Source organism: Hippopotamus amphibius, chromosome 16, assembly GCF_030028045.1.
Source record: "Hippopotamus amphibius kiboko isolate mHipAmp2 chromosome 16, mHipAmp2.hap2, whole genome shotgun sequence".
NCBI classification, from domain to species: domain Eukaryota; kingdom Metazoa; phylum Chordata; class Mammalia; order Artiodactyla; family Hippopotamidae; genus Hippopotamus; species Hippopotamus amphibius.
Window position 1 is genome coordinate 63261402 of NC_080201.1, and position 72089 is coordinate 63333490.

General features: G+C 45.3%; 1 protein-coding gene and 3 pseudogenes across 1 annotated transcript; all 4 read left to right on the forward strand.

Annotated features, from left to right (window-relative positions):
- Window positions 1–7717: 7717 nt before the first annotated feature.
- Window positions 7718–11717, forward strand: LOC130838576 (leukocyte immunoglobulin-like receptor subfamily A member 6; annotated as a pseudogene).
- Window positions 11718–21568: 9851 nt separating this feature from the next.
- LOC130838186 (ferritin light chain-like) lies at window positions 21569–22405 on the forward strand (annotated as a pseudogene).
- A 647-nt stretch (window positions 22406–23052) lies between these two features.
- LOC130838187 (leukocyte immunoglobulin-like receptor subfamily A member 4) lies at window positions 23053–25141 on the forward strand (annotated as a pseudogene).
- A 16808-nt stretch (window positions 25142–41949) lies between these two features.
- Window positions 41950–46148, forward strand: LOC130839180 (leukocyte immunoglobulin-like receptor subfamily A member 6). Its single transcript, XM_057713116.1, has 7 exons — window positions 41950–41983; window positions 42142–42177; window positions 42361–42645; window positions 42792–43094; window positions 43385–43681; window positions 43935–44237; window positions 45375–46148. The coding sequence occupies exons 1-7, from the start codon at window positions 41950–41952 to the stop codon at window positions 45509–45511; spliced, it is 1395 nt and encodes a 464-aa protein (XP_057569099.1). The 3' UTR covers window positions 45512–46148.
- The last annotated feature ends 25941 nt before the right edge of the window (window positions 46149–72089 follow it).

The following is a 72089-nucleotide window of genomic DNA, read 5'->3' on the forward strand; positions in this document are numbered from 1 at the left end:
ATGCCTGGTTTCCATGAAATTATGATGCCAAAGTCCTAGTCCATCCACATGAGAGGCAGAGAGAAAACAATGGAAATGTCGATTGTAGGAGAAACACTGTGTATGTTGAACCCCAATATCTTACAGATGGGAGTGCACATTGCCTCAGTCAAATTGGAGAGGAAATAAAAATTGCACATGAAAAGGAAGAGACACAGCTCCAACCCTCAGCTGTGTAACCAAGAGGAAAACATGTGCAGAACCACAAATACATGTGCACAAGATGACTGACGATGAGCCGGCGTGTCAGACATCATCATCAAAAGCAGTCTCAGCAAGCGTGAATGGTCTGGTGTAAACATGCAATAGGGTTTTATATGCCAGAAAAATTCACAAAGTTGATCTACTACAGTAATACAGATCAATTCTCAAGCATGACAGTCAATAAATAAAGAAAAAATTTGAGTGTGTGTGTAGGGTTATTCTATTATATCAAATTCAGAAGGAGAGAACATATAGAATTTAGAGAAGCAAAACTTTGTGGAATCTTATACATAGAGGAAGGGAAACTCCCATGTGGTCCCCGTGGTCGTTACATACCAGGTGAGGTGGGCTGTGCTGTCAGGTGGGAAGCACAGGGACTGCTAGAACACAGGCCGTGTCCCTCTCGATTCTCATGTAGTGACTCATGTCTACTCCTCAGTATTGGGAAGTGGTGCACTTTGCTCCATGACATGTCATTATTTTCATACGATTTAGTGAGGTGGGGATGAAGCACAGTGGGGAAGCCACCCCCTAGGCTACGGACTGAATTTACATCAAAGTGGCCATTGATCAGTCACAGCAAATACTTCAGAAAAAGTAAAACTGTTATGTTTGCAGATGAGATGATACTATACAAAGAAAACCCTAAAGATGCTACCAGAAAACTACTACTTCTCATCAAGGAATTTGGTAAAGTTGCAGGACACAAAATAAATACACAGAAATCTGTTGCATTTCTATACATTAACAATGGAAGATCAGAGAAAGAGATAGAAGAAACAATCCCATTTACCATCGCTTCAAGAAGAATAAAATACCTAGGAATTAACCTCCCTAAGGAGTGAGGAGACCTGAAAATTATAAGATGCTGATGAAAGAAATCAAAGGTGACACAAACAGATGGAAAGATATACCAAGTTGTTGGATTGGAAGAATGAATATTATCAGAATGACTATACTACACAAGGCAATCTACAGATTCAAGCAATCCCTATCAAATTACCAATGGCATTTTCACAAAACTAGAACAAAAATGTCTTAAAACTTGTATGGAGACACAAAAGACCCCAGATAGCCAAAACAATCTTGAGAAAGAAAAACAGAGTTGGAGGAATCAGGCTCCTTGATTTCAGACTATACTACAAAGCTACAGTCATCAAAACAGTATGGTACTGGCACAAAAACAGAAATATAGATCAATGGAACAGGACAGAAAGCCTAGAAATAAACCCACACACTTATACTCAAGTTATCTACAAAAAAGGGGCAAGACCATACAATGGAGAAAAGATAGTCTCTTCAATAAATGGTGCTTGGAAAACTGGACAGCTACACGTTAAAAAAATGAAATTAAAACATTCTTTAACACCATACACAAAAATAAACTCAAAATGGGTTAAAGACTCAAACATAAGATGAGATAAAATAAAACTATTAGAGGAAAATGTAGGCAGAACAATCTTTGACATGAATCACAGGAATATCTTTTGCAATCAGTCTCCTAGAGTACTAGAAATAAAATAAATAAATAAAAATGGGACCCAAATGAACTCAAAAGTTTTTGCACAGCAAAGGAAAATATAAACAAATGAAATACAACCCACAGAATGGGAGAAAATATTTGCAAATGATGCAACCGACAAGGGTTTAGTCTCCAAAATTTACAAACAGCTCATGTGGCTTAATAGCATATAAACAAACAACCCAATCAAAACATGGGAAGAAGACTGAAATAGACATTTCTCCAAAGAAGATGTACAGATGGCCAAGAGGCACATGCATGGAAGCTCAACTTCACTGATTATTAGAGAACTGTAAATCAAAATTACAATGAGAATCACCTCAAACCAGTCAGAATGGCCATCATCAAAAAATCTAGAAACAACAAGTGCTGAAGAGGGTGTGGAGAAAAGGGAAGCCTACTACACTGTTGGTGGAAATGTAAATTGGTGCAGCCACTGTGGAGAACTGAATTGAGGGTCTGTAAAAAACTAAAAATAGAGCTACTGTATGATCCAGCAATCCCACTCCTGGGCATATGTCCAGAGAAAAACATGGTTCAGAAGGATTCATGATGTAAATTGGTACAGCCACTATGGAAAACAATATGGAGGTTCCATAAAAAGCTAAAAATACAACTACCATATGACCCAGCAATCCCACTCCTGGGCATATACCCTGAGAAAACCATAATCCAAAAAGAAACATGTACCACAATGTTCACTGCAGAACTATTTACAAAACCCAGGACATGGAAGCAACCTAAGTGCCCATCAACAATGTATGGATAAAGAAGAGGTGACACATATATACAATGGAATATTACTCAGACATAAAAAGGAATGAAATTGAGTTATTTGTGGTGAGGTGGATGGACCTAGAGTCTGGCATACAGAGTGAAGTAAGTCAGAAAGAGAAAAACAGATACTGTATGCTAACTCATATACAGGGAATCTAAAAAAATGGAACTGATTATCCCAGCGGCAGGACAAGAATAAAGATGTAGATGCAGATGCAGAGAACGGACTTGAGGACGTGAAAAGGGGCGGGGAAGCTAAGACAAAGTGAGAGAGTACCATCGACATATATATACTACCAAACGTGAAATAGATACCTAATGGGAAGCTGCTGCATAACACAGGGAGATCAACTCGATGATGGGTGATGACTTAAGAGGGGTGAGATAAGGAGGGTGGGAAGAAGTCTCGGGAGGGAGGGGATATGGGGATATATGTATAAATACAGCTGATTCACTTTGTTGTACAACAGAAACTAGCACAACAGTGTAAAGCAATTATACGCCAATAAAAATCTTAAAAATATAATAAAATAAAAATAATTTTAAAATAAAAATAAAAATAAATAATGTTTATGCAAATTAGATAACATGTCACAAATTTTAGTACCTAAAATTCATTCTAAGAATACTTTGAAGGTGGGCATAGAGGGAACCTACCTCAACATAATAAAGGCCATATGTGACAAACCCAGCAAACATCATTCTCAATGCTGTAAAACTGGAAGCTTTCCCTCTAAGATCAGGAACAAGACAAGGATGTCCACTCTCACCACTACTATTCAACATAGTTTTGGAAGTCCTTGCCACAGCCATCAGAGAAGAAAAAGAAATAAAAGGAATCCAAATTGGAAAAGAAGAAGTCAAACTGTCACTGTTCGCAGATGACATGATACTATACATAGAAAATCCTAAAGATGCCACCAGAAAACTACTTGAGCTCATCAATGAATTCGGTAAAGTTGCAGGATACAAAATTAACACACAGAAATCTCTTGCATTTCTATACACCAACAATGAAAGAGCAGAAAGAGAAATTAAGGAAACAATCCCATTCACCCTTGCACCAAAAAGAATAAAATACCTAGGAATAAACCTAACCAAGGAGGTAAAAGACCTGTACTCAGAAATCTATAAGACACTAATGAGAAAAATCAAAGACGACATAAACAGATGGAGGGACATACCATGTTCTTGGATTGGAAGAATCAATATAGTGAAAATGACTAAACTACTGAAAGCAATTTACAGATTCAATGTTATCCCAATCAAATTATCAATGGCATTTTTCACAGAACTAGAACAAGAAATGTTACGATTTGTATGGAAACGCAAAAGACCCCGAATAGCCAAAGCAATCTTGAGAAGGAAAGACAGAGCTGGTGGAATCGGGCTTCCTGACTTCAGGCTATACTACAAGGCTACAGTGATCAAGACAGTATGGTACTGGCACAAAAACAGAAATATAGATCAATGGAACAGGATAGAAAACCCAAAGATAAACTATGGTCAACTAATCTATGACAACAGAGGCAAGGATATACAATGGAGAAAAGGCAGCCTCTTCTATAAGTGGTGCTGGGAAAACTGGACAGCTACATGGAAAAGAATGAAATTAGAACACTCCCTAACACCATAAACAAAAATCAACTCCAAATGGATTAAAGACCTAAATGTAAGGCCACACACTATAAAACTCCTAGAGGAAAACATAGGAAGAACACTCTTCAACATAAATCACAGCAAGATCTTTTTTGATCCACCCCCTAGAATAATGGAAATAAAAACAAAAATAAATAAGTGGGACCTAGTGAAACTTCAAAGCTTCTGCACAGCAAAGGAAACTATATGCAAGACAAAAAGACAACCCTCAGAATGGGAGAAAATGTTTGCAAATGAATCAACAGACAAAGGATTAATCTCCAAAATATATAAACAGTTCATGCAGTTCAATATCGAAAAAACAAACAACCCAATCAAAAAATGGGCAGAAGACCTAAATAGGCATTTCTCCAAAGAAGACATACGGATGGCCAGAGGCACATCACTAATTATTAGAGAAATGCAAATCAAAACGACAATGAGGTATCACCTCACACTGGTCAGAATGGGCATCATCAGAGAATCTACAAACAGTAAATGCTGGAGAAAGTGTGGAGAAAAGGGAATGCTCTTGCACTATTGGTGGGGATGTAAATTGATACAGCCACTATGAAGAACAGTACGGAGGTTCCTTGCAAAACTGAAAATAGAGTTACCATATGACCCAGCAATCCCCCTGCTGGCCATATACCCAGAGAACACCATAATTCAAAAAGACACATGCACTCCAATGTTCACTGCAGCACTATTTACAATAGCCAGGACATGGAAGCAACCTAAATGTCCATCAGCAGATGAATGGATAAAAAAGATGTGGTACATATATACAATGGAACATTACTCAGCTGAAAAAAGCAATGAAACTGGAACATTTGTAGAGACATGGATGGACCTAGAGACTGTCATACAGAGTAAAGTGAGTCAGAAAGAGAAAAACAAATATCGTATATTAACACATATATGCAGAATATAGAAAAATGGTACAAATCAACTGGTGTGCAAGGCAGACATAGAGACCCAGATGTAGAGAACAAACATATGGACACCAAGGGAGGAAACCAGGGAGGGTTGTGGGGGAATGAATTGGGAGATTGGGATACCAAATAGTACACTCTAAATATATGCAGTTTATTGTATGTTAACTGTATCTCAATAAAAGCTCTTAAAAAAAATAAAATACAGTACACACACACACACGCACAAAGAATACTTTGTATAGCTTATTCATGGGAAATTAGAAAATTTTCTTACTCTAAATTTACTTATTCTTACATTATATCAAATACATGTCAGTTTATTAAAAAAAAAAAAAAAAGAGGATTCATGCACCCCTATGTTCGCTCCAGCACTATTCACAATAGCCAAGACAGGGAAGCAACCTAAATGTCCGTCGACAGAAGAATGGATAAAGTGGTACAAATATACAATGAAATATTACTCAGTCATTAAAAAGAAGGAAATAATGCCACTTCCAGCAACATGAGTTGACTTGGAGATTATCATATTAAGTGAAGTAAGTCAGAAAGAGAAAGACAAATATCATATGATATCACTTATATGCAGAATCTAAAAAAACAAAATACAAATGAACTTACGAGGGTGAGTCAAAAGTTATCTGCACTCTAGTGCGGATACCGTTTCACTTGCCCTCATATTTACAAAACAGAAATAGGCTCACAGACGTAGAGAACAAACTTATGGTTACCGGGGGCAAGGGAGGCTGCCTGGGATATATTGGGGGTTGGGGATAGACATGTACACACGCTATATTTAAAATAGATAACCTACTAGAACCTATCGTATAGCACAAGGAACTCTGCTCAATACGCTGTAATAACCTAAATGGGAAAAGAACAGCTACATGTATATGTATACTTGATCACTCTGCTGTAACCCTAAAACTAACATGTTATGAATCAATTATATTACAATACTAAATAAAAAATTTTAAAATCTTTCATATATTCCTAGCATTCTGTCCCCTGGGGTAGGATAAAGCAAGTTCCTAGCTCTGAAGATAGTCTTCCCAGCACTTTTGCTCATTATTAGGATTTATCTTTGCTGTTGGACGCTCAGCTCCCAGGCACCCGAGTTTCTACACAGAGTGTCTCCCAGGTCTGTCCTGACGTGCGGAGCTGAAAGGGGTGACGTCTTGCAGCTGCCCTGCTCCATGGCATCTGCTTTCCCGCACTCAGCACCTGACTAGGCATGTGCCTGGCAGGGACGACCCCAAGGGGAGCCTCACACTCACAGGTGGGACAGGTATCCGTGCAGAATTACAATGACCTGAACCTGTGTTACAACCACACAGAGGACACAGCTCAGTGCTGACCTTGGGGCTGGGTCAGTGGGGGAGGGGCCACACCGCTTCCGGCCTTGACCTGGAGCCCTGGCCCCTCCCTGCCTGCCGGGAAGGACCTGAGGTCCCTGTCCTTCCCCACAGAGGGGGAAACCTCTATTCTAATGACCACTTGCGGGACTCAGACTCTGGTGGTCCCTAAGCGTTCACCTCTTTTTTGGCTGTGGTTCCCTCTCTATTTGGGAAACTCTCACTTCTCTTTTCCTACAACAGGCCACGCCTGCGTATTTCATATAAAACATAAGCAGCACGTCTCAGCATCAGGAGCAGACGGGGCTCGAGAGTGGGCACGTCAATCGCCCACCTGGACTGTGCGGTCTCACACCTTGACCCTCTCACGTCTCAGCCCACACGTCGCAATCAGGTCTGGAAATAAATCAATACAGGATCCCATCCAGGTCCTGGCACCACTGAGCCCACAACCTGTGTGAGGAGAGGGGTGCAGACAACATACTGCAGGCGAGGAAACTGAGGCTCAGACTGGACCTCAGGGCTCAAGGTGCACGGGCAGAGGGTGACCAGGAGTATTCCCATCACATCAGCTTTGCCCCCAAGTCAGGGCACTAACCCCCTCTCTGTCCCATGAATCTGAAGACAGGACCCCAGGATGAGGAGGAGACTCTGTCCAAGGAGCAAGGGGCACCGAGGAGGCAGGAATGACTCAGGGGCTTGTTCCCAGGAAGGGGAGGTGGACGCTGTTGCAAGAAAAGGAGAGAAGTCCCTGAAGGGACTGTGGTAGGAATAGACCCACACTCCGGGGCCGGGAGGGGAGTCACGTGTCCTTCCCTCACTTCCCTGTGAGTCTCCTCTGTGCTCATTGCCACGCTGCCCTCCACTGAGCTGTAGGTGATGCTACATGCGTGTCTGTGCGGATCTGAGCTCAGCGGAGCAGCGGGAACCTGCATCCTCCCTGAAGCATCTCCAGGGCCTGGGGGACCCCTGTCCAGGGTGAGGACCCCACAGGGATGTGCTGATGGATGGGCTGAGGATGAAGGAGACCCCACGGGGAGGCTCTCAGAGGGAAGGACATGCCTGGGTCACCCTCACCTGGAAGGGGTGTCTCAGGAAGTCACTGGGTTAGCCTGCTGCTCTGTCACGGAAATGAGGGCCAGGCTCCTGGGGAGGGCAGTTCCTCTTCCCATTGGGCTACAGACCTGACAACCCCTTGACAGGAAGGACCAGCCTCTGTGTGGCCACACCCTGTGGGTCTGTCTGTCCTCAGGGCACCGTGGTCTCCTCCATCTGCACGGCCGGGACCACAGGGACCAGACGCCATGACCCCCACCCTCACGGCCCTGCTCTGCCTCGGTGAGATGGAGGAGGGGGAGGGGAAGCCCTGCTCTGGCAGGGACCCCCCCACAGCCAGGCCTGCTCTGTCAGGAGACCCCAGGACTCAGGAGGCTCACGGAGAGGAGAGGTGCTGCCCAGATTCAGGGCAAATCTCTCACAGGGATCTCTCTTCCAGGGCTGAGTGTGGGCCTGAGGACCCAGGTGCAGGCAGGTGAGTCTGTCCCCAGGTGGCCCAGCTCCCTCCTCCTCACGGGGACAAGGGGCCACCCCCAGGCCATGGGGATGGGGAGCAGCAGGTCTGGGCTGAAGGAGGGGGCGTCTGGGAGGTTTGGGGCTGAGAGCTGGGCACCTGGGGGTGGGCATGTCTCGTGACCCAGCCTCTGATTTCCTTCCAGGGACCCTCCCCAAACCCACCATCTGGGCTGAGCCAGGCTCTGTGATCCCCTGGGGGAGCCCCGTGACCATCTGGTGTCAGGGGACCCAGGGGGCCCAGGAGTTCCGTCTAGATAAAGAGGGAAGTTCAGACCCCTGGGACACACACAGCTCACTGGAGCTCGGGGACAAGGCCAAGTTCTCCATCCTATACATGACAGAGCACTACACAGGGAGACATCACTGTTCCTATAACAGCTCCACAGGCTGGTCAGAGCGCAGTGACCCCCTGGAGCTGGTGGTGACAGGTGAGAGGACACTCAGCGTTCCAGCTTCAGGCTCTGCCCTCAGGAAGGGGGTCTGCTCTCAGAGGTGTGTCCCTTTCACAGCCCAGCCCTGGGGGAGGGTAGGGGGTGTGAGCCCCATGTAACAAGCTGCCTCCTTCTCTCTTAGGATTTTACAGCAAACCCACCCTCTCAGCCCTGCCGAGCCCTGTGGTGACCTCAGGAGGGAATCTGACTCTCCAGTGTCTCTCATGGCAGGGATTTGCCCGGTTCATTCTAACTAAGGAAGGAGAACACAAGTCCTCCTGGACCCTGGACACACAGCAACACCCCGATGGGCAGACCCAGGCCCTGTTCCCTGTGGGCCCCGTGACCCCCACACACAGGTGGACGTTCAGATGCTACGGCTTTAACAGGGACACCCCCCAGGTGTGGTCAGAACCCAGTGAGCCCCTGGAGCTCCTGGTCGCAGGTGAGGAAGTCCCTTCCTGGCCCCGTACGTTGTTTCAGATACCAGACAACTACTGGGGTCTTTGTCCCTGGGGAGCCCCACATGAGATAGTGGGGGGAGGGGAGGCACCAGACTGGTTACTAGATGCTTGTTTCCCACAGGCTTGCCCCACTTGAGAGGGTGGGGTGAGGGGAGCATGGGGCTCACAGGACACAGAGTGTGAGCGAGAGTGAGGCCTGGGGACCAGGACGGGAGAGGGGGGTTCACGGGAGGAACCAGCCCCTGCAACCCAGGGCTGCTCTCTCCCCAGGTGTGTCTGGGAAGCCCTCCCTCCTGACCCCACAGGGCCCTGTTGTGGCCTCTGGACAGAGCCTGACCCTCCAGTGTCGCTCTGATGTCGGCTATGACAGATTCGCTCTGTCCAAGGAGGGGGGACAGGACCTCCCCCAGCGCCCTGGCAGGCAGCCCCAGGCTGGGCTCTCTCAGGCCGACTTCCCCCTGGGCCGGGTGACCAACGTCCACGGGGGCCGGTACAGATGCTACGGTGGACACAACCTCTCCTCCGAGTGGTCGGCCCCCAGTGACCCCCTGGACATCCTGGTGGCAGGTGAGGAGCCAGCGGGTCCGTCAGGGACCCAGACTCTGCACAGGCCCTGCGGGGGGAGCCCCGGGGGTGATGCTGGGACCAGGGGGGAGGGGTCCCCAGGGAGGGAGACAGACAGAGAGACAGGGGTGGGCGGGAGAGGGAGAGACTCAGAGAAAACAGACACACACAGAGCTGAGGGTCCTCAGGGAGGCCCTGCTGGGTCTCAGCTGAGAACCAGGTCGGCCGGCAGCCCCTCACCCCCTTCCTCTCTCTAGGACGGCTCCCTGCACCCTCCCTCTCAGTGCAGCCAGGCCCCACGGTGGCCTCAGGAGAGAACGTGACGCTGCTGTGTCAGTCAGGGAGCAGGACAGGCACTTTGCTTTTGTCCAAGGAGGGGGCAGCCCATCCCCCCATGCATCTTAGAGCAAAGTACCGAGGTGGGCAGTTCCAGGCCGAATTCTCCATGAGTCCTGTGACCTCGGCCCACAGTGGGACCTACAGGTGCTACAGCTCACTCAGCAGTCACCCCTACCTGCTGTCACAGCCCAGTGACCCCCTGGAGCTCCTGGTCTCAGGTGAGGGGCCCTGACCCTGTCCCTCGGACGCAGTCAGCTCAGGGCTCTGTCCCCTGTGAGCTCTGGGCTGGGGTGGGAGTGAGGGGGCTGTGAGGGAGGGTCACCCAGGGGGATCTGCCCCTGAGAGGCCCTCCCACCCCTACCCACCCCTTCCCCTCACCTGGGTTCTGGAGGTGACAGGGGGGCAGTGGGAGGGTCCTGGGGAGGCCACGGGGCAGGTGTCGGGGAAGAGTTGAGTGAGGTGGGGAGTCCAGGGTCAGCCCCAGCCCCACCCCCTTCCTGTCCTCACTCCCAGGACCCTCTGGAGGTCCCAGCCCCCACCCACAGGCCTCAATTCTACAACTGGGGAGTCACAGGGGCTCTTTGCTCAGGGGGAGCACAGGCCACCCCAGGGCAGGTGGAGAGTCTCTTGGGGGATTTAATGCCCTCAGATCCTCAAGGACAGGCTGGGGGTCGGGCATAGACAACAGGGGACCCCAGGGATGCAGGCGCTCTGAGGATGGTGGATGAAGGGTAGGGGTCATGGAGAAGGAGATGTTGGGGCCCAGCCAGGGGAGGAGCCGCAGGCCTGACGTGGGGAGAAGCAGCCCCCACCCATCACCCCCATCCTGACCCCCAGGAGGCTCTGAGGATCTGCCCCTCCCCTCCACGGAGTCAGTCCCGCAGACGGGTGAGTGAGGGTCTGTGGGAGGTGCTGGTGGGTTCATGGGGGACAGGGCTGGGTCACACCCCAGGAACCAAATGAAGCTTCTGTTCTCAGTGAGGGGCCCCACTCCATCCTGTCTAAGCTCAGTCAGCTCAGGGTCCTGTGCTCAGGACAGTCTGGGACGGTCACACATAAGTGGGCACAGGGGCTCCACAGAGGAGGACACGGAGCCCAGGAGAAGGGCTGTGTCTCCCCAACTTCTCACTCACACCCTCACTGTGTGACTCTCAGGGGCAGCTGACACCACCCGCCCATCACAAAACATGTCACATCCCACAAGTGGTGAGTAGAAGAAATGCTCAGATATGGGGCTGGGTTCTGAGGGTCACGTCCTGTCAAGGGGAGGCGGGTGTCCTGGGTGGACATCCCGGATTCTGGGGTGATTCAGATCTGTCTGACCTCTGTGACCCCTCTGTGCACAATTCCTGGCCTCAACCCCCAGACCACACAGTGGAGAACCTCGTCCGGATGGGCGTGGCTGCCGCGATCCTGCTGGGCCTCGGGATTCTGCTCTTTCAGGCTCGACACGGCCATGGAGGAACCCTAGGTGCAGCCAGGAGCTGAGCACACGAGGGAGCCGCGCACCGTCCAGAGCGGTGCAGCCTTGGCCATGACCTCCTGGGCCCAGGAGCTTCTGGAAGGGCGTCTGCAGCCTGTGTTGTGTGAACTGTCTGCCGAGACCACGGAGGGAGAGACAGGGTGTGGGTGCAGGAGCAGGTCTGGGAGTCCCTGGGGAGGGCTCTGCCTCTAGGAACCGTGGGGCTTTCCCTCCCCACCATGGAGGCCTCTCCCTGACGGCCCCGTCTGCTCTCAGCCCTGTGACACGAGGCACATCCCACATGGCGGGTCTCTGTCCTCACCCTACACACCTTCATGCTCTAGTTCACTCTCATGTAAGACATTTTGCTTTACTTTTAATTTCCACCTTTGCTGCTGTGTGCTATTCACCTCTAGCCCGTCCCTCAGAAAAAGAACATGGTTTAAACACTGAATAAATGGGTGAATTTGAGGTCCAGTCTGGAAAAGGTAAATCTAAAACTCTTCACTAAACCCCTCTCTGGACCCATCAAGCCCTTCTCTCCTCATCACATGACACCTGGCATAGTTTCTCCAGAAACACCATCACTGTGAAGGAACACCTGGCATTTGAGTGACAGCCAGGTGCTGTGCTGGTAAGTGGGCTTAGGAATATATCACTTTGTAAAAAGCCCAGATGTGTGGCATTTGTCTCTTTCTTCAGTGTAAATACTCTCTTCGTGGCCAACCTCAAGTGGCCGTGTGAGTGCACTGGAGGCAGAGTGGGAGGGAATGAGGGGAACTGTCTCCCAAAGAAGTGAGGCTGGTCCAGCTGGGGCACCCCTCACTGATGGCCCCGGTGCAGACAGATGTGTCCTTTAGAGTAAACATCACGTTAGATCATTTCCACTGCAGTTTTATGCCCTTGTTTCCATGAAATTATGATGCCAAAATGCTAGTCCATCCACATGAGAGGCAGAGAGAACACAACGAAATATCAGTTGTGGGAGAAACACTGAGCACTTTGAATCCCAATACATCATTGGTAGGTGTCCTAATTGCCTCAGTCAATGTGGGGAGTAAATAAGAATTATCTGTTAAAAGGAAGAGACACACACTTCTGACTCACACGTATATAACACAGATGGAAACACGCGCATAACCATGAATATACATTCACGAGAACTTTGACAGAGGGTCGCTCACCTTAGACAAAATCATACAAACACATCTCACCAAAACAGACCAGTTTGGTGTACACACACACACACACACACACACACACACACACTTGCGACTGGATTTTATGTGAGAGAAAAATACACAAATTTAAACTGCTACAATAATGTGGATCAATTTTGAAGCATGATCAGCAATAAGTGAAGAGAAACGTTGAGTGTATTTCATTACATCAAATTCAAAAGCAGACAGTGTGCGACCCAACTAAACAAAATAAGAATATGAAGGAGGAAAAATAACAACTGATACCACAGAAATACAAAAAACCATAAACGCTAAGGGAATACTATTAACAATTCTATGCCAACACATTGGACAACCTAGAAGAAATGGACACGTTTTAGAAACACACAGCCCAGCAACATGGAATCAAGAAGAAATACATAACTTTGAACAGACTGATTAAGAAGGGAAAAAGAATTTGTATTTTAAAAAAGTCACTTCCTGTAAACAAACATCCAGGACCAGATGATTTCCTAGGAAAATTTCGCCAAACATACAAAGAAGAACGTCTACTGATCCTACTCAAACACTTCCAAAGACTGAAGAGGCAGAAACTGTCCCAAAGACATTCTATGCAGCCAGCATCACCCCATACCAAAACCTGACAAAGACACTAACAAACAAGAACATTACAGGCCAATATTCTTGATGAATATAGATGCAAACATGCTCAACAAGTATTAGCAAACTGAATCCAGCAAGCAAAGAATCATACACTGCGATCAAGCTGGATTCATGCCAGGGTCACAAGGATGGTGCAACATGCGCAAGTCACTCCGTGTGATACAGCACAGCAACAGAGGAGGAGACAGAACCATGTGATCATCTCCATTGATGTGGAAAAGAATTTGACAAAATTCAACATGCATTCATGATAGAAATTCTCGCCAAAGTGAGTACAGAGGGGACATATCTCAACATAATAAAAGCTACTTATGACAAAGCCACAGCCAACAAAAAACACAGTGGGGTAAAGCGGAAAGCCTTCCTGCTGCACTGAACAAGACAAGGAGCCCACTCTCACCACTGCTAGTCAACATGACGTCCCAGCCACAGCAATCAGACAAGGAAAAAAAAGGTATTCATGTTGGAAGGGAAGAGGTAAAACTGTCATTGTACGCAGATGATACGATATTCCTTGTAGAAAACCCTAAAGACTCCACACAAAAACTATTAGAACTGTTCCACTCGAGGATGGATGATGCCTTAGAGGACTGGGACGGGGAGTGTGGGGGGAAGTCGAGGGAGGGAGGGAATACGGGAACAAGCGTGTAAATACAGATGATTGAACTTGGTGTACCTTAAAAAAAAATAAATAAATAAATAAATAAGAATCTTATAAGAACAAAAAAAAAACTATTAGCACTGATAAACGAATTCAGCAAGGCAGCAGGATACAACATTAACAGAGGGAAATCTTTTGCATTTCTTTACATTGACAGTGAAATATCAAAAAGAAAATTAAAAAATCAACTTCTTAACATTCCATCAAAAATAAACAACCTAGAGGAAACCTGATGAAGGAGGTGAAAGACTTATACACTGAGAACTATAAAACACTGATAAAGGAAATGGAAGATGATTCAAAGAAATGGAAAGATACCCCCTGCTCTGGGACTGGAAGAATGAATACAGTCACCATGGCCATGTGACTCAAAGCAACCTACAGATTCAACATGATCCCTATCAAATCACCCATGTACCCACTGTCACAGAAATAAAATAAAAAACCCTAAAATGTATATGAAATCACAAAAGACCCAGAGTGTCAAAGCAACCCTGAGGAAAAAGAACAAAGCTGGAGGCATAACCCTCCCAGACTTAACGAATACTACCAAGCGACAGTAATCAAAACAGAATGATATTAGCACAGAAACAGACATACAGATCAATGGAGCAGAATAGAGAGCCCAGAAATAAACCCACATACTGACAGTCAATTTCAGTATTTGACAAAGGAGGCAAGAATACACAATGTAGAAAAGACAGTCTCTTCAATAAGTGGTGCTGGGAAAACTGGACAGCTGCATGCAAAAGAATGAAATTAGGACATTCTCCAACACCATACACAACAATAAACTTAAAATTGGTTAATGACCTAAATGTAAGACTGGATACCATAAAACTCCCAGAGGAAAACACAGGCAGAACACTCTTAGACATGTCACAGCAATATCTTTTTTTTGGATCCATCTCCTAGAGTAATGGAAATAAAAACAAAAATAAACAAATGGGGCCTAATGAAACTTAAAAGATTTTGCCCAGCAAAGGAAACGATAAACAAAATGAGAGACAACCTGTGACTGCAAGAAAATATCTGCAAATGATGGAATCAACAAGGGATTAATTTCTAAAATACGAAAAACAGCTCATGGAGCTCAATATCGAAACAAAGCAAAACCAAAAACCACAAAAACCTACCAAGCAAAAAAATGGATGGAAAGTGAAATAGATATTTCTCCAAAGAAGACATGCAGATGGCCAACAGGCACAGGAAAAGATTCTCAACATCACTAATCAGCAGAGAAATACAAATCAAAACCATGGTATAGTTCCACCTCAAAGCGGTCAGAATAGCCATCATCAAAGGGTCTATACATGATACATGCTGGAGAGGGTGTGGAGAAAAGGGAACCCTCCTGCACTGGAGGTGGGAACGTCTATTGGTGCAGCCCCTATGGAGAACAGTATGGAGGTTCTTTTAAAAAGTAAAAACAGGGTTACCATATGATCCTGCAATCCCACTCCAGGGTATATATCTGGAGAAAACTCTTATTCAAAAAGACACATGCACCCCAATGTTCATGGCAGCACGATCTACAGTAGCCAAGACATGGAAACAACCTAAATGTCCATCAACAGACGAATGGATAGAGAAGATGTGGTGTATGTATACAATGGAATATTACTCAGCCATAAAAAATGAAATAATACCATTTGCAGCAACATGCATGGATTTAGAGATTATCATACTACGTGAGGTAAGTCAGACAGAAATACAAATATCATATGATATCAGTTATATGTGGAAACTAAAATATGATACAAAAGAACTTACAAAACAAAAAGAGACTCACGGACATAGAAAACAAACTATGGTACCAAAGTGGAAGAAGGGGGAGGGATAAACTAGGAGTTTGGGATTAACATATACACACTGCTGTATATAAAATAAACAACAAGGACCTAAAGTACAGCACAGGAAACTATATTCAATAGATTGTAATAACCTATAATGGGAAAGAATCTGAAAAAGAATATATATGTATGTGTATGTATACATATAATTGAATCATTTCCTATACACGTGAAAATAACACATTGTAAATCAACTATACTTCAATAAAAAGGAGACTATTATTTAGGGAGCAGGATTTTGTCTAATCTTATACATAAAGGAAGGGAAACTCCCATGTGGTCCCCGTGGTGGTTACACACCAGGTGAGGTGGGCCGTGCTCTCAGGTGGGAAGCCCAGGGGCTGCTAGAACCCGGGCCGTGTCCTTCTCGACTCTCAGGTACTGACTCACGTCTGCTCCTCAGTACTGGGAAGTGCTGCACGTGGCTCTACGGCCTGGCATTATCTCCATACGATTTAGTGAGGTGGGAGGAAGCCGGGTGGGAAGCCACCCCCTACACCAGGGACTCAACTGACAACAAAGTGGCCATTGATGAGTCACTACACACACATCGCACACTCGCACGGTGGTTTCACACAACAGGATCTCACCTGCCCGATCAGCCTCACCCGAGTCCAATCAGACCACGAGCTGCTGCCCAGGTGAGACCCTGGGCCTCTTAACAGGCACTTGGCCCGACCCCAGATGCCACGCAACACAGCACTGAGCGTGGGACCCTCCAGGCCTGGGGAAGAGGGACACTCGGAGCTCCAGCAGCACCATACACCCTGAGACCCCAGAACAGGACAGCAGCCCCCGACACGGCCGGGGCACCGTGACCACGGGCACTGCCAGTGCCCCCAACAGAAATGTCCCTGGAGGCGGTGGGGCCCGGGCAGGGGCCTCCATGGCCCACTCCCCACTCTCTGCCTCCGTCCGCAGGCTGGCCATGCACCTGTGTCGCCCCAGGGACCCCATCCATACCAGGGCCCCTGGAGGTACTGCAGGGACCAGGACTGGGTCACCCTGTTGCTGCGTCTCACACGTCCCCACAGAGGTGTCCCCACAGCAGTGTTTGATCCTTCACGGGCCAGGGTGACACGCAGCTGTGTGAGGCTTTACAGGCAATGGATAACCTGGTCCCCTCACAGGCCTCAGGAAGACATGACCACTGTCAGCCATGTGTTCACTGGAGGAAGCGGAGTTCAGAGACCAGGCAGCAGGCTCAGGGTTACAGAGGGGACAGGACCCAGAAATGCACGCAGCCTGCGGATGCCCGAGCCCCATCCTGCAAGCACAGTGCCTTTCCACCTTGTGAGGGTGTCCCAGGGCTGTTGTAACATCTCCACAAGCTGGGGAGGCTGAAACAACAGACCTGTATTCTCTTACATTTCTGCACGAGAACTCCACAAGGAGGGTGTCCCTTTGAAGGGTCGAGGGGAGAGTGCTGCCTGCCTCTTCCTAGTGACTGTTGGCCAGGGCACCTCCTGGTTTGCGGCAATGCAACTCCGCACGCTCCTCCCACTCCACACGGCCGACGTCTCCTCGCGCACCTCTGTCGTCACCTGGCATCCTCTCCACGTGCGTCTTCTCTCCACCAGATCACAGCAACAAGACTACTGGATGGGGGGCCCCCCCCATTTCAGCATGCTCTTATCTTAACCTGATTACATCTTCAAAGGCCCTGTCTCCAAAAAATCACGTTCTCAGGAACTGTGGCTGAGGATATGAACGTCGTTTAGGGTGACAGCTTCAACTCAAAACAGCAGCCGAGAGAAAAATACACATAGGAATGCACTTATCAGAGGAGGTACAATCGTTATACACTGTAGTATTTTTTCATCTGATAGGGAAATGTTGAAAAGACCTAAATTAATGGGAAGACATCCTATGATCATGGCTTGGAAGATTAATGTTGTAAAGATGACAATACTCTCAAGGCAGCCTACAGGATTAATTCAATCCCTATCAGAATCCCAGAGACTATTTCTGCAGAAAAAAAAAAAGCCATTTCTCTGAAGTCACAGTAATTGCAAAAGACCCTCAATAGCCAAGAAATCGTGAAAAAGAAGAACCAAGTTGGACACCAGACACTTCCTGGTTTCAACACTTACTACAGAGTTCCAGGTATCAAAACACTGTGGTGCAGGCAGGAGAATAGACATACTGAGGCTTGGAATAAACGTGAACGCCAACATTTAAACCCATACATATCACCAGCTCACGTCTGACAAGGGTGCCAAGACTATTCAATAGGGAAAGAACAGTCTCCTCAACAAATGGAGTTGGGAAAAGTGGATATCCACGTGCAGAAGCACGATGCTGGACCCTTACGTACACCGTATACAAAAGCTAGCTCACAGTGTATCAGCTGAAGAGTCAAAATTATAAATCTCTTAGAGAAAAACATAAAGCAAATCAAAACTTTGAACTTGACAATAGTTTCTTTGATATGAGACTAAATGGACATGAAGAGGAAAAAAATTGAATAGAATTTCATCAAAATGTAAAGTGTGGGCCTCAAAAATCACTATCAAGAGTATAAAAGACAACCTACAAAATTTGAAAAAAAGTTTGCACATCATTTCGTCAGAGGATAGTCTCCTGATCTATAAAGAATAGCTTTAACTCAACAAGAAATGGCCATATTTTAAAAAAAAATTGTCAAAGGCTTGAATAGACATTTCTGTACAAAGAAGAGATACAAATAAGCAGCTAGCCCACGAAAAGATGTTCAGTTCATCAATCAGTAGGAAAATGAAAACAAAACCACACTGAGATACTACTTGATACCATCTAAGTTGGCCCAAATTGGAGAAACAAAATCAAGCAGTGTTAAGGATGTGGAGAAATCGGAACCCACACACAGTGCTGATAGGAATGTGACATGGTTCTGCCCTGTGGAAAGCAATGGGAAGGTCCTTAAAAAGGCAAACCCAGAACTACCATACGACCTAGAAATTCCACTTCTAGGTAGAGTTTCAATTATTCAAGCTTAATACATTCTGGAGCTCTGCTGACCCACTGTGTGTCTATAATTTATAATATCATACTCTGCACAGAGATGTGTGAGGAGTGTTGATCTCATGTTAAGTGCTCTTCAACAATGAAAACAAGACAAAAATCATTTCAAAAAGGTATGCAAGAAAATTTCATGCTGGTGTGCTCACAGAACTATTCACAGTACACAACGTGACCACAACCCAAACGTCTGTCACTGGTACGTGGATAAACACACACACTGTTCACTGTCTGCAAATGCTGTTTTGCCCAAAGCATGGAGACAGTGTCCACAGCATCACATGAAGAGTTACTGGCTGGGGAACAAGAGTGGGGAGGAGGCAGGAACCACACAGAGGTCCAGATGGAGAGGATGAGAGAAGGTGCAGCCGCTGGTAGAAACAAGGAAGTCAGAGAAGGAAGGGTTTGGGAGGAACAAAACCACATTCTCAGGGCAGGAGGGAGGCGGCGGTTCCTCTGTGGGTCGGGCTGACAGGATCATAAACACCTCCCCGAGCCTCCCTCTCCCCTGGGGTCACCCGTCCTGTGACAGCCCCACGGGCTCCTCTACACGAGCAAGGCAGCCAGGGGAGGAGCCCTCAGTTCCTCACCCGCTTCCACCAGCCCTGACCCCGAGCCCCTCGAATCCCTGAGCCTGGTCCAGCACCGCCGCCCAGCTCAGTGGCAGCCTCAGGAGGCCTGGTGGGTGCGGCCCCAGCACCTCCCTCCTGGCTCTTCCCCCCCAGGGCCTCACTCCCCGCTGAGGACTTAGATGCTCACGGCCCCACCGGATCCACCGCAGGACCCTCCCCCAAAAACTGCCGAAGTCCAGCTCCGGCGGGTCCAGGAGTACCCAAGGGATGAGTGGCGTCGGCGCAAGGAAGAGACCAGGAGGCCTGTGTCAGCTATGCAGGATCTCTCTTTATTGTCAGAGCTTTGTGTGTTTATATAGTAAGCATATCTCAGAAAAAATCTTTTATGACAGAGCATATCTTCCCTCAGCATCTACCAGTTTCTTTCTTTCGTTATGGACCCTTCCCGTGTACCCAACTTCCCACATCTCGGATCTGGAACATTTCGTTATGGGTCAGGGGGAACATTTTACTCTGAAATCATCCCATGAAGTCACAACATCTGCTTGCCCCCATGGGCCTAACAATTGCATTGCTCTTATTACAAAAGGTTATATTGTTCTCATGTACCCTGCAGACCCTGTGACTCTGAGGTAAGCATGTGTACATAACTTCTCAATCTTATATCTTCAGCAAACTATAGCCCTTAGCACCCATACCTATGCCTAATGTCTGTGTCTATACTTATGCCTGCTGCAACCATGAGCATTCCTAAGTTTAAAGAGTATACAATAAAAGCCAAACCTCTCTTTTCTCCAGCAATTAGTAACCTGAGGTGCCTGCCTTTTCCACCAAGGAGTGGTGGGAGGGGACTTGGTGGGGCAGACACGGAGAAAGAATGTGTCAAACCCTGGTTCTTTCCTGGGGACACAGAAACAGGGAGGGGAAGTGGGTGGTAATAACCTAAACATTCCTCTCATTCCTGGTTCCCCAAGTGGTGCCCCTCTTCCTAGAAATATTTCTGAGTTCCCCCCAGGGAATGTTCTTCCAGGGGTCCTTGCTTCACAGGGAAAGAACATGCTGGGCTAATCAAGATTCCTAATAAGCACAGTATTGCAAAGAAACAAAGAACAGGAAGTAAAATGGGTGGAGATGGTCTCGGGCCTGTCCTTGCGGAGCGGTCGCCTTGCGGTTCTCCTGCTCCGAAATGCCCTTCCAAGGAGTTCTCGCCTTGCGGTCCTCCTAGGAGCCTGGTGACCTTGTCACAGCATTGGCTTGTCCAGATGGCTCCCGACAGAAAACCTCTGCCCAGGGTCTACACCTGCCTTCAAGTAGACACCAGGATCTGCAGCTGCTGCTCCCTGAGGCTGAAGAGCAGAGTAAGCTGAGCTCTCAGGACCAGCACAGCCAACTCCTTCCTCCAACCCCGCTCATCCCATGAACCAGCCCTCCCAGACACACCCCCCCGAGTTCTCACCACACGTGTGGCTTCTCAAGGGGTAATCTTTGAGCCAATTATTAAAAATACAGACTCCTTCCCAAAAGTCCTAGCCCACGATAATGACAAACGTCTTCCTAACTCACCCCACTCACCTGTGCATGTATTCTGCTGTAGGATTCATGTAAGGGTTACGTGAGAAAACCTCAGAGACCACGTGGACACGGATCCACGCGTCACCTGGGGTGGCCCTGACGCGGGAGCTGGGTCACTGTTTCTCACCATCACGGTCCTCCTCCAGCCCAGTCCCCACACAGAGGTGCCCATCTCAGTACAGCTGTGTGCTCACACCTGCCTCTCCTGAACGTCACCCTGTGGCCCTCAGCATAAAACCCAGGCACACGTGCCGGGCGCCCTGGAGCCTGTGTGACCCGGGCCCAGCATCCCCTGAGGACTCCAGGTCTCAGAGCAGCTCCCCCTCCCCGCCCGGGGGGCCGGCCCCTCACCACTCCTGTGCTAGCCTCCACCAGCCCGGGCCCCTCCTTCCCGGAAGGTCCCCACACGCCCACCCTATGTGCCTGCCTCTCTTCTGTTTTCCTGCTTCTCCACAACTGACCAAACTAGAGCCAGATTATTTCCTGTCTAAACACGTGTGCCGTCTGCCGTCATCATCAGGGCTCCCTGGGCCCAGGGATGGAGTCGGCCACCTTCACCAAGAATCTCGTGTCTGCAGATAGTAACTGCTCTGTAGACAGGGGCCGATGGCCTGCCTGGTGGAAGGAACGGAGGGAGGGGAGGAGGGAGGAAATTTGCATTTTCAGAGTCTCAGGAAAGGGAAGGGACTCCCCCCAACCTCACACAGTTTCTATGAATACCAGAGTCACAACTGGAACCAAAGCAGTGCTGGGCAGTGTGGCGAATGTGTCTCTTGCTTCCACCGTGTTTGGATGGAACAGACCCAGGGACGTCCCTTCCTCCAGCCTCCGACCACCTCCACCTCTTCTCCAATCTCAACCTTGGAACCAACCACTCAGCTGTCCTCGGGCTCCAGGACCAGCCAACCCCACTTTCTGAGCTTAGCTCCTTACTGCCGACTCCCCAGGAGCCCCCAGATTCCTCACAATTCTTCCACCAGGGGGACGCCGCCGGCAGCCGCCTGGCCTACGTGCACCTGAGGGCCTCGCACACCTACCTCTCCGGGCTTCTATGTAGACCACAGATGATGTGGCCCTGGAGGGCGTGAGACACTTTTCCCACGAATTGGCCGAGGAGAAACGCGTGGGTGCCGAGCATATCTGCAAAATGCAAAAGCAGCTCTGTGGCCACGGCCTCTTCCAGGACCTGCAGAAGCCGTCCCAGGATGAGTGGGTAAAACCCAGGACGCTGTGGAGGCCACCCTGCTCGCGGAGAAGAACCTGAACCAGGTCCTGGTGGACCTGCAGGCCCTGGGTTCTCCTCGTGCAGACTCCGCCTCTGGGACTTCCTGGAAACACTTTCTGGAGGAGCAGCTGAAACTCATCAAGAAACTCATCACCTGACCGACCTCCGCAGGCTGCCCGGCCCCCAGGCGGGGCGGGGCGAGGGTCTCTTCCAAAGGCTCAGCCTCACGCACCACCAGGAGCCTCTGGAGCCCAGCGGCCTTGGAGGAGCCCCTCTGGGGTCAGGGCTTCTGCCTGAAGCTTCTCTCTGCAGCCACCACACAGCTTGTGAACCCCCTGGAGCCCTCACCAAGCCCTGGACCAAAGGGAAGCAATAAAGCTTTTAACAGAAAAAAATGTAAAACAACAAGAATTGGGACCACACATGGGCTGCTCCTGGCCCTGCCCTGCGTCCTCAATGTCCTGTCGGGGACCAGGTCACTCTCGGGGTTTGGGACGAGGTGCAGGCAGAGTGTGCGGGGTCTGGTGAGACTCAGATGTGGTCTGGAAGGTCCTCAGCCTGCTGCCTCCTGGGCCCCATCCCGCAGGGAGAGCAGAGGGAGGCCCTGGGTGGGCTGTTCCTCTTCCTGTGAGGCTGCTGTGAAGGACCTGGGAACGGGGAACACAGAGCCTGCACCTTCTCACGCCCAGTGTGTCTGTCTGTCCTGCGAGCTCTGTGGACATTTTAATACAGCTGGGGACCATGGAAGGCAGGCCAGGACCCCGACCCTCACCGCCTTCCTTTGCCTTGGGGAGCTCTGAAGAAGGGAGGGGGGCTGGGGCTCCTCCCCTCCAAAGTCTACTTGCTGAGAAACCCCAGGACACAGGAGGCTCCGTGGGGGCAGACTTGGCAGGGAGTGGGGATGTGCTCACCCCCGACCTGACCCCAGCACTCAGGGCCCAGACCAGGCCTGGAGCATCTGTGATGGGGGGTGGGGGATGGGCGCTCACAGGGAACGCTCTTCCAGGGCTGTGCTGGGACCTAATGGACCAGGTCCAGGCAGGTGAGGCTCCCCAGACCCCCTGCTTCAACCCAAGAAGCCCCTGGTCATGTCGGGGGAGCACAGTGGGTCTGGGCAGACGATGACCAGTCTGGGAGGGAACTAGGGGTGAAACACAGGGAAACTGAGGGGAGGGCACCTCTGACACCTCAGGTCTGGTTCCTTTCCAGGGCTCCTCCCCAAACCCTCCATCTAAGCTGACCCAGGCCCTGGTCACCAAGAGGAGCCTTGTGACCATCTGGTGTCAGGGTTCTCTGTGGGCTGATGGCTGCCGTCTGTATAAAAGGATCTCTCTAGCATCTAGAAGACTAAGGCCCCACAGGACTCCAGGAACAAGGCCAGTGTCCCCTCGGATCCTCGAGTCCACACTGCAGGGTGGTATCAGTGTGCTCCTCACAGCAGGCACGCTGGTCAGAGAGGAGGGACCCCTGCCCCTGGTGGTGACAGGTAAGAGGGAGGACCCGGGTCCCCTCCCACTGTGGGCCCCTCCTCCCAGGCAGGGGGAGCAGAGTGTGGGCTCAGGGGGGCCTCTCCCCTCACAGCTCACACCTGGGGGGAGTGGGGTGAAGGGCCCCCTTTAACACAGCCCCTCCCCCGCCCTCAGGAGGGCACAGAGCCCCTCCCTCTGGGCCCAACCAAGCCCTGTGGGGCCTCAGGAGGGAGCGTGTCCCTGGCATGTAGCTCACAGTGTGCAGCGGGCACTCTGCACCTGCTGACAGAGGCAGGCGCTGACCCGCCCCACACAGCACATCGAGGGCATGGAGGACCTATGGGAGGGGACAGGCCCTGCGCCCTGTGGGCCCCGTGAGCACCTCCCATGGGGGGACCGGCAGATGCTATGATCCTCCCAGCTCCCTCCCCATGTGTGGTCACACCCCAGGGACCCTCTGCATCTCCAGGTCACAGGTGAGGGCCCCCAGCCCCATCTATTTCCTGGACTCCTGACCTAAGCCTTGTGCCCAGTGAGCCCCAGGGTTACGAGTAGTCAGTGACAGGACATCCTGGGGCAGAACCACTGGCAGGAGGCTTGGGAGGGAGCAGGGAGGACTCTGACTGCAGCCCCAGGGAGCACTGTGGGGCGTGCGTCCCCCTCGGGGCCACTGTCCCTGCTCTGCAGGCATGTACAGGGAGCCTCCCTCTCAGCCTTACTAAGCTCACTCGTGCTCCTTGGACACAGCCTCATCCTCCTGTGTTGCTTAGAGGTTGGATTTCGCAGATTCTCTCTGACCAAGGACGAGAAGGTCACACCTCCCCTCCATCTTGAGGGACAGCACAGCCCTGACCTCCCCCTGGGCCATGTGAGCCCCCCATGGGACCGGTACAGATGCTACGGTGGACACAACCTCTCCTATGCGGGGTCGGCCCCCAGCGGCCCCTGCACATCCTGATCACGGGTGAGGAGGCTCTGTCCTGCCCCATGTCCTGACTCTCTGCTCAGGGCACTGGGCCCAGGGTCAACCCTGGGTTTGATGGGTCCAGGGAGAGGGAGGAGAGGCTGAGAACAGGCGTGGCCTATAGGGAAAGGGAGTGAGAAAAAGGGAGAGGGGACATGAAGATTAAAGAGACCCACACAGAGGGGCTGACACCAGCTGAGAGGACGTCACAGGAAGGGTCTCTGGAGAGAAGACTGTGGTCCTTCACCTCATGGTCAAGGGTGTGTGTAAGGATGGCTCTCTACACATCACACCTTCCTCTCCCCCAGGAATGTAAAAGAAACCCTCCCTCTCCGCCCAGACAGGGCCCTTACTCCCCCAAGGAGCGAATATGACCCTGCAGGGTGGGTCTGAGACTTGGTCTGATTCCCTCCATCTGTCCAAGGAGGGGTCACTGGCTCCTCCCCAGCACCTTTGTCTGCAAGACACGGCTGCACCCTTTCAGGACAGCTTCACCTTGAGTCCTGTGACCTCCGCCCACAGTGGGACCGACAGGTGCTACAGTTCACACAGCACTTGCCCCAGCCTTGGCTGGGAAGATGCCCACCTGAGGGAGGGAGAAAAAGGCAGCTGGCCTGCATGCCCACTGTCCGTGGTTCTGATTTCTAGGAGCCCTTACACTCAGCAGGGCACACCCTAGCGCCCCCTGGACCACCTGCTCTCAGGTGAGGAGCCCCCACCTTATATCCATTGAGGAGCCAGACCCTCAGCTCACAGCCCTGTCCCAGGAGAGCTCTGGGCTGGATGGGAAGAAGGGAGACACAGGGACGTCAGCCCCAGGTGACCCCACCCCACGGAGGGATGGATAACACAGGGGCAGCCCCTCTCCCTCGACTCCACTCACCCCCATCCCAGGGTCCTGGCAGTGCTTCGTGTGTGCAGAAAGCAGACTGCAGAAGAGAAAGCTCTGAACTTCGAGGGAAGACAGGAGCTAAAAACAACATGAAGACCCAGACACACCCCCACATCCTCCTTGTGTCCTGTTCCAGGCCACATTTGGGGTCTGCAGACCCTCACCCACATGCACGAACTCCACGTCTGCTGAGTAACAGTCCTCTCAGCTTAGAGGAGACACAGTCTCCCTGGTCCTGGGCTGACCTTCTGTTAATCCTTCCCCACTAAACCTTTACAGAAGGTTGATTCCCACAGGAGTTGGGGGTGGAGGGTGCGGATGAAGGGAGGGGGCTTCATGTCTCACGTATAACTGAGGTCACTGGTGCCTACTGGGTGGTCAGAGTGAGAAGAAATGCGTGAAGGGAAGATCCCAGCTGAGGGAGGGAAAAAGAGGAGGTGGCCTCTCGTCTGTGTCCATGGTGCTGATTTCTAGGAGCCCTTAGATTCAATGGCCCCTTGGAATCAGCCCCACAAGGTGAAGGGCAGAGTGAAAGTGGCCTCTCATTTTCAGGTCAAGGCGGTGGCGGGATTCACTGCACAGCTACACAGAAATCAATGAAATGAGAACATTCCCTCACCTCATGTATAAAAGTAAACTCTAAATGGATTAAAGACCTAAATGCAAGACATGACACCATAAAACTCCTAGAAGAGAACACAGGCCACACGCTGACAAAAATTGTACCAATATTTTCTTAGATCAGTCTCCCAAGGAAAAAGAAATAAAATCAAAAATTAACAAATGGGACCTAATCAAACTTACAAGCTTTCGCATAGCAAAGAGTGTGATCAACAAAGTGAAAAGACAACATACACAATGGGAGAAAATAGTTGCAAATGATATGACCAAAATATACAAACTCTCATACAACTCAAAATCAAAGAAACTAACAACCCAGCCAAAAAATGGACAGAAGAACTGAAGAGACATTTTCCAAAAAATATGCAGACGGCCAACAGGCACATGAAAAGGTGGTCAACATTGTCAATGATTAGAGAAATGCCAATCAAAACCACAATGAGGTAACATCTCAGCCAGAATGACGATCATCAAAAACTACAAATAATAAATGCTGGAGAGGGTGTGGAGAAAAGGGAACCCTCCTACACTCTTGGAGGGAATTTACTTTGGTGCAGCCACTATCAAGAACAGTATACAGGATCCTCAAAAACCTAAAAATAGAGCTACCATATGATCCAGCAACCCACTCTTGGCTCTCTGTTCAGAAAAAAAGAAAACTCTAATTCAAAAGGTACATGCACTTCATTGTTCACAGCAGCACTATTAACCACAGCCAAGACATGGAAGCAACTCAAGTGCCCATCAACACATGAGGGATTAAGAAGCTGTGGGGTACAGGGGAATTCCCGGGAGGTCTATAGGGTAGGTCCCTGGGTTTTCACCGCCAAGTGCCTGAGTTCGATCCCTGGTCAGGGAACTAAGATCCCACAAGCCATGCGGCACGCCAGGAAAAAAAAAGAGAAGGAGAAGGAGAAGCAGCAGCAGCAGCAGCAGCAGCAGGAGAAGCTGATATTGATGAAATATGAAAGATTTCATATTGTTTTAAAAATATGAAAATTGTTGTTTGTAGCACCATGGATGGAACGAGAAAATATTATGTTTAGTAAAACAGTCAGAGAGAAAAAGAAAAATGGCACACGATATCACTTATATATGGAATATAAAAAATAACATAAATGAATCAATACACAGAAAAAAAACCTAGAAAATAAACATATTGTTACCAAAGGGGAGCGACGGGGGTGAGATTCAAATTAGGAGAATGGAATTAACAGAGGCAAACTACCATACATAAAATAGGTAAGCAACAAGAATCTACTGTATAGCACAGGGAATTATACCCAATATCTTGTGATGACCTATAAAGGAATATAATATGCAACACACACACACACACACATGCACACACATCACTATGCTGTACACCTGAAGCTAACAATATTGTAAATCAACTACACTTCACTTTAAAAAAAGGATAATTGATATGGTAAGAGATGAGAGAAAATGAAAAAAAGAACTATAAGCACCCCTAAAGTAGCCAAAGAATCTTCAAGAAGAAAAAGCTGGAGGCTTCACACTGCCTGATTTCAAAATACACTACAGAGATATAGTAATTAAAACAGTAGGGTAATTGAAAAACAAACAAAAACAAAGACATATAGACCAAAGGAACAGAATCAGAATCCTAGACACAAACCCACAAGTGTCCAGTCAACTAATATCTGACAAGGGAGCCAAGACTGCACAAGGGAGAAAGGACAGTCTCTTCAATAAATGGTGTTGGCAACACTGGATATTTACATGCAAAGCATGACCTCGAACCCTTCCTTAGCTTACCTCTACTTTGGTTGTAATGAGAACACTTCAGATTTACCCTCTCAACAACTGTCAAGTGTAGACCACACTGCTGGCCATTATACTCACAATGCTGTGCATTAGATCCCAGAACATACTCATCCTCTAACTGGAAGCTTGAAGAACTGTTGTAGTTTGTTAATTTTGCCTGCTGTGTTGTATCTTATGAATAAACCAAAATTTACTGTAACCAATTTCTTATAAAAAAAAACCCTCCAGTATATTTTCAACTTGTTGCTATTAAAAATATTGCTACTATAAACATCGTCATAATAATTTATTATCTACATATGCAAGTTTTCCTAGGTTTTCCATGGGACAAAACTGCTGGGTAGCACAAATATATTTGAAAATCTAATGGATAATGACACATTCCTCACTAAAATGACTGTCTTAATTTATATAACCACAAACACTGCAGAGTAATCTCTTTTGTCGAAGACCCTAACACTTGTTATTGTCAGACTTTTTATTTTTTTATTTTTTTAAGCTCCTTATTGGAATATAATTGCTTTACACTCTTGTGTCAGCTTATGAGGTATGCCAAAGTGAATCAGCTGTATTTACATACATATTCCCATAACCCCTCCCTCCTGTGACTTGCACCACCCTCCCCGTCCCAGCCCTCCAAGGCATCACCCATCATCGAGTTGATCTCCCATTGTTATACAGCAATTTCGCAGTAGCTATCTATTTTACAGTTGGTAGTATATACATGTCTATGCTACTCTCTCACTTCGTCTCAGCTTCCCCTTCGCCCCCCACCCCCCCAACCCTGTGTCCTCCAGTCCATTCTCTGCATCTGCATCCTTATTCTTGTCCTGTCACTGGGTTCATCAGTACCATTTTATTTGTTTTGGGTTTTTTTAGATTCCGTATATATGAGTTAGCATACAATATTTGTTGTTCTCTTTCTGGCTTACTTCACTCTGTATGACAGATTCTGGGTCTATCTACCTCATTACATATAGCTCCATCTCATTCCTTTATATGGTTGAGTAATATTCCATTGTATATATGCGACACATCTTCTTTATCCATTCTTCTGTTGATGAGCATTTAGGTTGCTTCCATGTCCTGGCTATTGTAAATAGTACTGCAATAAACATTACGGTACATGTTACTTTTTGGGTTATGCTTTTCACTGTGTATACGCCCAAGAGTGGGATTACTGGATCACATGGTAGTTCTATTTTCAGTTTTTTAAGGAACCTCCAAATTGTTTTCCATAGTGGCTGTACCAACTTACATTCCCACCAGCAGTGCAGGAGAGTTCCCTTTTCTCCACACCCTCTCCAACATTCGTTGTTCCTAGGTTTTTGGATGACGGCCATTCTGAGCGGTGTGAGGTGACACCTCATTGTGGCTTTGACTTGCATTTCTCTGATGATTAGTGATGTGGAGCATCTTTTCTTATGTTTGTTGGCCATCTGTATGTCTTCTTCGGAGAAATGTCTATTTAGGTCTTCTGCCCATTTCTGGATTGGTTTATCTGCTTTTTTGGTATTAACCTGCGTAAGCTGCTTGTAAATTTTGGAGATTAATCCTTTCTCCGTTACTTCATTGGCAAGTATTTTCTCCCCTTCTGAGGGTTGTCTTCTTGTCTTGTTTATGGTTTCTTTCGCTGTGCCAAAGCTTTGAAGTTTCATTAGGTCCCATTTGTTTATTCTTGATTTTATTTCCATGATTCTAGGAGGTGGGTCCAAAAGGATCTTGCTTTGATGGATGTCATAGAGTATTCTGCCTATGTTTTCCTCTAGGAGTTTTAATGTGTCTGGCCTTACATGTAGGTCTTTAATCCATTTGGAGTTTATTTTTGTGTATGGTGTTGGGAGGTGTTCTAATTTCATTCTTTTACATGTAGCTGTCCAATTTTCCCAGCACCCCTTATTGAAGAGGCTGTCTTTTTTCCATTGTATATTCTTGCCTCCTTTGTCAAAGATAAAGTGCCCATATGTGCTTGGGTTTACCTCTGAGTTCTCTATTCTGTTCCATTGACCTTCCTTTCTATTTTTGTGCCAGTACCATACTGTCTTGATGACTGTAGGCTTGTAGTATAGGTTGAAGTCAGGAAGCCTGTTTCCACCAACTCCATCTTTCCTTCTCAAGATTGCTTTGGCTATTCGGGGTCTTTTGTGTTTCCATACAAATCATAAGATTTCTTGTTCTAGTTCTGTGAAAAATGTCATTGGTAATTTGATTGGGATTGCGTTGAATCTGTAAATTGTTTGAGGTAGTACAGTCATTTTCACTATGTTGATTCTTCCAATCCAAGAACATGGTATGTCCCTCCAACTGTTTGTTTCATCTTTTATTTCTTTCATCAGTGTCTTATAGTTTTCTTCATACAGGTCTTTTGCATCCTTAGGCAGGTTTACTCCTAGGTATTTTATTCTTTTTGTTGCAATGGTAAATGGGAGAGTTTCCTTAATTTCTCTTTCTGCTCTTCCATTGTTAGTGTTTAAGAATGCAAGAGATTTCTGTGCATTAATTTTGTATCCTGCTACGTTACTAAACTCATCAATTAGGGCTAGCAGTTTTCTGGTAAAGTCTTTAGAGTTTTCTATGTATAATATCATGTCATCTACAAAGAGGGTCAATTTTACTTCTTCTTTTCCAATTTGGATTCCTTTTATTTCATTTTCTTCTCTGATTGCTGTGGCTAAAACTTCCATAACTATGTTGAATAATAATGGTGAGAGTGGGCACCGTTATCTTGTTCCTGTTCTTAGAGGGAATGCTTTCATTTTTTCACCATTTAGAAAGATGTTGGTGTTATGTTTCTCATATATTGCTTTTATTATGTTGAGGCAATTTCCTTCTATGCCCATTTTCTGGAGAGTTTTTTATCATAAATGGGTGTTGAATTTTGTCAGAAGCTTTTCCTGCATCGATTGAAATTATTATATGGTTTTTATCCTTCGATTTGTTGATATGATGTATCACGTTGATTGATTTGCATATATTGAAGAATCCTTGCATCCCAGAGATAAACCCCACTGATCATGGTGTATGATTTTTTTAATGTGCTGTTGGAGTCTGTTAGCTAGTATTTTGTTGAGGATTTTTGCATCTATATTCATCAGTGATATTGGCCTGTAATGTTCTTTTTTTGTGACATCTTTTTCTGGTTTTGGTATCAGGGTGATGGTGGCCTCGTAGAATGAGTTTGGGAGTGTTCCTCCTTCTGCTATATTCTGGAAGAGTTTGAGAAGGATAGGTGTTAGCTCTTCTTGAAATGTTTGATAGAATTCGCCCGTGAACCCATCTGGTCCTGGGCTTTTGTTTGTTGGGAGATTTTAATCACAGTCTCAATTTCTGTCCTTGTAATTGGTCTGTTCATATTTTCTATTTCTTCCTGGTTCAGTCTTGGAAGACTGTATTTTTCTAAGAATATATCCATTTCTTCCAGGTTATCCAATTTATTGGCATATAGTTGCTTGTAGTAGTCTCTCATGATCTTTTGTATTTCTGTGGTGTCCGTTGTTCTCCTTTTTCATTTCTAATTCTGTTGATTTGCGTCTTCTCCCTTTTTTTCCTGATGAGGCTGGCTAATGGTTTATCAATTTTCTTTACCTTCTCAAAGAATCAGCTTTTAATTTCATTGATCTTTCCTATTGTTTCCTTCCTTTCTTTTTCATTTATTTCTGACTTGATCTTTGTGATTTCTTTCCTTCTGCTCACTTTGGGGTTTCTTTGTTCTTCTTTTTCTAATTGTTTGAGGTGTAAGGTTAGGTTGTTTATTCAATATTTTTCTTGTTTCTTGAGGTAGGACTGTATTGCTATAAAATTCCCCCTTAGAATTGCTTTTGCTGCATCCCATAGGTTTTGGGTCATTGTGTTTTCATTGTCATTTGTTTCTAGATATTTTCTGATTTCCTGTTTCACTTCTTTAGTGATTTCTTGGTTGTTTAACAATGTATTGTTTAGCCTCCATGTTTTTGTATTTTTTATAGTTATTTTCCTGTAATTGATATCTAGTCTCATGGTGTTGTGGTCAGAGAGGATGCTTGATATGATTTCAATTTTCTTGAATTTACCAAGGCTTGATTTCTGACCCAAGACATGATCTATCCTATCAGAAAATGTTCCATGTGCACTTGAGAAGAAAGTGTATTCTGTAGTTTTTGGATGGAAGGTCCTATAAATATCCATTAAGTCGAGATGGTCTGATGTGTCATTTAAAGCTTGTGTGTCCTTATTCATTTTCTGTTTGGATGATCTGTCCATTGATGTAAGTGGGGTGTTACAGTCTCCTACTATTACTGTGTTACTGTCAATGTCCCATTTTATGGCTGTTAGCATTTGCCATATGTATTGAGGTGCTCCTAAGCTGGGTGTGTGGATATTTACAATAACAATTGTAAATATGTTATATGTTCTTCTTGGATGGATCCCTTGATCATTAGGTAGTGTCCTTCCTTGTCTCTTTTAATAGTCTTTACTTTTTAATAGTCTTTACTTTACTTTAATAGTCTTTACTTTGTCTGATATGAGTATTGCTACTCCAGCTTTCTTCTCACTTCCATTTCCATGGAATATCTTTTTCCATCCCTTTACTTTCAGTCTATATGTGTCCCTTGGTTTGAAGTGGGTTTCTTGTAGGCAGCCTATAGAAGGGTCTTGTTTTTGTATCCATTCAGCCAGTCTGTGTCTTTTGGTTGGAGCATTTAATCCATTTACATTTAAGGTGATTATTGACATGTGTGTTCCTATTATCATTTTCTTAATTGTTCTGGGTTTGTTTTTGTAGGTCTTTTCCTTCTCATGTGTTTCCTGCTTAGAAAAGTTCCTTTAGCACTTGTTGTAAGGCTGGTTTGGTGGTGCTGAATTCTCTTAACTTTTGCTTGTCTGGAAAGCTTTAGATTTCTCCATCAAATCTGAATGAGATTCTTGCTGGGTAGAGTATTCTTGGCTGTAGGTTTCTCTCTTTCAGGACTTTCAGTATATCCTGCCTTTCCCTTCTGGCCTGCAGTTTCTGCAGAAAGATCAGCTGTTATCCTTATGGGTTTTCCCTTATATGTTATTTGTTGCTTTTCTCTTGCTGCTTTTAATATTTTTTCTTTGTGTTTAATTGTCATTAGTTTGATTACTATGTGCCTTGGTGCATTTCTCCTTGGGCTTATTCTGTATGGGACTCTCGGCGCTTCTTGGACTTGATTATTTCCTTTCCCATGTTGGGGAAGTTTTCCACTATAACCTCTTCAAATATTTTCTCAGACCCTTTCTTTTTTTCTTCTTCTTCTGGAATGCCTATAATTCAAATGTTGTTGTGCTTAATGCTGTCACCAAGGTCTCTGAGACTGTCTTCCATTCTTTTTATTCTTTTGTCTCTTTCCTGCTCTGTGGCTGTTATTTCCCCATTCTATCTTCCAACTCACTTATTCATTCTTCTGCCTCAGTTATTCTGCTATTTATACCATCCAGGGTATTTTTAATTTCAGTTATTTTGTTGTCTATTACTGTTTGTTTGCTCTTTAGTTCTTCTGAGTCCTTATTAACTCTTTCTTGTATTTTCTGTATTTTGTTATCGAGATTTTGGATCATCTTTACTACCACTGCTCTGAATTCTTTTTCAGGCAATTTACCTATTTCTTCTTCATTTATTTGGTCTTGTGGCATTTCTTCCTGCTCCTTGGCCTGCATGGGTTTCTTTGTTTTCCCATTTTGTCTAATTTATAGGATTTGCTGTCTCCTTTCCCTATGCTGCCTAGTAGTAATTCCTCTTGTTTCTGCCCTCTGCCCCCTGTGGTGGGGTTTGTCCAGGGTCTTAAGTAGGCTTCCTTGTTGGGGGGGTCTGGTGTCTGCTTTCCAGTGTGTGGCTCTGTATCTTTTCTCTCTGATGAGCAGGGCAGTGTCAGGAGGTGTGTTTTAGGGTATCTGTGAGGTTAATATGGCTTTAGGTTGTCTGTGTTCTGATGGGAGGGTTTGTGTTCCTGTCTTGTTTGTAGTTTGGTGTGATGTGTCCAGCACTGGCAGTTGCAGATAGTCAGACAAAGCCTAGTCTTAGACTCTGATATGAGGCTCTGTGAGAATTCTCTGCAGTTAATCTTCCCTGTGTCTGAGGACTCCCTAGTAGTCTAGCATCTTGGATTCAGTGCTGCCTCCCCAGAGCCTCCTACTTGACTTCTGATGGAGTAGTGCAAACTTCAGAGGTTGCTTGTCCCGGCAATAAAGAGGTTTAAAGAAGACTGTCCAAGCCCCAGACTAATGGCAGAGTGTTGAGTCAAACAAATACTAAGTCAAGGAAACACATACATGTATAAGACACACAAATACTGAATCCAATAGAACATAAGGCACTAGAAAGACCTGAAGGAAGAACCACAGTATGCTATCAGACAATCAAAGAAAAAACCAACGGAAATTCAAAACCAAAACCAAAAGAAAAACAAACAAAAAAAACCACCACCACACACACAAACACACATCCAGAGAGATTTTGAAAGCTAGGATCAAATATAATAAAGAAGAAGAGTACCACTAGACAGACTGAAGATTCTCAGGATAAAATCAGACAATTATACTTAGAACTAAGACAAAGACAAAACCTAATAATAAAAACCAAAGCAGTGTGTCATCTGGAGAATAAAGCAAGGAAACAGAGCAGACCAATAGTATTGCTTATAAGCATATTAAGATAAAATAAACTAAAAATGGATAGAAGGCAGGGCAACAGAAGAGCATAATGTGACTGGAAAAATGAAAAGAAAAAGAAAGAAATAGAAATGTATGAAAGATAGAGATGAAAAGAAGGTAGGAGAGATACAGTCAGCACTACAAAAAAACTTAGCTAGAAATAGAAATATATAAAAAGGCTAAAAAAATAGAATAAAAAATAGAATAAAAATATGTTATAAAACATGTAGATCCCTTAGGACTAAGATCATAATTAATAGAAAAGAAAAAAGAAAAAAAAAAACTAGAACTGACCCCAGAATGGACCAGATCAATAGAATTAATACTAATATTTCTGTTTCCTTGGGGTTTCAGCTGTAAGTCACTTCTACCCGCCTTGGGCTTTTTGTATTATTCTGAGACCAGCAGAGCTTCCTTTATTGTTCATCTGTAAGTGTTGGTGTGTGGGGAGAGAGAGGGTACAATAGTGGCTCCTTCCCCTGGGAGTGAGTGAGCAGTGGAGCCCTGCCTGGGTCATGGCGGCTTGAGCAGCTGAGGCCGAGAGAGCAACTCCAACTGTGGCTTATCCCCTCTGCTACAACTCCACCGGGGTGCCCTTCCTGGATCTTGGCAGTTCAGTTGGCCGTGGCGGTGCCTGTTGCAGAGGGACACCAGCAGCTCAGGTGTAACCAGAATGTCTCCAGAGCTGGGCCACTCTGCGGGCTTTTGGCTCTCGGCTGCAGGCACTCTAGGCCAGCCCCACCCGGCGACCTTTGTTATCCCTGAGTGCGTTAGCTAGGCCCACAGCGGTCCTTCCTTTGTCTGTAGCAAGTGCCAAGATAGGCTACATCCGCGTCTCCCCCCCACTTGCTTGTGAGTCAGCAGTATCCAGCCGCCACTATGGCTGTGCAGCTTTCCACGGTAGGCACTCTTCACTGCAGATTTCTTCCCTCCTGTCCTCTCAGTCTGTCTCCCCACTGCCAACAATGTTTCTCACCCTGAACCAGTTCTCCTGTTCCCACGTTCCAGCTCCCAGACCCTCTGTTCAGCTGTGAACTGACGTCTCAGTCTGAACATGCTGAGCCGTGGTGCAGACCCTCCGTGTGTTTCTCCCTCTTTCCCGTCTGCCACAGCTCTGCCACTTCAGCCTCTTTGAACAGTTCCAAATGCCTCCCTTCTGAACCAGGGAAATTCCACGTTGGAGGAGGGGTTTCCCCATTAGATAAGGGACATTTCCCTGAATTCAGCAATCTCCCCTCTGTTTCAGATCCCCCCCACCATAGGATTTGGGACCCATCCTTTTCCTTTCTTCTCCTCCTCTTTCTCCTTTCATTTTTTTTTTCCCTCTGTCCTACCCAGTTATGTCGGAATCTTTGCCATCCTTTCTGGTGTCCGAGGTCATTTGCTGGTGTTCAGCTGATTCTCTGTGGGAATTATTACGTCTTTTGGTGTATTCCTGACGCATCTGTGGAGAGGGATGCATTCCACGTCCTTCTACTTTGATGCCATCTTTCTTCCCCCACAGATGTATTCTTAATTTCCTTTTCTCTTGTGAGTCCTGCATCATTTGAAAATGTTCATGCAGAGTGGTACCCTGAAGTGCGACACCGCTGCCCAAACACTCCTATCATCCTGGTAGGGACAAAACTTGATCTGAGGGATGATAAAGACACGCTTGAGAAGCTGAAGGAGAAGAAGTGGATGCCCATCACCTACCCACCAAGGAGATTGGTGCCATCAAAAACCTGGGGTGCTCGGCCCTCACGCAGCGAGGCCTCAAGACAGTGTCTGATGAAGCCATCCGGGCAGTTCTCTGCCTGCCGCCCCATCAAGAAGAGGAAGAAAAAATACCTGCTCTTGTGAATGTCCAGCCCTCTCCCACCTGTGCCGCCCCCCAGGACCCTTTGTACACTTTGCTCAAACGCTGGAGCCTTCACACTCAATACCAAGTGTTTGTTACAGATTACTTTTCCATAAAACCGTTTTGAACCAATCAGTAGTTTCTAGTTTTGTTTGTTTAAAGTATAAGAGTTCAAACTTTCACATTCTATTAAAGTTTAGCCCTAAAATGACAACCTTCATGAAAGCCTTATTTTTCAAAGCCCCTATTCTTGCTCAGATTAAGAGTTGCCAAAATACCTTGTGAACTAAGTTGCATCTTTGGGCTAAGAACACTAAACCCTAAGCTGTTGAAAGACTTTTGTCTGGAAGACACTGTAGCTTCTGAGGCAGGAGATGCTGACAGCTGCTAATTCAGACATGAAGAGCAGTAGGTACAGCCTCCTTCCTGAAACACTGCCGTTGAACATGTCCCGATCTCCCAGCCCACGCCCACTACCAAACATTGCACTGTACGTCCTAACCAGTGACTGTGACAGCTCAGCTCCTTGGATCAATCTTTTTGATTTCGTAGTGAGATTTTTAAACTAATTAGTGTATTAGCTTTTGTGAGATTGGGAGCAGAGATCTTCCTCCCGTGCCCCCTCCCGTGAAGTGTTCCGCTCTGGCCGTGGGTGCACTGGGATGGAGTGTGTGCAACACTTGTTGTGATCAAGGATAAAGACAGTATTCTGACAGAACATGGAGGTTACTTTACACTACATTGTATACCTAATAATTAAACTATTAAAAGTGTCATGGGTAAAAGTTTTAAAAGGTTAATTTCTGTCAAATGCAGCAGATGACGAAGAAAGGTCGGTTTTATCAGTAAGTGTTTTCTTAGGCTTTTCCTTTTCCTTAAGTCTGCCCATCCCTCCTGAAATTGGGCACTGAATCCATCTTTGGCCTGGTCGTCCTCATAGGTGCTGACTTAGTAAGTGCTTTCGTATAGAACCCTTCTTAATGAGCAACATGCCTCCTTGGATCATGAAATCTTTCTGAATATGCAATAGAAAAAATTTTTATACATTCGTAAAAGTGCATTCCTGTTTTCATGTTACTTTATTCAAAGCTAATAGGTGCTTTCCTTAGTTTTCTAGTAACTAGGTGTAAAAATCATGTGTTGCAGCTTCACAGGTTTTAAAATACTTAAGATATTCTTAAACTAAGCCTTCTTACCACCATCACCTCGCCAGATCACTGACACTGCACCCGGACTCATAACATGATGCCCCCAGCTCACCGTGCACACACACGCTTCCTGTCCTTGCCCCAACGATGTTCCTTGGGGTCTGTGAGGTCCTGTCAACCCCGTGCTCGTGCTAATGAAGTTCTGTACAACTAACCCACTGGAAGAATACAACCTTGGACCTTTCAACCATTAGAATAAAATTTTTTAAACTGATGGTTGCAGAATTGCAGAGTGTTTTACATTGATCTTTTGCTAATGCGGTTAGCAGTGTTTGGCATGTATGACTTAATAAATCCTTGAATCATGAAAAATTTTTAAAGTGGGCAGAAGACCTAAACAGACATTTCTCCAAATAAGACATACAGATAGCCAGCAGGCACATGAAAAGATACTCAATATCTTTAATTATGAGAGCAATACAAATCACAACTGCAATGCGGTATCACCTCACCAGTGAGAATGGCCATCATTAAAGTCCTACAAACACTAACCACTGGGGAGGGTGTGGAGAAAAGGGAAGCCTCCTGCACAGTTGCTGGGAATGTACATATCCGCAGCCACTATGGAGAACAGCATGGAGGTTCCTTAAAACACTAAAAAGAGAGTTACCATATGATCCAGCAATCCCACTCCTGGGCATATATCCAGAGAAAACTCTAATTCGAAAAGATACATGCACCCCTATCCTCATGGCAGCACTACTTACAACAGGTAAGACCTGGAAACAACCTGAGTGGCCATCAACAGATGCATGGATAAAGAAGATGTGGGACAGATATTCAACGGAATATTACTCAGCCATGAAAAGAACAAAATAATGCCATTAGCAGCAACATGGATGGAGTTAGAAATTATCATATTAAGTGGAGCACGTCAGAAAGAAAAAGACACATGTGATTTCACTTCTCTGTGGAATCTTAACAAATAATTCAAATAAACTTATTTTACAAACCAGAAATACACTCACCAACATACAAAACAAACTATGGTTACCAAAGGAGGTGAAGGGGGAAGGGATAAATTAGGAATTGGGGATTAGTAGATATACACTATTATACATAAATAAACAACAAGGACCTACTGTATAGCACAGGGAACCATACTCAAAGTCTTACACTAATCTACAATGGAAAAGAATCTTAAAAGAATATATATATCACTTAAAAACTTGACTATACACTTGAAACTAACGGAACTTTATAAACTAACTGCAGTTAAATGTAAAGAGAAAGAAGTCATGTGGCCCGACGGCGGTGAGGGAGAGCCCTGGCCCCTGAGCGGAGGGGGCGGGGTGCCCAGGTCTCCGGCCTCCTCAAGCGCTGACTGACACCATCCTCACGTCCCTCGTCCAAAACTCTGACAAGTATCTGCTTACTCTTATCATTGTATTTCCTGTGTATGTGAACCAGCTTTTCCATTTTTCCATTTCTGGCCTCACGATAAGGCATTCTAGAAAATTTAATCACCATTATATTCCAGTGAGGTCAGCAACATGGTGGTACACACAGTCCCAGCTGGCATCCCCCCACAGAAACACGGATAAAACTACAATATTTGGGCCTAATAACTCATGCAAACTCCAGAATCCAGTTAGTAAGTTGCACCACCAAGAATGAACATAAAACCAAGAAAAAACACCTTGAAAGGACAAAGGAGCACTTTTCCTTTCCCCCGTCTCCCCTCCCCCAAGCTGGCACAGCTCAGCCCTGAGGGTCCCTCCCTCCTGCCCAGGCTTCCTCCTCCCTCAGAGGAGAGGGAGGGAGGCTGCACCCACATCCCAGGCTCCGGGCGCTGCCTCAGGGACCTCCCGGCCCCTCCCCTCCCTCAGGGCACGAGGCCACAGGCACATGTGGGGCAGCAAAGAAGGGAGAAAAGGGACAGGGGCTCTAGCAGCCGCACAGCCTGGCGGGATGGAGAGGAGGACGGATCCTGAGACTCCTCCCTCAGGGGGAGGAACGTGGAGCTCGCCCCCAGCCCCCGCACCCCCTGCGCTCCTCCAGGGAAGGGGCGCCCAGCTCTGCAGGACAGGGCGGAGGCACACAACTCGGAATCCTCTCCCCAGGAGGAGGATGTGGAGCGCGCACGTCCACAGAACACGTCTGAGAGGCTCCAGAACCTCGAACTGGACTGATCTGCAAAGTCCCACCATGAAGACAGGAAGAGGCAGCGGCTTCTTCCAACACACAGACACCAGAGCAAAGCTATACAACACACGAAGAATCAGGGAATGTGACACTGCCAGAGGCAAAGGATAAACAGTGAAAAATGGAGATCTATGAGTTGCCTAATTATTCAAAATAATTGTCTTAAAGAAGCCCTGTGAACTGATCTCCCACAAGGGTGCCAAGCACACACAATGGGAAAGGACAGTCCCTTCCACAAACGGTGCTGGGAAACGAGAAGAAAACATGCAGAAGAATGAAATCGGACCCTCAGCTCACAGCATAAACGAAATCAACTCAAAATGGATCAGAGACTTAAACATAAGGCCAGAAACCATAAAACCAGAAGAAGAAAACATAGGGGGAAATCTTCTTGACATTGGTCTCAACAACGTTCTTTTGGATATGACACCAAAAGCACAGGCAACAAAGACAAAAATAGACACGGGGGAGTGCATCCAATTAAATGCTTCTACACACCAAAGGAAACAGTCAGCAGAGGAAAAAGACACTGTACAGAATGGGAGGAGATATTTGCAAACCATATATCTGATAAGGAGCTACCTGTCAAAATATAAACGGAGCTCACACAACTCAATGCATGGTAATAACAACCCAAGTTTAAAGTGGGCAAAGGACTGAACAGGCAATTCTCAAAATAACACGTCCACAGGGCCAAACAGGACACGAAAAGGTGCCCAGCATCACGCATCCTCAGGGAAAAGCAAATCAAAATCATAATGAGATATCACCTCACACCTGTTAGAACGGCTGTGATAAAAGAGACAAAAGATAACAAGTGTTGGCAAAAATGTGAAAAAAGGGAACCTTGTACATTGTTGGTGGGAACGCAAATTGGTGCAGCCCCTGTGCAAAACAGTATGGAAGTGTTCTAATATCATTTTTTGACATGTAGCTGTCCAATTCTCCCAGCACCACTTATTGAAGAGGCTGCCTTTTCTCCATTGTATATTCTTGCCTCCTTTGCCAAGATAAGGTGCCGTATGTGTGTGGGTTTGCTTCTGAGTTCTCTATTCTGTTCCATTGATCTACCTTCCTATATTTGTACCAGTACCATACTGTCTTGATCACTGTGGCCTTGTAGTATAGGTTGAAGTCAGGAAACCTGATTCCACTAACTCGGCTTTCCTTCTCAAGATTGCTTTGGCTATTTGGGGTCTTTTGTGTTTCCATACAAATCGTACGATTTCTTGTTCTAGTTCTGTGAAAAATGCAGTTGATAATTTGATAGGGATTGCGTTGAATCTATAAATTGCTTTCGGTAGGATAGTCATTTTCACAATGTTGATTCTTCCAATCCAAGAACATGGTATGTCTCTCCATCTGTTTGTTTCGTCTTTGATTTCTTTCATCAGTGTCTTATACTTTTCTGCATACAGGTCTTTTGCCTCCTTAGGCAGGTTTATTCCTAGGTATTTTATTTTTGGGGGGGATTAAAGACCTAGATGTAAGGCCAGACACGATAAAACTCCTAGAGGAAAACACAGGCAGAACACTCTACGACATACATCAAAGCAAGATCCTTTTTGTCCCACCTCCAAGAATAATGGAAATAAAATCAAGAAAAAACAAATGGGACCTAATGACACTTAAAAGCTTGCGCACAGCGAAAGAAACCATAAACAAGACAAGAAGGCAACCCTCAGAATGGGAGCTGGGGAAGATTCTGTCCAAGTAGCAAGGGGCACCGAGTAGGCAGGAATGACTCAGGGCTTGTTTCCAGGAAGGAGGGGTGGACGCTGTTGCAAGAAAAAGAGAGAAGTTCCTGAAGGGGCTGTGATAGGAATAAACCCACACTCCAGGGCCGGGAGGGGAGTCACGTGTCCTTCCCTCACTTCCCTGTGAGTCTCCTCTGTGCTCATTGCCACGCTGCCCTCCACTGAGCTGTAGGTGATGCTACACGTGTGTCTGTGCGGATCTGAGCTCAGCGCAGCAGCAGGAACCTGCATCCTCCCTGAAGCATCTCCAGGGCCTGGGGGACCCATGTCCATGGTGAGGACCCCACAGGATGTGCTGAAGGACGGGCTGAGGATGAAGTATACCCCATGGGGAGGCTCTGAGAGAGAAGGACGTGCCCGGGTCACCCTCCCAGGGAAGATGTGCCTCAAGAAGGCAGCCGGTGTATCATGGGAACAAGATGCAAACTCTCAAGAACAGGCAGTTCCCCTTCCTGTGGGGCTGCTGACGTGACAACCCCGTGACAGGGAGGACCAGCCTCCAAGTGGACACACCCTGTGGGTCTGTCTGTCCTGAGGGCACCGTGGTCTCCTCCATCTGCAGAGCCGGGACCACAGGGACCAGACGCCATGACCCCCACCCGCACGGCCCTGCTCTGCCTCGGTGAGATGGAGGAGGGGGAGGGGAAGCCCTGCTCTGGGAGGGACCCTCCCCACAGCCAGGCCTGCTCTGTCAGAAGACCCCAGGACTCAAGAGGCTCCTGGGGAGAAGAGGTGCTGCTGAGATTCAGGGCAAATCTCTCACAGGGATCTCTCTTCCAGGGCTGAGTGTGGGCCTGAGGACCCAGGTGCAGGCAGGTGAGTCTGTTCCAGGTGGCCCAGCTCCCTCCTCCTCACGGGGACAAGGGGCCACCCCCAGGCCATGGGGATGGGGAGCAGCAGGTCTGGGCAGGAGGAGGGGAAGTCTGGGAGGTTTGGGGCTGAGAGCTGGGCACCTGGGGGTGGGCATGTCTTGGGACCCAGCCTCTGATTTCCTTCCAGGCACCCTCCCCAAACCCACCATCTGGGCTGAACCAGGCTCTGTGATCCCCTGGGGGAGCCCCGTGACCATCTGGTGTCAGGGGACCCGGGGGGCCCAGGAGTTCTTTCTCGATAAAGAGGGAAGCTCAGCCCCCTGGGACACACATAGCCCACTGGAGCCCGGGGTCAAGGCCAAGTTCTCCACCCCACACATGACAGAGCCCTACGCAGGGAGACACCACTGTTACTATTTCAGTCTCACTGGCTGGTCAGAGCACAGTGACCCCCTGGAGCTGGTGGTGACAGGTGAGAGGACACTCAGGGGTCCCAGCCTCAGGCTCTGCCCTCAGGAAGGGGGTCTGCGCTCAGGGCTGCGTCCCTCTCACAGCCCAGCCCTGGGGGAGGGGAGGGGGGGTGAGCCCCATGTAACAAGCGGCCTCCTTCTCTCCTAGGAGCCCACAGCAAACCCACCCTCTCAGCCCTGCCCAGCCCTGTGGTGACCTCAGGAGGGAACGTGACCCTCCAGTGTGTCTCAGGGGAGGGACTGGACAGGTTGATTCTGATTAAGGAAGGAGAACACAAGTCCTCCCGGACCCTGGACGCACAGCAACGCCCCGATGGGAAGACTCAGGCCCTGTTCCCTGTGGGCCCCGTGACCCCCACACACAGGTGGACGTTCAGATGCTACGGCTGTAACAGGGACACCCCCCAGGTGTGGTCGGAACCCAGTGAGCCCCTGGAGCTCCTGGTCGCAGGTGAGGAAGTCCCTTCCTGGCCCCGTACGTTGTTTCAGATACCAGACAACTACTGGGGTCTTTGTCCCTGGGGAGCCCCACATGAGAGAGTGGGGGGAGGGGAGGCACCAGACTGGTTACTAGATGCTTGTTTCCCCCCAGGCTTGTCCCACTTGAGAGGGTGCGGTGAGGGGAGCACGGGGCTCACAGGACACAGAGTGTGAGCGAGAGTGAGGCCTGGGGACCAGGACGGGAGAGGGGGGTTCACGGGAGGAACCAGCCCCTACAACCCAGGGCTGCTCTCTCCCCAGGTGTGTCTGGGAAGCCCTCCCTCCTGACCCCACAGGGCCCTGTCGTGGCCTCTGGACAGAACCTGACCCTCCAGTGTCGCTCTGATGTCGGCTACGACAGATTCGCTCTGTCCAAGGAGGGGGGACAGGACCTCCCCCAGCGCCCTGCCCGGCAGCCCCAGGCTGGGCTCTCTCAGGCCGACGTCCCCCTGGGCCGGGTGACCAACACCCACGGGGGCCGGTACAGGTGCTACGGTGGACACAACCTCTCCTCCGAGTGGTCGGCCCCCAGTGACCCCCTGGACATCCTGGTGGCAGGTGAGGAGCCAGCGGGTCCGTCAGGGACCCAGACTCTGCACAGGCCCTGCGGGGGGAGCCCCAGGGGGTGATGCTGGGACCAGGGGGGAGGGGTCCCCAGGGAGGGAGATAGAGAGACAGGGATGGGTGGGGAGAGGGAGAGACTCAGAGAAAACACAAACAGACAGACCTGAGGGTCCTCAGGGAGGCCCTGCTGAGTCTCAGCTGAGAACCAGGTGGGCCGGCAGCCCCTCACCCCCCTTCCTCTCTCTAGGACGGCTCCCTGACACGCCCTCCCTCTCGGTGCAGCCGGGCCCCATGGTGGCCTCAGGAGAGAACGTGACCCTGCTGTGTCAGTCAGGGAGCACAAGGGAAAGTTTCCTTCTGTCCAAGGAGGGGGCAGCCCATCCCCCACTGCGTCTTACACCAAAGTTTCGAGGTGGGCAGTTCCAGGCCGAATTCTCCATAAGTCCTGTGACCTCAGCCCACCGTGGGACCTACAGGTGCTACAGCTCACTCAGCAGTCACCCCTACCTGCTGTCACAGCCCAGTGACCCCCTGGAGCTCCTGGTCTCAGGTGAGGGGCCCTGACCCTGTCCCTCGGACGCAGTCAGCTCAGGGCTCTGTCCCCTGAGTGCGCTGGGCTGGGGTGGGAGTGAGGGGGCTCTGAGGGAGGGTCACCTGGAGGGGGATCTGCCCCTGAGAGGCCCTCCCACCCCTACTCACCCCTTCCCCTCACCTGGGTTCTGGAGGTGACAGGGGGGCAGTGGGAGGGTCCTGGGGAGGCCACGGGGCAGGTGTTGAGGAAGAGCTCAGTGAGGTGGGGACTCCAGGGTCAGCCTCAGCCCCACCCCCTTCCTGTCCTCATTCCCAGGACACCTGGGGGCCCCAGCCCCAACCCACAGGCCCCAATTCCACAACTGGGGAGTCACTGAGTCTCTTTGCTCAGGGGGAGCACAGGCCACCCCAGGGCAGTTTGAGACTCTCTTAGAGGATCTAATGCCCTCAGATCCTCAAGGACAGGCTATGGGTTGGGCAGAGATGAGGGGGAACCCCAGGGATACAGGGGCTCTGAGGGCGGTGGTTGAAGGGTTGGGGGTCATGGAGAGGGAGATGCTGGGGCCCAGCCAGGGGAGGAGGAGCAGGGTAGACAGGGGGAGAAGCAGCCCCCACCCATCACCCCCATCCTGACCCCCAGGAGGCTCTGAGGATCAGCTTCTCCCGCCAGTGGAGTCAGGCCCGCAGACGGGTGAGTGAGGGTCTGTGGGAGGTGCTGGTGGGTTCATGGGGGACAGGGCTGGGTCACACCCCAGGAACCAATTGAAGCTCCTGTTCTCAGGTGAGGGGCCCCACTCCATCCTGTCTGGGCTCAGTCAGCTCAGGGTCCTGTGCTCAGGACTGTCTGGGACGGTCACACATAAGGGGCACCAGGGGCTCCACAGAGGAGGACACGGAGCCCAGGAGAAGGGCTGTGTCCCCCCAGTGCCTCACTCACACCCTCACTGTATGACTCTCAGGGGCAGCTGACACCACCCGCCCATCACAAAACATGTCACATCCCACACGTGAGGAGCAGTAGAAATCCTCAGATATGGGCTGGGCTCTGAGGGTCATGTCCTGTCAAGGGGAGGCGGGTGCCCTGGGGGGACGTCCAGGATTCTGGGGTGATTCAGATCTGCCTGACCTCTGTGATCCCTCTGTGCACAACTCCTAGCCTCACCCCCCTCAGACCACACGGTGGAGAACCTCGTCCGGATGGGCATGGCTGCCACGATCCTGCTGGGCCTCGGGATTCTGCTCTTTCAGGCTCGACACGGCCATGGAGGAACCCCAGGTGCAGCCAGGAGCTGAGCACACGAGGGAGCCATGCACCGTCCAGAGTGGTGCAGCCTTGGCCATGACCTCCTGGGCCCAGGAGCTTCTGGAAGGACGTCTGCAGCCTGTGTTGTGTGAACTGTCTGCCGAGACCATGGAGGGAGAGACAGGGTGTGGGTGCAGGCGCAGGTCTGGGAGTCCCTGGGAAGGGCTCTGCCTCTAGGAACCGTGGGGCTTTCCCTCCCCACCATGGAGGCCTCTCCCTGACGGCCCCGTCTGCTCTCAGCCCTGTGACACGAGGCACATCCTACATGGTGGGTCTGTGTCCACACCTTACACACCTTCATGCTCTGGTTCACTGTCATGTAATATATTTTGCTTTATTTTAATTTCCACCTATTCTGGTGTGCTACTGTCTTCCATCCCTGCACCCAGAAACAGAATGTTCCTTAAGTAACTGAATAAATGCGTGAAATATGGGCCAATTTTGGAACTGATAGATCCAAATTTATTCCCTAAAGTGCCCAGCACCTCAAGCCCTTCTCTCCTCATCACATGACACCTGGTATAGTTTCTCCAGAAACACCATCAGTGTGAAGCAACACCCTGGCATTTGACGTGACAGCCAGCTGCTGTGCTGGTAAGCAGGCTTAGGAATACATCACTTTGTAAAAAGCCCAGATGTGTGGCATTTGTCTCTTTCTTCAGTGTAAATACTCTCTTCGTGGCCAACCTCAGGTAGCCATCTGAGTGCACTGGAGGCACAGCTGGAGGGAATGAGGGGAACTGTCTCCCAAAGAAGTGAGTCTGGTCCAGCTGGGGCACCCCCTCACTGATGGCCCCAGTTCAGACAGATGTGTCCTTTATAGTAAAGAACATATTAGATCATTTCCACTGCAGTTTTATGCCCTGGTTTCCATGAAAGTATGATGCCAAAATCCTAGTCCATCCACTTGAGAGGCAGAGAGAAAACAATGAAATATCAGTTGTGGGAGAAACACTGAGCACTTTGAATCCCAATACATCATTGGTAGGTGTCATAATTGCCTCAGTCAATGTGGAGAGTAAATAAGAATTATCCATTAAAAGGAAGAGACATGCAGTTCTGACCCACAGGTATATAACCCAGATGGAAGCATGCGCATAACCATGAATATACATTCATGAGAACTTTGACAGAGGGTCGCTCACCTTAGACAAAACCATACAAACACATCTCACAAAAACAGACCGGTTGGGTGCACACACACACACAGACACACATTTGTGACTGGATTTTATGTGAGAGAAAAATATACAAAGTTAAACTGCTACAATAATGTGGTTCAATTTTTAAGCATGATCGGGAATAAGTGAAAAGAAACGATGAGTGTATTTTATTACATCAAATTCAAAAGCAGGGAGAAAAGATGGCGGCAAAGTAGAGGGACATGGAAAGCATCCCTCTCCACAGATGCAATGGGAATGCACCAAAAGAAGCAATAATTCCCACAGAGAACCAGCTGAACACCAGCAGACGACCTCGGACACGAGAAAGGACCGCAAGGATCCTGATATAACCGGTAAGAAGGCATCTATGGCGGCTCAAAGAGGGTGAAGAGGCTGAGCTGTGGCAGACGGGAGGGAGTGAGAAACACATGGAGGGTCCGCACTGCAGCTCAGCGTTCCCGGACTGAGACGACGATCCACAGCTGAACAGAAGGTCCGGGAGCAGGAGCGTGGGAACCAGAGAGCTGGTTCAGGGTGAGAAAAATTGTTGCCAGTAAGGTGACAGACCGAGAAGCCAGGAGGGAAGAGGTCCGTGGCGAGGAGTGCCCGCCCCTGAGAGCTGCCGGGCCATGAAGGCGGCTGGAGGCTGCAGTCTTGCAGGCAGGGCGGAGGAGCCGTGGGCATAGCCTCTCTCTCTCTTTCAGCACCTCTGCAACAGGCAGTGGAGAGACACCCTGTGGGCCACCTAAGGTGCTCAGGGATAACAAGTACCCTCAGGCACTTGGGCGGGGCTGGATTAAAAATCCTTGGAACGCCAGCAGCAGGGAGACTGCAGAGAGGAAAAAAAAAACAAAACGCAAGAAAGGCCCAACTCTGAGACTTTCTGTTTACACCTGAGCCACCGGTGTCCCTCTGCAACAGTCACCTCCAAGCCTGACTGAAACAACAGTGCGCCACTGCTCACTCACTCCCAGGGGAAGGAGCCACTGTTGTACCCTCTCCCTCCCCACACACCCACGCTTACAGACGAACAATAAAGGAAGCTCTGCTGCTCACAGAATAACACAAAAAACCCAAGGCGAGTAGAAGGACACTTACAGCTGAGACTCTAAGGAAACAGAACTATTAGTTATCAATTCTATTGAACTGGTTCATTCTGGGATCAGTTCTGGAGTCCCCCCCCCCTTTTTTTTCTGTTATTAATTACAATCTTAGGCCTAAGGGATCTACAAGTTTTAAAACATATTTTTTAATTCTATTTTTTTATTATATTTTTTCTCTTTTACCTTTTTGTATACTTCTATTTCTAGCTAAGTTTTTGGTAGTATGGACAATATATCTCTCATACCTTCCTTTCATCTCTATCTTTTATACATTTCTATTCCTTTCTTTTTATTTGCACATTTCCAGTCACACTATGCTCTCCTGTTCCCCTGTCTTCCATCCATGTTTAGTTTATTTTATCTTAACATACTTATAAGCAACACTATCGATCTGCTCAGACTCCTTGCTCTATTCTCCAGATGACACACCACCTTGGTATTTAATATTAGGTTTTTGTCTTTATCTTAGTTCTTAGTAAAATTGACTAATTTCATTCTGAGAATCTCTATTCTGTCAGGTGCTACTCTAGCTCTTTCTTTATATTTGATCCTAGCTTAAAAAATCTCCCTGGATTAGTGTTTGCATGTGTAAGGTGTTATTTGTTTGTTTGTTTGTTTGTTTTTGCTTTTGTTTCTGTTTTGTTCTGTTTTGGTTTTCAATTTCTGTTGGGTTTCTCTTTGAATATCTGATAACATACTGGGGTTCTTCTGTCAGGTCTTTCCAGAGCCTTATGTCCTAATGGATTCAGTAATTGTGTGTCTTATACATGAATGTGTTTCCTAGACTTAGTACTTGTTTAACCCAACACTCGGACATTAGTCTGGGGCTTGGACAGTCTTCTATAAACACCTCTATCGCCAGGACAAGCAACCCCAAAAGTTTGGACTACCATGAGGAAACAAAGAAACACCATGCAGGCAAAGGTGCAGGAGAAAACCCCACAAGACCAAATAAATGAAGAGGAAATAGGAAAAATGCCTGAAAAAGAATTCAGAGTAATGATAGTAAAAATGATACAAAATCTCGATAACAAAATAGAGAAAGTACAAGACACAGTTCATAAGAACTCAAAAACAAACAGCAATGCATAACAAAATAACTGAAATTAAAAATACTCTAGATGCTATAACCAGCAGAATGACTGAGGCAGAAGAACGAATAAGTCAGTTAGAAGATAGAATGGGGGAAATAACTGCCACAGAGCAGGAAAAAGAAAAAAGAATAAAAAGACTAGAAGACAGTCTCAGAGATCTCAGTGATAACATTAAGTGCACCAACATTCGAATTACAGGCATCTCAGAAGAAGAAGAAAAAAAGAAAGGGTCTGAGAAAATATTTGAAGAGGTTATAGTGGAAAACTTCCCCAACATGGGAAAGGAAGTAATTAACCAAGTGCAAGAAGCACAGAGAGTCCCATACAGAATAAACCCAAGGAGAAATACACCAAGACACATATTAATCAAACTAACGACAATTAAACACAAAGAAAAAATATTAAAAGCAGCAAGAGAAAAGCAACAAACAACATACAAGGGAAAACCCATCAGGATAACAGCTGACCTTTCTACAGAAACTCTGCAGGCCAGAAGGGAATGGCAGGATATACTGAAAGTCCTGAAAGACAGAAACCTACAGCCAAGAATACTCTACCCAGCAAGAATCTCATTCAGATTTGAGGGAGAAATCAAAAGCTTTCCAGATAAGCAAAAGTTAAGAGAATTCAGCACCACCAAACCAGCCTTACAACAAGTGCTAAAGGAACTTCTCTGAGTAGGAAACACAAGAAAAGGAAAACACCTGCAAATACAAACCCAAAACAATTAAGAAAATGGTAATTGGAACACACATGTCAATAATCACTTTAAATGTAAATGGACTAAATGCTCCAACCAAAAGACACAGACTGGCTGAATGGATACAAAAACAAGACCCTTCTATATGCTGCCTACAAGAAACCCACTTCAGACCAAGGGATACATATAGACTGAAAGGAAAGGGATGGAAAAAGATATTCCATGCAAATGGAAGTCAAAAGAAAGCTGGAGTAGCAATACTCATATCAGACAAATTAGACTTGAAAGTAAAGACTATTACAAGAGACAAGGAAGGACACTACATAATGATCAAGGGATCCATTCAAGAAGAACATATCACAATGGTAAATATCTATGCCCCCAACATAGGAGCACCTCAATACATAAGGCAAATGCTAACAGCCATAAAAGGGGACATCGACAGTAACACAATAATAGTGGGAGACTTGAACACCCCACTTACATCAATGGACAGATCATCCAAACAGAAAATAAATAAGGACACACAAGCTTTGAATGACACATTAGACCATCTCGACTTAATGGATATTTATAGGACATTCCACCCAAAAATGACAGAATACACTTTCTTCTCAAGTGCACAGGGAACATTTTCCAGGATAGCTCACATCTTGGGTCACAAATCAAACCTTGGCAAATTCAAGAAAATTGAAATCATATCAAGCATCTTCTCAGACCACAACGCCATGAGACTAGATATGAATACAGGAAAAAAACTGCAAAAAATACAAACACATGGAGGCTAAACTGTATGCTATTAAACAACCAAGAAATCATTAAAGAAATCAAAGAGGAAATCAAAAAAAATCTAGACACAAACGACAATGAAGACACAACAACCCAAAACCTATGGGATGCAGCAAAAGCAGTTCTAAGAGGGAAGTTTAATAACCATACATTCCTACTTTAAGAAACAAGAAAAATATCGAATAAACAACCTAACCTTACACCTCAAACAATTAGAAAAAGAAGAACAAAGAAACACCAAGGTGAGCAGAAGGAAAGATATCATAAAGATCAAATCAGAAATAAATGAAAAAGAAAGGAAGGAAACCATAGCAAAAATAAATAAAGCTAAAAGCTGGTTCTTTGAGAAGATTAACAAAATTGATAAACCATTAGCCAGACTCATCAAGAAAAAAAGGGAGAAGATGCAAATCAACAGAATTAGAAATGAAAAAGGAGGAGTAACAACGGACACCTCACAAACACAAAAGATTATGAGAGACTATTAAAAGCAACTATATGCCAATAAATTGGATAACCTGGAAGAAATGGATACATTCTTAGAAAAATACAATCTTCCAAGACTGAACCAGGAAGAAATAGAAACCATGAACAGCCCAAACGAAAGTACGGAAATTGAGGCAGCGATTAAAAATCTCCCAACACACAAAAGCCCAGGACCAGACGGGTTCACAGGCGAATTCTATCAAACATTTCGAGAAGAGCTAACACCTATCCTTCTCAAACTCTTCCAAAGTATTGCAGAAGGCGGAGCACTCCCAAACTCATTCTACGAGGCCACCATCACCCTGATACCAAAACCAGGCAAAGATGTCACAAAAAAAGAAAACTACAGACCAATATCACTGATGAATATAGATGCAAAAATCCTCAACAAAATACTAGCTAACAGACTGCAACAGCACATTAAAAAAATCATACACCATGATCAAGTGGGGTTTATCCCTGGGATGCAAGGATTCTTCAATATATGCAAATCAATCAACGTGATACATCATATCAACAACTTGAAGGATAAAAACCATATGATCATCTCAATAGATGCAGAAAAAGCTTTTGACAAAGTTCAACATCCATTTATGATAAAAGCTCTCCAGAAAATGGGCATAGAAGGAAATTACCTCAATATAATAAAAGCCATATATGAGAAATCAAAAGCCAACATCGTTCTCAATGGGGAAAAACTGGAAGAATTCCCTCTAAGAACAGGAACAAGACAAGGGTGTCCACTCTCACCACTATTATTCAACATAGTTTTGGAAGTTTTAGCCACAGCAATCAGAGAAGAAAAAGAAATAAAAGGAATCCAAATTGGAAAAGAAGAAGTAAAATTGTCACTCTTTGCAGATGACATATTATACATAAAAAACCCTAAGACTCTACCAGAAAACTGCTAGCACTCATTGATGAGTTTAGTAAAGTAGCAGGATACAAAATGAATGCACAGAAATCTCTTGCATTCCTATGCACTAACAACGGAAGAGCAGAAAGAGGAATTAAGGAAACTCTCCCATTCACCATTGCAACCAAAAGAATAAAATACCTAGGAATAAACCTGCCTAAGGAGGCAAAAGATCTCTATGCAGAAAACTTTAAGACATTGATGAAAGAAATCAAAGATGACACAAACAGATGGAGGGACATACCATGTTCCTGGATTGGAAGAATCAACATCGTGAAAATGACTGTACTACCCAAAGCAATTTACAGATTCAATGCAATCCCGATGAAATTACCAATGGCATTTTTCACAGAACTAGAGCAAGAAATCTTACAATTTGTATGGAAACGCAAAAGACCCCGAATAGCCAAAGCAATCTTGAGAAGGAAAAATGGAGTTGGTGGAATCAGGCTTCCTGACTTCAAACTTTATACAAGGCCATAGTGATCAAGACAGTATGGTACTGGCACAAAAATAGAAAGGAAGATCAATGGAATAGAATAGAGAACTCAGAAGTAAGCCCAAACACATATGGGCACCTTATCTTTGACAAAGGAGGCACGAGTATACAATGGAAAAAAGACAGCCTCTTCAACAAGTGGTGCTGGGAAAATTGGACAGCAACATGTAAAAGAATGAAATTAGAACACTTCCTAACACCATACACACAAATAAACTTAAAATGGATTAAAGACCTACATGTAAGGCCAGACACGTTAAAACTCCTAGAGGAAAACATAGGCAGAACACTCTATGACATCCATCAAAGCAAGATCCTTTTGGACCCACCTCCTAGAATCATGGAAATAAAATCAAGAATAAACAAATGGGACCTCATGAAACGTCAAAGCTTTTGCACAGCGAAAGAAACCATAAACAAGACTAGAAGGCAACCCTCAGAATGGGAAAAAATAATTGCCTATGAAACAACGGACAAAGGATTAACCTCCAAAATATACACGCAGCTCATGCAGCTTAATACCAAAAAAGCAAATAACCCAATCCACAAATGGGCAGAAGACCTAAATAGACATTTCTCCAAAGAAGACATACAGATGGCCAACAAACACATGAAAAGATGCTCAACATCACTCATCATCAGAGAAATGCAACTCAAAGCCACAATGAGGTATCACCTCACACTGATCAGAATGGCCATCATCACAAAGTCTGGAAACCACAAATGTTGCAGAGGGTGTGGAGAAAAGGGAACTCTCCTGCCCTGTTGGTGGGACTGTAAGTTGGTACAGCCACTATGGAAAACAATTTGGAGGTTCCTTAAAAAACTACAAATAGAACTACCATATGATCCAGTAATCCCACTACTGGGCATATACCCAAAGAAAACCATAATCCCAAAAGAAACTTGTACCATAATGTTTATTGCAGCACTATTTACAATAGCCAGGACATGGAAGCAACCGAAATGCCCATCAACAAATGAATGGATAAAGATGTGGCATATATATATACAATGGAATATTACTCAGCTATAAAAAGGGATGAGATGGAGCTATGTATAATGAAGTGGATAGAACTACAGTCTGTCATACAGAGTGAAGTAAGTCAGAAAGAGAAAGACAAATATTGTATGCTAACTCACATATACAGAATCTAAAAGTGGTACTGATGAACTCAGTGACAAGAACAAGGACGCAGATACAGAGAATGGACTGGAGAACTCGAGGTTTGGGAGAGGGCAGGGGGTGAAGGGGAAGCTGATATGAAGCGAGAGAGTAGCACAGACATATATATACTACCAACTGTAAAATAGGTAGCCAGTGGGAAGTTGTTGTATAAGAAAGGGAGTCCAACTCGAGGATGGAAGATGCCTTAGAGGACTGGGGCGGGGAGGGTGGGGGGAACTCGGGGCGGGGGAGTCAAGGAAGGGAGGGAATACAGGGATATGTATATAAAAACAGATGACTGAACTTGATGTACCCCCCCAAAAATAATAAATAAATAAATAAATTAATTAATTAAAAAAAAAGAGATCGTAGTTGAAAACTATTAAGTATTTGTCCGTTTCTTCTAGGTTATCCATTTTATTGGCATATATTTGATTATAGTGGTCTCTTATGATGCTTTTTATTTCTGTGGTGTCCATTGTAACTTCCCCTGTTTCATTTCTAATTGTATTGATTTGAGTGCTCTCCCTCTTTTTCTTGATGAGTCTGGCTAAAGGTTCATCAATATTGTTTATCTTCTGAAAGAACCAGCTTTTAGTTTTATTGATCTTTGCTATTATTTTCTTTGTTTCTATTTCATCTATTTCTGCTCTGAAATTTATGATTGCTGTCCTTCTACTAACTTTGGGTTTTGTTTGCTCTTCTTTCTCTAGTTTCTTTAGGTGTAAGGTTAGGTTGTTTATGTGGGATATTTCTGGTTTCTTGAAGTAGGATTGTATTGCTATAAACTTCCCTATTGGAAGTGCTTTTGCTGCATCCCATAGGTTTTGGATTGTTGTGCTTTTGTTGTCATTTCTCTGGGTATTTTCTCTTTGATTTCTTCAGTGATCTCTTGGTTATTTAGTAGCATATTGTTTATCCTCTTTGTGTTTGTGTTTTTCACCTGTAGTTGATTTCTAATCTCATATCATTGTGGTCAGAAAAGATGCTTGATACAATTTCGCATTTCTCAAATTTACCAAGACTTGATTTGTGACCCAAGGTGTGATCTATCCTGGAGAATGTTCCATGTGCACTTGAGAAGAAAGTGTAATCTGCTGTTTTCAGAGGGAATGTCTCATAAATATCAATTAAATATGTCTGGCCTGTTGTGTGTTTGTTTATTTATTTATTTATTGACTGCCTTTGGTCTTCATTGCTACACACGGATTTTTCCTAGTTGTGGAGAACGGAGGCCACTCTTCATTGTGGTGCATGGGTTTCTCATTGTGGTGGCTTCTCTTATGGAGCATGGACTCTAGGTGCATGGGCCCCAGAAGTTGTGGCACTTGGGCTCAAGTATTGTGGCTCATGGGCTCCAGAGTTCAAGCTCTATAGTTGTGCTGTGTTGGCTCAGCCACTCTGCAGCATGTGCGATCTTCCCAGACTAGGCTCGAACCCGTGTCCCCTGCATTGGCAGGTGGATTCCCAACTGCTTCGCCACCAGGGAAGCCCTATTTTGTCATTTAAAGCCTGTGTTTCCTTATTAATTTTCTGTCTGAATGATCTGTCCGTTGGTGTAAGTGGGGTGTTAAAGTCCCCCTCCTATTACTGTGTTACTGTCCATCTCCTCTTTTATACTTGTTAGCATTTCCCTTATATATTGAGGTGCTCCTAGGTTGGGTGCATACACATTTATAATTTTTATATCTTCTTCTTGGATTGATCCCTTGATCATTATGTGGTGTCCTTCCTTGTGTCTTGCAACATTCTTTATTTTAAAGTCTATTTTATCTGATATGAGTATTGTTACTCCGGCTTTCTTTTGATTTCCATTTGCACGGAAAATCTTTTTCCATCCCCTCACTTGCAGTCTGTATGTGTCCCTAGGTCTGAAATGGGTCTCTGGTAGGCAGCATGTATATGGGTCTTGTTTTTGTATCCATTCTTCCAGTCTGTGTCTTTTGGTTGGAGCATTTAGTCCATTTACATTCAAGGTCATTATTTGTGTGTTCCTGTTACCATGTTCTTAATTGTTTTTGGTTTTTTAAGGATTTATTTTATTATTTATTTGTTTATTTTTGGCTGTGTTGGGTCTTCGTTGCTGCACACGGACTTTAACTGTGCAAGTGGGGGTTACTCTTTGTTGTGGTGCAAGAGTTTCTCATTGCAGTGGCTTCTCTTTTTGTGGAACACAGGCTCTAGGTGTGTGGGTTTCAGAAGTTGTGGCACACAGGCTCAGTAGTCATGGCTCACAGGCTCTAGAGGGCAGGCTCAGTAGTTGTGGTGAATGGGCTTAGTTGCTCTGTGGCATGTGGAATCTTCCCGGACTAGGGGTCAAACCCATGTTCTGTGCATTGGCAGGCAGATTCTTAACCACTGTGCTGCCAGGGAAGCCCTGGGTTTGTTTTTGTAGGTCCTTTTCTTCTCTTGTGTTTCCCACTTAGAGAAGTTCCTTTCACATTTGTTGTCAGGCTAGTTTGGTGGTACCGAATTTGTTTAGCTCCTGCTTATCTGTAAAGCTTTTGATTTCTCCGTGGAATCTGAATGAGATCCTTGCTGAATAGCTTATTCTTGGTTGTAAGTTCTTCCCTTTCATCGTTTTAAATATATCATGGCACTCCCTTCTAGTTTGCAGAGTTTCTGCTGAGAAATCAGCTGATAACCTTATGGGAGTTCTCTTCTATTATGTTATTTGCTATTTTTCCTTTGTTGCTTTTAATAATTTTTCTTTGTGTTTAAATTTTGTCATTTTGACTACTATGTGTCTTGGTGTGTTTCTCCTTGGGTTTATCCTGCCTGGGACTCTCTGCACTTCCTGGATGTGGGGGGCTATTTCCTTTCCCATGTTAGGGAACTACTCAATGAAATTGAGTTATTTGTAGTGAGGTGGATGGACCTAGTGTATGTCATACAGAGTGAAGGAAGCCAGAAAGAGAAAAACAAATACCATATGCTAACTCATATATGTGGAATGCAAAACAATGGTACTGATGAACCCAGTGACAGGGCAAAAATAAAGATGCAGTTGTAGAGAACGGACTTGAGGACATGGGGTTGGGGGGCAAAGGGGAAGCTGGAATGAAGTGAGAGAGTAGCGTTCAGTTAAATACACTACCAAATGTAAAATAGATAGCTAGTGGGAAGCTGCTGCAAAACACAGGGAGATCAAGTTGATGATGGGTGATGACTTAGAGGGCTGGGATAGGGAGAGTGGGAGGGAGTAGGGGGAGGGAGGGTATATGGGGATATGTGTATAAATACAGATGATTGACCTTGGTGTACCTCAAAAACTGGTACAAGAGTGTAAAGCATTTATATTCCAATAAAGAGCTTAAAAAATTTCCAAAAAAAAAAAAAAATCAAATCCAACAAGTGATACAAGCACATGATATATTTAGGCAATACAAAAACATTTCTAATGAAAAATGTACCTCCCCCCTCTCTAGATCCTCAGCCTCACTACTTTGAGGCAACTGACTTCAGAAGTTTCTTGCATGTTCTCCCAGAAGTTTTTTTGCACATACACTGATGTACATGTGTAATGGCAACAGGTCTGGGTTTGCTTCATGATTTTGGTGTAATAAAAGTCTGAGTCGCCAAACAAAAATAAATTAAATTTAAGTGATAAATGTGTCGATTGCATTAGATTTTCAAATATGTTTGTGCTACCCAGCAATTTCTTCCCATGGAAAACCTAGAAAAACTTGCATATGTAGATAATAAATTATTACAATGATGTTTATAGTAGCAATATTTATAATAGCAACAAGTTGAAAATATACTGAAAGGTTTTTTTTTTTTTAAGAGAAGAGATTGGTTAAAGTTTGATGTATTCATAAAACATAATACAGCAGGAAAAAGTAACAAACTACTGTTCTTCAAACTTCCAGTTAGAGGATGAATAAGTTCTGGGATCTAATGTACAGCATTGTGATTATAATTAAGAATGATGTAGTACAGACTTGAAAGTTGTTAAGAGGGTAAATCTTAAGTGTTCTCCTTACAAGAAAAAGTGGAGGTAAGCTAAGAAAGGGTCATGCTTTGCATGTAAACAACCAGTTTTTCCAACACCATTTATTGAAGAGACTGTCCTTTCTCCACTGTGTACTCTTGGTTCCCTTGTTAAATATTACCTGCCTGTACACCTGTGGGTTTATGTCTAGGATTTTGATTCTGTTCCCTTGGTCTGTATGTCTGTTTTTATTTGTTTGTTTTTCTATTACCATACTGTTTTAATTACTATATCTCTGTAGTGTATTTTGAAATTAGACAGTGTGATGCCTCCAACTTGTTCTTTTTCAAGATTCTTTGACTATTTTGGGGTGCTTATAATTCTGTTTTTTCATTTTCTCTCCTCTCTTACCATATAATTATACTTCTTTTTTAAATTGAAGTATAGTTGATTTACAGTATTGTTGTTTCCAGGTGTAGAGCATAGTGATGTGTGTGTGTGTGTGTGTGTTTTGCATATTATACTGTTTATAGGTCATCATGAGATATTGGGTATAGTTCCTTGTGCTGCACAATACATCCTTGTTGCTTATCTATTTTATATATGGATGTTTGCATGGGTTGATTCCATTGTCCTAATTTGAATCTCGCCCCCATCGCTCTCCTTTGGTAACAATACGTTTGTTTTCTATGATTCTATTTTTGTGTATAGATTTATTTATTTATATTTTTAAAAGTGTGCAATTTGATATTTCTTTCTTACTAGTAATATATATGGCAATCCCAATCTCCCAAGTCATCCCACCCCAACCCCGCCTCCCCCAACCTGCTTTCCCTGCTTGGTGTCCATATGTTTGTTCTCTACATCTGGGTCTCTATTTCTGCCTTGCAAAGCAATTGATCTGTACCATTTTTCAAGATTCTGCATACATGTTAATATATGATATTTGTTTTTCTCTTTCCAACTCACTTCTCTCTGTATGACAGTCTCTGTGTCCATCCAGTCTCTACAAATGTTCCTATTTCGTTCCTTTTTACAGCTGAGTAATATTCCATTGTATATATGTACCACATCTTCTTTATGCATTCATCTTTTGGTGGACATTTAGGTTGCTTATGTGCCCAGGCTATTGTGAGTAGTGCTGCAGTAAACATTGGGGTGCTTATGTCTTTTTGAATTATTGTGTTCTCTGGGTATATGCCCAGTCGTGGGATTGCTGGGTCATATGGTAATTCTATTTTTAACTTTTCAAGGAACCTCTGTACTGTTCTCCCTAGTGGCTGTATTAATTTACATTCCCACCAACAGTGCAGAGGGGTTCCCTTTTTTCCACAGCCTCTCCAACATTCATTGTTTGTAGATTTTCTGATGATGCCCATTGTAACCCGTGTGAGGTGATACCTCATTGTAGTTTTCATTTGCATTTTTCTAATAATTAGTGATGTTGAGCAGCTTTGCATATGCCTCTTGGCCATCTGTATGTCTTCATTGGAGAAATGCCTATTTAGGTCTTCTGCCCATTTTTTGATTGGGTTGTGTGTTTCTTTGATATTGAGCTGCATGAACTCTTTATATATTTTGGACATTAATTCTTTGTTGATTCATTTGCAAATATTTTCTCGCATTCTGAGGGTTGTCTTTTCGTCTTGTTTATACTTTGCTGTGCAAAAACTTTTAACTTTCATTAGGTTCAACTTATTTATTTTTGTTTTTATTTCCAGTACTCTAGGAAGTGGGTCAAAAAAGACCTTGCTGTGATTTATGTCAAAGAGTGTTCTTCCTACGTTTTCCTGTAGGAGTTTTGTAGCATCTGGCCTTACACTTAGGTCTTTAATCCATTTTAAGTTTATTTTTGTGTGTGCTGTTAGAGAATGTTCTAATTTCCTTCTTGTACATTTAGCTGTCCATTTCTCCCAGCACCACTCACTTATCGAAGAGGCTGTCTTTTCTTCACTGTATATCCTTGACTTGTTGGTCATAGATTACTTGACCACAGTTTATCTCTGGGCTTTCTATCCTGTTCCATTGATCTATATTTCTGTTTTTGTGCCAGTACCATACTGTCTTGATTACTTTAGCTTTGCAGTATAGTCTGAAGTCAGGGAGTGTGATTCCTCAAGCAATTTTTCCCCCCTCAAGATTCCTTTGGCTCTTCAGGGTCTTTTGTGTCTCCATGCAGATTTTAGGATTTTTTGTTCTGGTTCTGTGAAAGATGCCGTTGGTAATTTGATAGGGATTGCATTGAATCTGTTGATTACTCTGGGTAGTATAGTCATTTTCACAATGTTGCTTCTTTAAATCCAAGGACGTGGTTATCTCTCCAACTGTTTGTGTTGTCTTTGATTTCTTTCATCAGTGTCTCATAGTTTTCTGAATAGAGGTCTTTTACCTCCTTAGTTAAGTTTATTCCTAGATATTTTATTTTTTCTGTTGCAGTGGTGACTGGGATTGTTTCCTTACTTTCTCTTTCTAATCTTTCATTGTTTGTTTATTGGAATGCAAGGGATTTCTGTGTGTGAATTTTCTATCCTGCAACTTTACCATCACATAGCTTTCTGGTGGCATCTTTAGTATTTTCTTTATATAGTATCATGTCATCTGTGAACAGTGACAGTGTTACTTCTTCTTTTCCTATTTGAATTCCTGTTATTTCTTTTTCTTCTCTGATGGCTGAGGCAAGGACTTCCAAAACTATGTTGAATAGTAGTGGCAAGAGTGGACATCCTTGTCTTGTTCCTGATCTTAGAGGGAATGCTTTCAGCTTTACAACATTGAGAATGATGCTTGCTGGGTTTGTTATTTATGGCCTTTATTATGTTGAGGTAGGTTCCCTCTATGCCCACTTTCTGTAGAGTTTTTATCATCAGTGGGTGTTGAATTTTGTCAAAAGCTTTTCTGCATCTATTGAGATGATCATATGGTTTTTTTTGGGGGGGGGTACACCAGGTTCAATCATCTCTTTTTATACACATATCCCCATATTCCCTCCCTACCTTGACTCCCCCCACCTCGAGTCCCCTCCACCCTCCCTGCCCCAGTCCTCTAAGGCATCTTCATTCCTCTAGTTGGACTCCCTTTGTTATACAACAACTTCCCACGGACTATTTTACAGTTGGTAGTATATATATGTCTGTGCTACTCTCTCGCTTCGTCTCAGTTTCCCTTCACCCCCCGCCCCCTCCCATACCTCGAGTTCTCCAGTCCATTCTCTGTATCTGCATCCTTGTTCTTGTCACTGAGTTCATCAGTACCATTTTTAGATTCCGTATATGTGAGTTAGCATACAATATTTGTCTTTCTCTTTCTGACTTACTTCACTCTGTATGACAGACTGTAGTTCTATTCACCTCATTACACATAGCTCCATCTCATCCCTTTTTATAGCTGAGTAATATTCCATTGTATATATATGCCACATCTTCTGTATCCATTCATTTGTTGATGGGCATTTAGGTTGCTTCCATGTCCTGGCTACTGTAAATAGTGCTGCAATAAACATTATGGTACAAGTTTCTTTTGGGATTATGGTTTTCTTTGGGTATGTGCCCAGGAGTGGGATGACTGGATCATATGGTAGTTCTATTTGTAGATTTTTAAGGAACCTCCAAATTGTTTTCCATAGTGGCTGTATCAACTTACAGTCCCACCAACAGTGCAGGAGAGTTCCCTTTTCTCCACACCCTCTCCAACATTTGTGGTTTCCAGACTTTGTGATGATGGCCATTCTGATCGGTGTGAGGTGATACCTCATTGTGGCTTTGACTTGCATTTCTCTGATGATTACTGATGTTGAGCATCTTTTCATGTGTTTGTTGGCCATCTGTATGTCTTCTTTGGAGAAATGTCTATTTAGGTCTTCTGCCCATTTGTGGATTGGGTTATTTGCTTTTTTGGTATTAAGCTGCATGAGCTGCGTGTATATTTTGGAGGTTAATCCTTTGTCCGTTGTTTCATAGGCAATTATTTTTTCCCATTCTGAGGGTTGCCTTTTAGTCTTGTTTATGGTTTCTTTTGCTGTGCAAAAGCTTTTAAGTTTCATGAGGTCCCATTTGTTTATTCTTGATTTTATTTCCATGATTCTAGGAGGTGGGTCCAAAAGGATCTTGCTTTGATGGATGTCATAGAGTGTTCTGCCTATGTTTTCCTCTAGGAGTTTTAACGTGTCTGGCCTTACATGTAGGTCTTTAATCCATTTTAAGTTTATTTGTGTGTATGGTGTTAGGAAGTGTTCTAATTTCATTCTTTTACATGTTGCTGTCCAATTTTCCCAGCACCACTTGTTGAAGAGGCTGTCTTTTTTCCATTGTATACTCGTGCCTCCTTTGTCAAAGATAAGGTGCCCATATGTGTTTGGGCTTACTTCTGAGTTCTCTATTCTATTCCATTGATCGTCTTTTCTATTTTTGTGCCAGTACCATACTGTCTTGATCACTATGGTCTTGTAGTATAGTTTGAAGTCAGGAAGCCTGATTCCACCAACTCCATTTTTCCTTCTCAAGATTGCTTTGGCTATTCGGGGTCTTTTGTATTTCCATACAAATCGTAAAATTTCTTGCTCTAGTTCTGTGAAAAATGCCATTGGTAATTTCATCGGGATTGCATTGAATCTGTAAATTGCTTTGGGTAGTACAGACATTTTCACGATGTTGATTCTTCCAATCCAGGAACATTGTATGTCCCTCCAACTGTTTGTGTCGTCTTTGATTTCTTTCATCAATGTGTTAAAGTTTTCTGCATACAGATCTTTTGCCTCCTTAGGCAGGTTTATTCCTAGGTATTTTATTCTTTTGGTTGCAATGGTGAATGAGAGAGTTTCCTTAATTTCTCTTTCTGCTCTTCCGTTGTTTGTGTATAGGAATGCAACAGATTTTTGTGCATTAATTTTATATCCTGCTACTTTACTAAACTCATCAATTAGTGCTAGCAGTTTTCTGGTAGAGTCTTTAGGGTTTTCTATATATTATATGGTTTTTTTAAAGCTTTTTATTGGAATATAATTTCTTCACACTGCTGTGCCTGTTTCTGCTGTGCCACAAAATGTCAGCTGTATTTATACATATATCCCCATATCCCCTCCTTCCCATGACTCCCTCCCACTCTCCCTATCACAGCCCTCTAAGACATCACCCATCATTGAGTTGATCTCCGTATGTCATGCAGCAGCTTCCCACTAGCTATTTTACATTTGGTAGTATATATATGTTAATGCTACTCTCTCACTTCATCCCAACTTTCCCTTTGCCCCCCAACCTGGCATCTTCAAGTCCGTTCTCTACATCTGCATCTTTATTCTTGACCTGTCACTGGGTTCATCAGTACCATTGTTTTTAACCTTTTTATTGAAATATAATTGCTTTAAACTGTTGTGCCAGTGTTTGAGTTATACCAAAGTGGATCGGCTGTATTCATACATATATCCCCATGTACCCTCCCTCCTGCGACTCCCTCCCACCCTCCCTATCCCAGCCCTCAAAGTCATCACCCATCATCGACTTGATCTCCCTGTGTGATGCAGCAACTTCCCACTAGCTACCTATTTTATATTTGGTGGTGTATATATGTAATGCTACTCTCACTTCCTCCCAGCTTCCCCTTCACCCTCCCTCACTGCATGTTCTCAAGTCCATTCTCTACATCTGCATCCTTATTCTTGTCCTGTCACTGGGTTCATCAGTACAATTTTTTTGGGATTCCATTTATATGAGTTAGCATATGGAATTTGTTTTTCTCTTTCTGGCTTCCTTCGCTCTGTATGACATACACCAGGTCCATCCACCTCACTACAAATAACTCAATTTCATTCCTTGTTACAGCTGAGTAATATTCCATTGTATATATGTGCCACATTTTCTTTATCCATTCATCTGTTGATGGGCATTTAGGTTGCTTCCATGTCCTGGCTATTGAAAATAGTGCTGCAATAAACATTATAGTACATGTTTCTTTTGGGATTATGGTTTTCTCTGGGTATATGCCCAGGAGTGGGATTACTGGATCATATGGTAGTTCTATTTGTCGTTTTTTAAGGAACCTCCAAATTGTTTTCCATAGTGGCTGTACCAACTTACATTCGCACCAAGAGTACAGGAGGGTTCCGTTTTCCCTGCACCCTCTCCAGCATTTATTGTTTCTGAATTTATTGTTGATGACCATTCTGACCGGTGTGAGGTGATACCTCATTGTGGCTTTGACTTGCATTTCTCTGATGATTACTGATGTTGAGCATCTTTTCATGCGTTTGTTAGCCATCTGCATGTCTTCTTTGGAGAAATGTCTATTTAGATCTTCCACCCATTTGTGGATTGGGTTATTTACTTTTGTGGTATTAAGCTGCATGAGCTGCTTGGATATTTTGGAGGTTAATCCTTTGTCTGTTGCTTCATTGGCAAGTATTTTCTCGCATTCTGAGGGTTGCCTTCTTGTCTTGTTTATGGTTTCTTTTGCTGTGCAAAAGCTTTTAAGTTTCATGAGGTCCCATTTGTTTATTCTTGATTTTATTTCCATGATTCTAGGAGGTGGGTCCAAAAGGATCTTGCTTTGATGGATGTCATAGAGTGTTCTGCCTATGTTTTCCTCTAGGAGTTTTAACGTGTCTGGCCTTACATGTAGGTCTTTAATCCATTTGGAGTTTATTTGTGTGTATGGTGTTAGGAAGTGTTCTAATTTCATTCTTTTACATGTTGCTGTCCAATTTTCCCAGCACCACTTGTTGAAAAGGCTGTCTTTTTCCATTTTATATTCTTCCCTCCCTTGTCAAAGGTAAGGTGCCCATAGGTGTTTGGGTTTACCTCTGAGTTCTCTATTCTGTTCCATTGATCTTCCTTACTATTTTTATGCCAGTACCATACTGTCTTGATCACTGTGGCCTTGTAGTATAGGTTGAAGTCAAGAAGCCTAATTCCACCAATTCCATTTTTCCTTCTCAAGATTGCTTTGGCTATTCGGGGACTTTTGCGTTTCCATATAAATTGTAAGATTTCTTGTCCTAGTTCTGTGAAAAATGCCGTTGGTAATTTGAAAGGGATTGCACTGAATCTATTGATTACTTTGGGTAGTATAGTCATTTTCACAATGTTGATTCTTTCAATCCAAGAGCATGGTGTGTCTCTCCATCTGTGTGTATTGTCTTTGATTTCTTTCATCAGTGTCTTATAGTTTTATGCATATAGGTCTTTTGCCTCCTTAGGCAGGTTTATTCCTAGGTATTTTATTCTTTTTGTTGTAATGGTGAATGGGAGAGTTTCCTTAATTTCTCTTTCTGCTTTTTTGTTGTTAGTGTATAGGAATGCAAGAGATTTCTGCACATCAATTTTGTATCCTGCTACTTTACTACATTCATGAGTTAGTGCTAGCAGTTTTCTGGTACAGTCTTTCAGGTTTTCGATGTATAATATCATGTCATCTGCAAAGAGTGACAATTTTACTTCTTCTTTTCCAATTCGGATTCCTTTTATTTCATTTTCTTCTCTGACTGCCGTGGCTAAAACTTCCAAAACTGTGTTGAATAATAATGGTGAGAGTGGACACCCTTGTCTTCTTCCTGTTCTTAGAGGAAATCCTTACAGGTTTTCACCATTTAGAATGATGTTGGCTTTTGTTTTCTCGTATATGGCTTTTATCATGTGGAGGTAATTTCCTTCTATGCCCATTTTTTGGAGAATTTTTTTTAATCATAAATGAATGTTGAATTTTGTTCAAAGCTTTTTCCACATCTATTGAGATTATCATATGGTTTTTATCCTTCAATTTGTTGATATGATGTATCACATTGATTGATTTGCGTATATTGAAGAATCCTTGCCTCCCAGGGATAAACCCCACTTGATCATGGTGTATGATTTTTTTAATGTGCTGTTGGATTCTGTTAGCTAGTATTTTGTTGAGGATTTTTGCATCTATATTCATCAGTGATATTGGTCTGTAATTTGCTTTCTTTGTGACATCTTTCTCTGGTTTTGGTATCAGGGTGATGGTGGCCTCGTAGAATGAGTTTGGGAGTGCTTCTCCTTCTGCTATATTTTGGAAGAGTTTGAGAAGGATAGGTGTTAGCTCTTCTCGAAGTGTTTGACAGAATTCGCCTGTGAAGCCATCTGGCCCTGGGCTTTTGTTTATTGGGAGATCTCTAATCACACAGTCTCAATTTCAGTGCTTGTGATTGGTCTGTTCATGATTTCTATTTCTTCCTGGTTCAGTCTTGGAAGATGTATTTTTCTAAGAATGAATCCATTTCTTCCAGGTTATCCCATTTATTGGCATATAGTTGCTTGTAGTAGTCTCTCATGATCTTTTGTATTTCTGTGGTGTCAGTTGTTACTTCTCATTTTTCATTTCTAATTCTGTTGATTTGCATCTTCTCCGTTGTTTTCCTGATGAGTCTGGCTAAAGGTTTATCAATTTTGTTTAGCTTCTCAAAGAACCAGCTTTTAGTTTCATTGATCTTTTCTATTGTTTCCTTCATTTCTTTTCATTTATTTCTGATGTGATCTTTATGATTTCTGTCTTTTTGCTCACTTTGGGGTTTCTTTATTCTTCTTTCTCTAACTGTTTTAGGTGTAAGGTTAGGTTGTTTATTTGATATTTTTCTTGTTTCTTGAATGTATTGCTATAAGATTCCCTCTTAGAACTGCTTTTGCTGCATCCCATAGGTTTTGGGTTGTTGTGTTTTCATTGTCACTTGTTTCTAGACACTTTTTGATTTCCTTTCTGATTTCTTTAGTGATTTCTTAGTTGTTTACTAGCATATTGTTTAGCCTCCATGTGTTTGTATTTTTTGCAGTTTTTTTCCTGTAATTGATTTCTAGTCTCATGGTGTTGTTGTCAGAAAAGATGCTTGATATGATTTCAATTTCTTGAATTACCGAGGCTTGGTTTGTGACCAAAGATGTGATCTATCCTGGAAAATGTTCCGTGTGCACTTGAGAAGAAAGTGTATTCTCTCATTTTTGGATAGAAGGTCCTATAAATATCCATTAAGTCGAGATGGTCTAATGTGTGACTTAAAGCTTGTGTGTCCTTATTTATTTTCTGTTTGGATGATCTGTCCATTGGTGTAAGTGGGGTGTTGAAGTCTCTCACTATTATTGTGTTATGGTTTATGTCCCCTTTATGGCTGTTAGCATTTGCCTTATGTATTCAGGTGCTCCTATGTTGGGGGCATAGATATTTACAATTGTTATATGTTCTTCTTGGATGGATCCCTTGATCATTATGTAGTGTCCTTCCTTGTCTCTTGTAATAGTCTTTACTTGAAAGTCTAATGTGTCTGATATGAGTATTGCTACTCCTGCTTTCTTTTGACTTCTATTTGCATGGAATATCTTTTTCCATCCCTTTACTTTCAGTCTATATGTGTCCCTTGGTCTGAAGTGGGTTTCTTGTAGGCAGCATATTGTTTTTGTATCCATTCAGCCAGTCTGTGTCTTTTGGTTGGAGCATTTAATCCATTTACATTTAAGGTGACTATTGACATGTGTGTTCCTATTACCATTTTCTTAATTGTTTTGGGTTTTTTTTTTTTTAGCTCTTTTCCTTCTCTTATGTTTCCTGCTCATAAAAGTTCCTTTAGCAATTATTGTAAGGCTGGTTTGGTGGTGCTGAATTCTCTTAACTTTTGCTTGTCCATAAAGCTTTAAACAATGTATTTTTAACATCCTATCCACATCCAAGTGAGGTTTATCCCAGAAAAGAAAGGTGGCTTTGATACTCAACAATCAACTATACTGTTTGTCTAGAAAAGAAAAACCACATGATTGTATCAATAAATACAAAAAGAAGGATTTGCAAAACCCAACCTCCATTCATGATTAAAGATACAACAAAACAAAACCCTTGACAGCCTAGCATGGAAGGGAACCGACTCAATCAGATAAAAAGGACATCTACAAAAGCCTACAAACAACGACATGTTTAATGGTAAAAGGCTGAAATTGGGTTGAAATAATGGAGGAGGTAGGTGAAGACAAGGACCTGTAGCTCAAGAAAGAAGTCTTATGTAGGGAACACGTTGGACCTTTAAAGGCACTTTTTTTTCCAGCTTAGAGCCATCCTCCCTGTGGCCATCAGAGGGCACATAAGAGACACGGCAGAGTCTGTGCTTGGACTAAGACCCTGTTCAGGATGAAACACACCCTAGACTTCTTGTTGAAGAGGGGCATTATTTCCCCCAAATGAGTGTCTGCCCTCAGGAAACGCCAGGTGAGTCCGGGAGAGATGATGCTCCCAGCTGGTCCAGCAGAGGAGCCTAAACACCCTTCAGTGAGGGAGTCCTCACACTGTGCGGGTGAAATGAACCTCCCTCCTACACCATCAGCTCCCACAGCTCTGCACATCACAGCATGAGAGGGTTCAAGATGATAAATTCAGCAAGAAGCCCTGGACTGGGAGTCGGAATAACCTGATTCTAGTAAGAGTATCACCTGTTGGCATGCTGAATATGGATAAATCACATTTCTTTTCCCAGCCAGTTTGTACGTTTGTTTAGGGAAAAAAAAAGCAAACATTATTCCACAAAGTGTTTGTGAGGCTTACATGAGATGATGCATGACTTATAAAATACTACCTATAGGGACTTCCTAGGTGGTCCAGTGGTTAAGAATCTGCCTGCCAATGCAGGGACACGGGTTCAAGCTCTGCTCTGGGAAGATTCCACATGCTGTGGAGCAACTAAGCCCGTGCACCACAACAATGGAGCCTGTGCTCTAGAGCCCGTGAGCCACAAATATTGAGCCCATGTGCCAGAACTTTGAAGCCCACATGCCTAGAGCCCGTGCTCCACAAGAGAAGCCACACAATGAGGAGCCTGCGCACTTCAGTGAAGAGTAGCGCCCACTCACTACAACTAGAGAAAGCCCTTATGCAGCAGCAAAGACCCAACACAGCCAATAAATTAAATAAATAAATAAATTTATAAAAAAAATACTACCTATACTTACTATTATTAAGTATTTGCATCTCTGGGACAGTCATCCACCTAAGCCCACCTAGAGCCAGGAGCTTCAGTGCTGCTCTGTCCCTACATGTGGATCCTCAGGGGCTAGATTCCCTGGAGGGTCACCTGGAAATAACTGGGCCCCGACTCAGGGTGAGGGAGACTCCTGGTTCCCTGAGTGGAGGGGGTGGTGTGTGAAGGTCTCAGGTCTCTTCAGGTGCCGCCTAACCTCATCCCCATGTCTCTCCTTTGAAACTGTTACAGATATCTGTGCACCCTTCTCATTTTATTTCCTGTGTGAATTAACTATCTTTTCTTTCTTCCATTTCTGCTGTCACTATGAGGCATTCTAGAAAATATAATCAACAATTTTATGCAAGATGATGGAACAGGAAGTCCTAGCCCACATTTCCTGGCAGAAGAACTGATAAAACAACAGTATTTCGGGAAAATAACTCTTAATGACCTCCAGAAAACAATTAATGAGTGCAACACTGCAGATGAGCTTGAAACCAAAGAAAACCACTTTGAAAGGATTAAAGGAGCAGTTTCCATTTCTGCCTGTCTCCCCTCCCCCCAAGCTGGCACAGCTCAGCCCTGAGGGTCCCTCCCTCCAGCCCAGGCTTCCTCCCCGCTCAGCTCAGAGGAGAGGGAGGGAGGCTGTACCCACATCCCAGGCTCCGGGCGCTGCCTCAGGGACCTCCCGGCCCCTCCTCTCCCTCAGAGCACGAGGCCACAGGCACATGTGGGGCAGCAAAGAAGGAACAAAAGGGACAGGGGCTCTAGCAGCCGCACAGCCTGGCGGGATGGAGAGGAGGACTGATCCTGAGACTCCTCCCTCAGGGGGAGGAACGTGGAGCTTGCCCCCAGCCCCTGCATCCCCTGCGCTCCTCCAGGGAATGGGCGCTCAGCTCTGCAGGACACGGCGGAGGCACACAACTCGGAATCCTCTCCCCAGGAGGAGGATGTGGAGCTCGCACGTCCACAGAACACATCTGAGAGGCTCCAGAATCTCTAACTGGGCTGATCTGCAAAATCCCACCATGAAGAAGGGAAGAGGCGGCGGCTTCTTCCAACTCACAGACACCAGAGCAAAGCTACACAACACACGAAGAATCAGGGAATGTGACACTGTCAGAGGCAAAGGATAAACCGTAAAAAATGAAGATCTATGAGTTGCCTAATTATTCAAAACAATTGCCTTAAAGAAACCCCGTGAACTGATCTCCCACAAGGGTGCCAAGACACACAATGGGAAAGGACAGTCCCTTCCACAAACGGTGCTGGGAAACAAGAAAGCATGCAGGAAACATGTGGACCCTCAGCTCACAGCATGTATGAAATCAACTCAAAATGGATCAGAGACTTAAACATAAGGCCTGAAAGCATACAACCACAGGAAGAAAAAAACAGGCGGCGAAGCTTCTTGACATGGGTTTGGACAATGTGTTTTTGGATACGACACCAAAAGCACAGGCAACAAAGACAAAAATAGACACCGGGGAGTGCATCCAATTAAACGCTTCTACACAGCAAAGGAAACAGTGAGCAGAGGGAAAAGGTACGAAATGCAGGAAGATATTTGCAAACCATATATCTGATAAGGAGCTACTTGTCAAAATATATATGGAACTCACACAACTCAATGCACAGTAATAACAGCCCAAGTTTAAAGTGGGAAAAGGACTGAACAGCCGTTTCTCAAAAGAAGCCGTCCAAATGGCCAAACAGGACATGAAAAGGTGCTCAGCATCCCTCATCCTCAGGGAAAAGCAAATCAAAACCACAACAAGATATCACCGCACACCTGTTAGAACGGCTGTGATGAAACGGACAAACAATAACAAATGCTGGCAAAAATGTGGAGAAAACAGAAACTTGTACATTGCTGGCGGGAACGCAAATTGCTGCAGCCCCTGTGGAAAAGAGCATGGAGTTTCCTCAAAGAATGAAAACTAGAGCCACCTACCAAATGGTTCGGCAACTCCACATCCGGGCCTCCATCCACAGCAGAGGAAACGAGGACCTCAGGGAGACGTCTGCTCCCCTGTGTTCACTGCAGCTTCCTTCCCAGTAGCCAGGATACGGGAACCACCTCCATGTCTGTCAATAGATGAAGAGAGAAAGAAAATGTGAGACACACACACACACACACACACACACGGGTACACTATGAGAGGTCATAGATACGTTAATTAGCCTGATTGATGTGATTATTTCACAATGTAAACATATATGAGAACGTTAAGCTATACATCTGAAATATATAAAATTTTTCTCAATTATACTTCCAAAAAGCTTAAAATGTTTTCTTTCATTTAATTACACCAAGCACATTGGGAGTTACTGCATTTCTAATTTTAAGCAGTTACTCTCATGTGTAATATGTGTATTTACATTTCTATTTCTTTTTTTTTAACATTTTTATTTTTATACAAGTATGGATTCTCCTCCTCCTTACAGAAGACAATGTTCTAATTATACTTTACCTGAACTGAGTTCTCATCTACACGTGTGTGCATGTGCACATCTGTGTGTCTGTGTGGACACCTGTGCAGGCATGTGCGTGCAAGTGTGTGTTTGTATAATTTTCCAAAGCTCATTTTTTGGCCATTGTTTTCTCACTGTTGCATCTCACTTTCTCCATTACATCACTTAGTTATCCTTTCAGTGTGAAAACAGTAAAAACCTAAGAACTTGCATCTCTGGAAATGCCTTCTTTCATCCTCAATCTCTCTTTATCAAGCTACTTAAAAACATGTTCTTATTTCAAATGAAGCGTGTGACTCACTCTCCCTCCTGGGAGGGGAGAGTACAGGTGACGGGGAAGGGATGCACCCCCCGAAGCCTCCTTACTGTCAGAGAATCTCTGACGGAAACTTCACGCCTTCCCGGGCACCACGATGACCCCTCACCTGACTTGTCTCTCAGCAGGAGGTCCCGATAAAGAACAGGGTGCTGCCACCAACCACCAACTCAGAGGATCTGGGAGGGGCCGGAAGGAGGAGGGAGGAGAAGACATTTCCTACCCTAACCTCCCAGAAGCCCTCCCGCTGGGATCCGGCTTGGCTGAGAGAGGCGCTCCCACCAGCAAGGACCCTGACTCACCACATACGGGCCCAGGAAGACGACTGGCCAGAGACACCTCGGAAACCACCCCATCCCCATAAACCCTGAGACGGGGAGCCCCAGGCACAGCGGTCCTCCTGGCTCCCCTCACCTGCTGCTCTCCACCCGGGCGCCCCTTCCCAATAAAGACGTCTGCTTTGTCAGCACGTGTGTCCCTCACACAACTCATGTCCCAGGGTTGCACAAGAGCCCCCTCGCGGGCCTGGAAGGGGTCCCCCTTCTGCAACACTAGCTTTACTCTCATGAAGACGCAGCCTGACGTGGTGGCTTTAGGGCTGGGACACAGCTCCCACAGGGCAGATGTGGTGCCCAGAATCCCGGCATTTAGGGATTGTCCCTCTGAGGACCCTTTCACTTTTGTCCCTTAAAAATCATTTGGCTCAGGATAAAATTCCTCCTACTTAATTCCCTGGAGGTACTTCTCCAGGATCTTCGGGCATCACCTTTTGGTAGGGGGTCATCTGGTCCCCTGAGCTTGTCATTCTCTTGATGGTGATTTGCATTTGCTACCAGAAGTAATTTCAGGACATTTGTAGCGCCCAAGGCCAGAATTCCTTGCTTTAGTTTCTTCAGTTGAAATTTCAGAAATAGACTTAACCATTTCAAACTGTATAATTCAGTGCTGGATATGGTTTTTTTTTTTTTAATTTACCCTTCATT

Coding starts and splice junctions, on each gene's coding strand:
- LOC130839180 (XM_057713116.1), top strand. CDS start 41,950: ATGACCCCCACCCGCACGGCCCTGCTCTGCCTCG. Junction 42,178..42,360: donor GAGGACCCAGGTGCAGGCAG/GTGAGTCTGTTC, acceptor ATTTCCTTCCAG/GCACCCTCCCCAAACCCACC. Junction 42,646..42,791: donor CCTGGAGCTGGTGGTGACAG/GTGAGAGGACAC, acceptor CTTCTCTCCTAG/GAGCCCACAGCAAACCCACC.